The 72,089-nt window shown below is 37.0% G+C and overlaps 1 protein-coding gene across 5 annotated transcripts; it reads left to right on the top strand.

The window, feature by feature from the left end:
• Positions 1 to 31,561: 31,561 nt before the first annotated feature.
• Positions 31,562 to 71,862, top strand: Depdc1 (DEP domain containing 1). Of its 5 annotated transcripts, XM_035451025.1 has the most exons (13): positions 31,566 to 31,717; positions 34,656 to 34,830; positions 52,003 to 52,075; positions 55,210 to 55,366; positions 56,377 to 56,498; positions 56,899 to 57,029; positions 59,299 to 59,346; positions 63,869 to 64,009; positions 65,516 to 66,352; positions 66,768 to 66,940; positions 68,593 to 68,769; positions 70,069 to 70,254; positions 70,897 to 71,862. In XM_035451025.1, the coding sequence occupies exons 3-13, from the start codon at positions 52,053 to 52,055 to the stop codon at positions 71,035 to 71,037; spliced, it is 2,136 nt and encodes a 711-aa protein (XP_035306916.1). In that variant the 5' UTR covers positions 31,566 to 31,717; positions 34,656 to 34,830; positions 52,003 to 52,052; the 3' UTR covers positions 71,038 to 71,862. The 5 variants fall into 5 exon arrangements, with proteins under 5 accessions (XP_027251016.1, XP_027251015.1, XP_027251018.1 ...); XM_027395215.2 differs by lacking the exon at positions 52,003 to 52,075 and having other exon boundaries at positions 31,562 to 31,717; positions 34,565 to 34,830; positions 70,129 to 70,254; XM_027395214.2 differs by lacking the exon at positions 52,003 to 52,075 and having other exon boundaries at positions 31,562 to 31,717; positions 34,565 to 34,830.
• Positions 71,863 to 72,089: the final 227 nt, after the last annotated feature.

The raw sequence follows: 72,089 nt of genomic DNA, 5'->3' as shown, positions 1-72,089 counted from the left end.
TGCTTGTTTGATGCTTTCAAAGGGAGCACAAAAAGGTGGATTTGATTATTCTACACTATAAGCTAATTATGTGAGTATTCTACTTTTAACAAACAGAGTAATTTATTACTGCCATGCTCTAGCTTCTTCACCATACCAGCGACAAACCCATACTTGCTTGTCCAGAGAATGGAATGTTCTTGGCTGAGAAATCAAGACTGTCTAGATTATACAGGTCAGCTTCTGCTCACCAACTCCTGTTGTTTCTCCATTGTCTCAACTTCCAGCATTCTCCAGATTCAACTCTCTATTTTGAATACACAGATCCAAATCAGCTTGGATACTTTCTACACACTTTCCTCCACAAATAGCCTCTTCCTTATGCAGGACTAGGCAAACTGAGCTTCCCAACCAAAGAGGACAGGAATATGTCAGAATTCAATTTGAACAAGCTTTTAAGCTTAAACAGTATATTGCTATTTAAATTATGCACGGGGAAGTCTATAATTTAACAAAGATCTTTCATATGAGAAAATAGTGGGTGCATAGGGAGATGGGTCTCTATACTAGAATATATGTGAGGGATTATATTTATCTCCTCTGATGCAGATAATGCAGACTAATTTCCATCATGTAAATCACTATTCTGTATCTGAGGAAAGATGCTCTAGGCCCAAGCTTGGGTGGGACTGGACCCAGTTTAACCTCTGGACAGAGCTGTCCCTTTTGCCTGGTGTCTTTTGCCTACCATTTGAGAACTCCTAAGCATGGAACCCACAAGGTCAGGTCACTGTCCCCTAGAAATGAGAGTATGCCTTGCTGAGCTTTTACTGAGTATTTTCATACCTTTCAGACCTGTGTCATGAAAAATAATTTCTGTTCAGCTGGCGACTATATGTCTTTCTCAACCCATTCTTAATTTCCTGTTCATTGTCAATCAAAATAATATTTCTACCCCACTTCATGAAATAAAATAGTATCTTTCCTGAGTTTTCAGCAAGGGAAAGAGTTTTGCAACATAAAATTTGTGTCTTTAATTGAAAGAAAATTTAAGTTGTTTCTAAAACTGTCTGAGGATTATTAAAAAGGTTTTTTTTTAAACTGCAGCATTTTATCTTTCATTTGAGAACTGCTTCTTTGATGGAACAAGTAGATGAGCAAGATAATGAAGCTGGCTCTAACAGGGATGAGTAGGACATCAGCTTCCTATCATGCTAGAACGTGCAGCAAGGCTCTGTGTTACAATGCTGTCTGGTTATTTTTCCTAATTGACAGTTCCTTTTGTGTTCTCCTTAGAACACGTGTGGGTTCTATACATTTCTTTTACTGTATGCCTCAAGTTGTGAGACATGGCAATACATATGAATACATACATTATTTTGATTATGGCACAATGGCACAATTCTGAATAGTACAAGGACACTTCTCAACTCTGTTCACTGAGGATTTATCCATGATAGTCAGAAACTGGAAACAATTTAGATGTCCTTCAACAGAAGAATGGATAAAGAAAATGTGGAACATTTCCACACAATGGAGTATTGCTCAGCTGTTAAAAAAGTGCTTTCATGAAATTTTTGGGCAAATGGATACAACTAGAAAAATCATTTTGAGTGAGGTAACCCAGACCCAGAAAAAATATGGTATGTATTCATTTATAAGTGGATATTAGCTGTTAATTAAATGATAATCAATCTATAATTCACAGAACTAGAGAGGTTATGTAAATAGGAGGGCTCTAGGGAAGAGGCATAGGTCTCCCTGGGAAGGGGAAGTAGAATAGATTTTGCAGGTGGACTTCATGCAGGTAGAGATGGGAGCAGTGTGGACTAGGTGAAAGGGGGAGGGATGGAGGGAGAGAGTATAGAGAAATACAGCCAGAATTTGGGGGCCATTTGTGGGCAGTGTGGAAAGTTAGTGCAATAGAAATCTCATGGAATCTGTGAGAGTGATTCTAATGAGGACTCCTTAGCCTGACATGACAAAATGGCTATCTTTGGAGTGATGTAAGGCTTCCAGTGGTGGGACTGGGCTGCAATTGGTTGAGTTGTTGGCTGAGTGTGTCCTGTGGAGATCTTTAAATAGCCAAGATGATGCTAAGATAATGGGTCACTCTCCGAAAACTGACAGTGAGGTCCCATTGCCAAGGACAACATCCATACAGTTCATTGAACATAGAGAAGCCAAGATGGTGCCTACATGGAACCTTCACCACACATTCTAGTCTGTTTAGTTCTGGAAGACACTGTGAAAGCTATGGAAAGAGAAACCTGGGAATCAACACAGTGACAAAACCCTCCATCTGTCATCTGTCCTGCCTGGAAGATGTTCTGGAGCAATAGTGTCACAGAACTTGTGGGAGTGGCCAGCCAATGTCTGGTTTAACTTGAGGCCAACTCCACTAGAGGGATCTTATTCCTGGATGGCCGGAACCACAGATTAGATAGCCCAAAATATAAGGTAGAACCAAACAGGACTGGAAAAAAGGAAAGAAAAAACAATGAAATGGTTCCTAATGTTATTCTGCTATACTCATAGGTCAGTGCCTTGTCCAGTCATCATCAGAGAGACTTCCTCCAGCAGCAGATAGGAGTGGATGCAGAGATCAGGTCCCTTTCCTCAGAACCTGGGAAATCTCACAGAAGAGTCAGAAGGGGTGGAGGAAACCAGAGCATGGCCCACTGAATCAATTAAATAGGGTTCATACGGGCTCAGAAAGACTGAAGCAGCCTACAAGGGTCTGCACCAGATCTGCATGTATGTTGTGGCTGTTAAAGTGATGTTTCTATGGAACTCATAACAGTGGGAGCAGGTGTCTCTCTGACTCTTTTGTCTGCTCTTGGGACTCTTCCCTCCTTTTGGGTTTCTTTGACTAGCCTAGATATGAGGGGTTTTGCCTTGTCTGACTGTATCTTATTTTGTCATGTTTGGTTGTTGTCTCTTGGAGGTCCACAGTTGGGACATATTGTCTAAAAGAAGAATCTATTTTCAACTTTGAAAAAACCCTCTGGATACATTAACAAACATCTTATATTTTTATGTGTATGAGTGTTTTCCTGGATATGTGTGCCAATGCTGCTTGGTATTCTCCAAGGCCAGAGGGCATTGTATATCCAGGAACTGGAGTTACAGACAGTTGTGAGCTACCATGTGGGTGCTCAGATCTGATCCCAGGTTCTCTGCAAGAGCAACAATGCTATTTATTGTTGAGTCATCTTTCTAGCCCCAACACAAATGCTAAAAGAGTGGGAGCAAAAAACAGATGCATTCTTCAGGTGCCAAATTGGAGGCTTTGATTTAGAACATTAATAGGCTTTTGTATATTTTGCAGATTTGCATATGCCTGAGCCATAGAAAAAAACACAAAAATGATCACTGATACACATGAGCTTGTCTGAAACAAAAGGATCTAGGAAGTAGTATATGGTGTGTTTTATTTGTGACTAACCTGGGTGGTATGTTGCTATGATGGTGGAGAAACACCAAGTAAAACACTGATTCGGTACATTGAAGACTCCAGATAAAGGTTTGATCTATGCCCTTTCTGTTGTTGACTTTTCCCATTTAAACCAAAGCCTACTGGTTGGATCTAAAATAAATAGGACTTTTGGATTATGTAATACAAAATATCCTTTAATAACATGCCAAGACATTAAAAGTGCAATTGTGCTTTATAATGTTGTGAAATGTACCTTTACATTATGTGAAGATATGTCACTGTGATTGGTTTAATAAAAAGTTAAATTCCCAATAACTAATCAGGATTTTCAGGGCAGAGAGAATTTGAGGAAGAAGACTCCAGGAAGCAGAAAAGCAAGGTGGACAGTACATAGATGAGGTTAAAAAATAAAAGCCTTGGGGCAGCACATAGATTGATAGAAATTGGTTAACTTAAGTTAGAAGAGCTACCTAAAACAAGCCTGAGCTGAGATTTAGTAATTAATATTAAGTCTTCATGCTGTGATTCGGAGGCTGGTGGTGGGACGGAGAAAGACTCATTACAAATATGATTATTCCTAATTCAGACTTTGGCTCCATCACTTCCAAGTCTCATGCAGCTCCTGAGTGAGCTGGTAGATGCTATACTGAATATCTGAATGCCATGACTGAATTAATCTCTGTTTGTATGCAATTTTGGAGAATTGGCTTAATGAAATCACAACTGGTAAATCCATTGGAAAAACTGTTTTCTAAATAGAAATCTCATAATGTAGCTAGCTGATATTCTGAAATCAGAATTCAGATTACTAAGGAAGGGTAAATATTAAAATGCAGTTGCTTTTGAATCAGCTTACTAGGGCCACTAATAGAATTTTGAATTCTTTGTGCTAAAAGGGAAAGAAGTCAGTAAACAATTCTAGGTTTGAAGTCATAAAAAGGCAATCAAAATTTGAAAAATGGGTGTGATGAAAGCTGACAGGCAAATAACAGCAACAAATAACATGTCACATCACAATAGCCAATGTTTCAGATTATAACAAGGATGACCACTCAGAGGTGTTTTGTAGCTTGCTGGCAACATATAAAAATAACAGCAAGAAGATAATAGTGTGAGAGATGGATGAGGTCAAGAAAGACCTGTAGGAAAGGTGATGGCTTAGAGAGCAAAATCCCCATTACATTGAGATCAGGGTGACACCTTTTTATTCCCAATTTTCACTGTGGAGAGTTGACCTCAATAAAATACATATATCTTGACTATTATTGGAGGAAACATAACATTGGGATTCACTTATTTTAAATCAAATATCCCATCTTTTGAAATGTATCTATATATCAAATAGTCTAATACAGATATAAATATACATGTGCAAAACAGTCTAATACAGATATAAAATGTATTTTTTAGTTAGGAATGTAGTAGGAAATCCATGTGCATCAGTTTAAAAGGTAATAAAGACTTACTAAAATATGAAAGGGGGAAATACACTCACAAATACAGAATATGGTAAATTCAGTTGCAGAGCCTTTGGAAAGCTGGGGACCAGTCACACACTGCTTCACGATGCCTGACCTGGTCTTCACCATCCAAGAGAATGCTATCCCTTCCCCCCTTCCTTTTTAAGAGGTCACATTGGCAGACAAGAAGCATCACCTCTATTAGGCCAAATTGCCCAAGGTCATGGACAGAGTGAATATCCATTATAAAAGAAACCAAATTTCCATCTACAAAGACTATTGAATTCATGTAGCATTAGAAATCATGACTGACTTTCACACTGGTGATAATCCAGAATGAGGAATTTCTTACATCTTTCTCCATTGCCCTGTTCTTTCATACCCTATATAAAACAGTTCCCACTACTGACTTTAGTTCAGACCTTTGTTTCATATTTATGGAATGCACTATTAGCCTATCACACCTCTAGATTTTGCTTTCCTTTCCTCACCCACTTAACTACCTGTGTAATTAGTGATCATGGCACTCATGCTCAAAAACTTTGTTGCTGGAGAACAGGTTTCATACTCTTTTGCCTGACATTCACGTCTCTCTAAAAATAGATGGAAGTACAAACAGTGTTGTGGTACCATGAAAGGTAAAAGGTGGCAGACCTGGACTCTTAACTCTAAAGCACTTGCACAACTTCAAAATTAAACAAAGTAATTAATTTCCATGAGATTCAGCTACTTCATTCTAAATTGGAAAATACTATGATGCCTTTTTTATGATGTTGTTTGAGGAATCATATTTTTGAAAGAATGAGAATACTTAAGGAGAAAGTAAAATTTTATCCTTGCTGTTTGAAATACGTCTTCCCATCTTCTATTTCATGTGATATACTGTATATTCCGAAGTGTTTAATATTGTTCACACACAGCAAAGTTTCCCTCATCTGTCTTTGGGTATTAACTTCCTGTTTCATATTTGAAAATTTAACACATAATCACCAATTTAGTGTGTTTATTTCTAAAAGTTAGAAATCTAAAATGGTTTTCAGTGGCTAAAATCAAGTTGATGGCATTTCTCCATCAGTGTCCTTGTTTCCTTAGCTTTCAAGGCTGCGCAAACCACAGCACTGCAGTTCACATTCATCTCTCCTTCAGTTCTTCTCTGCTGCTCACTCTTGCCTCCAACATATAAGGAGGACCTTCCTTCTTAGTCCCACATGAAGTTACCCTTGTAGATAGCCCAGCGTGGTAGGTATTAAAATGTGGGCTGTTTGGGACCGTCTTCTGGTTCACACTTTGCTGGGTGTCTGTACGTGCTAGGCTGCTGTGCAGTACAGTTAGTTCCTCTACCAGTGCTTTGTTTCAGCTGGGACTTCATTTGTCCCCAATAAGATTCCTGTAGTGGGAGAACTATTGTTTTGCTTGTTTGTTTGTTCATTTTTTTTAACATATTTGAATCTTTCCTGTAGCAATGTTCGGTGAGCCTTTTGGCCATGACTTTTTCATCTACCCCTCACTTTCAGGTCTGTGGAGAGAGGTACAAAGCTATGGCGAGATACTCAAGAAATAGTTATTTCTCATGACAGAGATAGGAGGAGGCTCTGTGTGAAAAGGTGTGAACACCTTCCTGCATCTATTTAGTGTTATCTTGAGACGGAAAAACAAGAAAGACCCTCCCTCTCCTCTCCCTCCCTCCCTTCCTTCCTCCTTTTCTTTCTTTGATTTATTTCAAAACAGTATCTCCCATGCCTCACATTTCTAAGGTCTGGGATTAAAGTTATGTGCCACCTTGCCCAACTGGTTAGTTACCTATTTGTCCAGGAAGCTCTGCCTACACATTTGGATGACTGGCTTCTGTTTTGAATATATTCATAAGGCCCAAAGGAATTTTAAAGGAAAACTTTAGTCAACTAATTTAGAGGTCATCAGTTTAGAAAAGTTGTGAATGTTTTTCACTGAACCAGAAGGATATGACTTCTCTTGAACACAAATAAAAGACAATGGACACTATGGTTTTAATGTTGAATGTTCTTTTTATAAGATTAAAGGGAGAATTTTTTTTCAGCTAAGAGACTTTTTTACATAGGAATTGAAGTGTAGCATAATTGTGACTAACATTATAGTTTAATCATGGAAAAATGTTAGACATTTTTTTAGTCTTCTTTTAAAAAATGCTACAAAAGGATTTATTCACAGAATGGTATTTTTTAAAAAGCAGAGAATTTTTAACTTAAGAAAATTTGATACTTTCCTTCATCTTATGACAACTATGTAGACAATGCAAAATTTACTGAATTAAGATTTGGGGGAAAAAGGTGACTGTGGACAAGGACAGAGACTGTAGTACTTAAAAATAAAGCAAAACCACACACTGAAACAAACAAAATAAAACATGCTATGAGCTGATCAGAATTCAGCAGCAGCAGAGTTTAATTCCATGATACTGTACTGCTATCTGTCAAACATTCATATAATTAACAGAAAATATCTCCCAGCGTTTCCATGGTGCTTGAACATTCCAGTGGAGCAGGCAGCCCACACGAGGCAAAGGAGACATAAAATATTAATTCAGTACAAGCATGCATCCGACAGTCTGAACATTTATTATAGGTTAGAACAATTTTGCCCTAACAAGTGACTCATTTAAAATGAACACTGCCAAATATTACAGAACGGGGCATACCTTCCTACTATCTTACAAAGTGTTTTTATTTTTTTTTAAGCTTAAGATAATAAAGACTATTTGCATGATAGAGCTTTCTATTGTTACTTGTTCTGCCTCCTGAGAAATGAAGAGGAGAATGGTTGAACGCTACCCACTGCAAGATGGTTGTGGCTTTTGCAAAAGTAGGGTGGGGTGGGGCATACTGGGATTGTAGCAGAGGCAGGTTTGTTTCCTGTAGAACACACCTGTTCAGGACACAAGGGGACTGATCAATTTTTAATAAGAAAAAAAAAGGATTTTTGTCATAGCCAATGTCAAGAAAACATCTGAAATGGAAGAAGGAAGCCTGGATTCTGTCTGGCCATTCCTAACAAAAGTTCACTAGGATAACAGAGAAAACACCACTCAGAAGGAAGAGAGCCTCACTGTGTGCTTCTATCCCAGTAGAGGTTTGGGTAATCTATATAGTTTTGACCTATATTAGAACATCATTGTGTTAAAGTTTTGAATGAAAATCTTATTTCATTCCCATATACCCTTTTCACTTTTTGAAAGTATTTATATTATAAGAGGCTGAAATTTACAGCTAGCTGTTTGTAAAAAATTATTTTAAAAGTATAAACATAATACTCACTGCATGTGATGCTGGTTGTTTGGGAAGTGACTCATTTGGCATTACTCATTTCATTATGACTCTCTGAGGGAATTTATGTCTGAATCATATGATGAAGGATGCCTGGTATCTAGTGAGTGCCATAAAAATATTGTGTAAACATCAGAACCTTATATGCAAATTTTTCAAAGGTAGAAAATAATTAAAACATTTAGGCACTTCCTCATGCTTTATCCATTTTTTGACATCTCACTCTGTCTGAAACCATCATTTTATCAGCTTTCCAGACTCATGTGACCTTGTCTGTTGTCTTTTAATAAATATAATATGGGCATCTAAATGTATATCTCAAATAAATATGTATCAGACAAAATGAAAGCTCCTTTAAGTATGAAATTGATTTCTCCCAAAAGAAAAATGAACACAAGGAATGATTAGTAATTAACAATTTAATTATGAAAATTATAAAAAAGAAAGCCAAATATTTGCAAGATTTTATAAAATGAACAATTTATTTTATCTTCATGAGGATACCAAGAGGAAGATGCTGTAATCTTATGTATGATTCTTCTTTATTTTCAAAGACTGTCCCAAACTTACCTATTAAACTTATCTATTAAAAAATTCTCTGCACTAGCCAGGCAGAGAAACAAAATGTAAATATAGTCCAATTTAAGAGTACAAACTTTCAACATTACCAAGGACACGGAAGAGAAAGGAAGGGAATGGGAATGAAGGAAAGACAGATAGGGAGGCAAAAGGAAACGAGGAAGAATGGTCTATGCTTTATCTGTCTAGTTGATGACATTAATTTTATTGTAGGTTTTAGTGTTAATTTTCAATGTTAGTGAGGGCTGGAGAAAATCTGAGTTCAGAATACTTAAGGATTGTATTGGCAATATTATCACTGTCTCTTCTAAACAACTAGTTTAGGAATGGGTACATAACCCATGTTCATCTAGATTGATGCTTTGGCCTTTGGTTTGAGAATAGGTGCTTATTGTGAACATAGGAGTTAAAATGCATTCCAGAAATTTTTGGAAGCCATTTGTGCCCACTAAAGAATGAGATCCATGGCACAAAAGGTAGAACATGGGCAAAAAAAAAGTCTTCTGTGGTGCTGTGATCTGTGGATCTGTGAGAACCAACCAAGTCTACAACCTAGACTCTGATCTCTGTGTAGTTAAGAGAGGCATTAAAAGACTTGAAATTTCAACAATTTTGGTGATAAAGCTTGTTTGTTGAGGACAGCTAAGGCAGAATAACTGGCACAAGTATCCAAAGCCTGAGAATTTGCAGCTAGAGTTGTAGTTTAGTTGGTAGCATGCTCTTGTAGTGTGCCGAAAGCTCTTGAGTTCAATATTCAACACTATCTAAACTTGAGTACCTTGTAAATGGGTATGGTGGCACATACCTTCAATATCAGAACATGGGAGGTAGAGTCAGGACCATTAGCAGTTCAGGGTCATCACTGTCATATAGAGATTGCTTCCCAATCTGGCATACATAAATTCTTTCTCAAAAAATCTACATAATCAGACTTGACATAACAATTTCAACACAGATATTTTATGACAATGAAAGATTCAGAGATCTATACAGTGATGGAAGATCAGACTACCATGTTTTGTGTGACAAGAGAATATGAAAAAGCAATTTATTTATAAACAACAAGAGATAGAAAGGATGATAAAACTAAATTTCCAAACAAAGTGAGTATAATATTTTCAATATGAAATGTTCACCCTGGGCTCAGGTGTTTGAATGAGTGATTGGTCCCAGCTACTGCCACTTGTAAGAAAGAAGACAGAGCCTCACTAGAGGAACTGCATGTAGCATGATTAATAAAAATCCAGAGATTCAGGGGTTCAAGCTGAAGACCAGAAAAGCTAGTAGTGAGCCAATTGTTCTTACTTTTACCAAGGCTGAAATGAAAATCCTGTCTTCCTTTTGAATGGAAACTGAATCTCACATGGACCCTTTGCTTCTTCCTTATATACCTTTCTAGTGGTGGGGTTAAAGGCATGAGCCTGTTTCTCTTTTAGACTGATTTACTCTTGTATAGCCCAGGGTGGTCTTGGACTCACAGAGATCCATCTGCCTCCATCTCCTGATTCCTGGGATTAAAGGTGTGAACCACCACTGCCTGACCTTTATGGCTTGTGGCTAGCTTTGCATTTTGATCTCCAGTTAAGCTTAATTAGTTTATAAACAATATTGGGAATAGGCTTTGAGACTTTATAGCCTGCTCCCTCCATTCTTATTCACCTTCTGCTTCCTGATTATAAATGAAATATAAACAACTGGCCTCATGCTCCTCTTTCCATGCCCTCCTGCCTTACTGCCATGTCTCCTCCACCACGATGAACTGTACCTCTCTGGAAGGCAAAATAAACTCTTTCTCCTTTAAGTTGCCTTTGTCAGTGTCTTTTATCACAGTAGCAAAAAATTGTTGATAAGCTATAGTATTCATAAAGTAAAATATCATATATATACTTTGCATCTACAAATTAGCAAAATATATTAAATTCTTAAAACAGTTTATATCAAAACAGTAAATATTTGATATTGAACAGTAGAATTAAATGTCATATATATCACAAACTCACATATATAATATACAAATAAACATATCAACAATTATAAAATTCCCAACTAAGATGATGAACATTGAAGAGATTTATCTGTCCTTTTAAAGTTTTAATGATGTGTATTTTTATCAAAGAATGAAAGAGCACTAAATGATTATAATTCATCTCAGTGGAAGCCCAATATTTAAGCTTAGGTTTATGTCTAATTCTTATAGGTGTGATTGCCTAATTCCTGCTCACAGTAAGGCCAAATTGTCTTCATTATCAGGGAACCAAGGCAGAGCAGATCCTCTCCAGCTTCCTTTTGGTCTTCTGTTCACTTTAAAGATACACTGTGATCCTTTTTCCTCTTGGGACATAGTTCTATAATTTTAATTACTGTTAACGTCTCTGATTCCATCAGATCTTTGTGATTATTTTCTCACCACTCATTCTTCTAAGCATCTTATCAGTAACTTAAAGTCTTTCCTCTGTTTAAGCTAGTTTCTTATTTTAAAATCCATTTGCTTATTGTTTAAATTCTTTTTATTGATCACATTTACCCCAAATACTTCCACTCTAATTCCTTTCTTATTCCTCCCCCACTTTTGCCTCTCAACTTCACATGATTTGTTTTAAAATCCAATGAGTCCACTTAGAGCAGCCTATATAGGCAAGGATGTAAGACACGGATGATTGTGTAGCTTATTTGGGATCACATATCATTCATTTATTTTGTTTTACTCACTTAACTTTGCACTTATTATGCTAGTACCTAAACAAGGGCCCATTTGTTCAGGCATTCCTCCTTCCTTGTCACCAATTTGCCCATCTCTCTACATACCTATCTCCTGTCTTTACTTCCTAAATAGTATCCAGCTTGCTTCAGACAATGACTGGCATAGCAGCACCTACATATAAGATCAGATGAGTGACATTTTTCTCCATTTTTTACAGATATTTTTTATTTGAATTAGAAACAAGATTGTTTTACATGTCAATCCTAGTTCCCTCTCCCTCCCCTCCTCCCCTACCCCCCCCAACTAAAACCCTACCTATCACATATCCTTTCTGCTCTCCAGGAAGGGCTCACCCTTCCACAGGGGGTCATCAGAGTCTATCATATCTTTTGGGATAGGGCCTAGGCCCACCTCCATGTGTCTTGGCTCAGGGAGTGTCCCTCTATGTGGAATGGGCTCCCAAAGTCCACACCTATGCTAGGGATATGTACTGAACTACTACAAGAGGTCCTATAGATTTCCAAGGTCTCCTCACTGAAACCCACATTCCTGGGGTCTGGATCAGTCCCATGCTGGTATCCCAGCTATCAGTCTGGTTACCAAGAGCTCCCCGATGTTTAGGTCAGCTGTTTCTGTGGGTTTCACCAGCCTGGTCTGGACTTTGCTCATCACTCGTTCCTCTCTGCCACTGGATTCCAGTTCAGTTCAGTGATTAGTTGTGGGGGTCTGCTTCTATTTCCACCAACTGCTGGATGAAGGTTATAGGATGGCATATAAGTCAGTCATCAATCTCATTATCATGGGAGGGCATTTAAGGTAGCCTCTCCTCTGTTGCTTAGAAACAAGATTATTTTACATGTCAATCCCAGTTCCCACTCCCTCCCCTCCTTCCCTGCCCTTCCCCCAAATAACACCCTACCTATCCCATCCCTTTCTGCTGCCTAGGGAGGGTGAGGCCTTCCATGGGGGGGGGGGCTTCAGAGTCCGGAGTGACATTTCTTATCCTTTCTTGTACTCATAACTTGTGGAGGCATCTGGAAAAAATGGTTGGTACTGAAAAGCAAGAGGAAAGTCCAGTGAACAGATTAGCATAACAGTAAAGCATGAGATACAATAAAGCATCTGAACAGAGTTTCAGATTCCTGCTGAAACTCTGACAAGAGATTCACTTTTCTTTCTTCTTTCTAGAATCTAGGTGGGAAAGGCTCTCCAAACTTTCACCTTTACTGTAGATACTTGTATGAGTAAGTTTTTCATCTTTGTGAAAAAATCACCTGAAAAAAATCAATTTACATGGAAAGAAAATTATTTTGGTATATGGTTTCTGGGGCTTTGATAGTCACTGGATTTCATTGGTTTAGGCCTGTGGTGAGAGAGCTTATGTCAGGTACATGTGGTGGAGCAGAATTGCACTCCTTGAGACAACTGGAAAACATAGAGAATGAGAAAAGAGCCATAATCCTAATATCCCCTTTAAGGACACACTCACAGTGAACACTAGGTCCCCTAAAGTATCTCCAATTTTTTAGTAAATTCACAGACTGGTGACTGGACCTTCAAAACACAGCTTTTGGGGGCAATTAAGATCCAAAACATGATAATTGTTCTTATTCTTTCCTTGCCAACATTTCTTAGTCCCAATCCCACCTATCAGACTCTAAATATTAAGGCAAGAAGGAACAGAGCTTGTTGGATTTTTTGTGTATATTCCTGTAAGTCCATTACAATGTTCCACAAAGGTAGAAATTTTGTTTATTTAATTTACTTCTCTGTGCTGAACAAATATTACTTAGATTTTAAATAACTGAATGTCTCAAATTTTGTTCTCAATTCTGTCTTAAGCTGGAACTCAGAATAGCAAACTTTGAGCTGATACTATGTTCCCTTCTCCTGGTCCCTTCACTTGATGCAAGAATTTTGTTCTAGGGTGATGGAAGACCAGGCAGGCTACATAGATAGCAGTTGGATGTGGCTCAGCTTTATACATAAAACATTTCCATTTTTTATTTCTTTTTATTTAAATTATTTAATTACCACTCATATTTACATATCCATCACCCCATTCCCTCACCTTCCCATCCTCCCATGTTCCCCACCAACTCCCCCAACCCATCCCCCAACTCCTCCCCAGGGACAGTGAGGGTCTCCACCAGGGACCTTCAAAGTCTGCCATATTGTTTGGGGGAGGGCCCAGGCCTTCCTTGATGTATCTGGGCTGCAACAGTATCCCTCTTTAGGGATCAGGCTCCCAAAGTTCATTTGTGCTCTAGGGTTGAAGACTGGCTCCACTGTTAAATGTCCCATAGACTTCCCTGGCACCAACATTCGGAAGGCTTGGTTCAGTCTAACGCTGTTTCCACAGCTCTATGACCAGGGTCTCCATGCTCTCACTAGGTCAGGTCTACTGTTTCTGCAGGTCTCTCCAGCCCCATCTTGGCTCCTTTGCTCATCCCTCCTCCCTCTCCACATCTGAATTCCGGTAGTGAACCTTGCAATGATGAATGTTTAGTTTCTATGCTTTGTTTTTTATATTATTAAGATAATAATAATAAATGAGGTTATGTTTTTTTCTGTGTCTCTTTTTATTTTTTCTCCATTTTTATTTAAATTAGAAACAAGATTGTTTTACATGTCAATCCCAGTTCCTTCTCCCTCCCATCCTCCCCTGCCCCTACCTATCCAATACCATTTCTGCTCCCAAGGGAGAGTGAGGCCTTCCATGGGGAGGTGGTGGTCTGCAGAGTCTGTCATATCCTTTGGGATAGGGCCTAGGCCCTCCCCTGTGTGTCTAGGCTGAGGGAGTATCCTTCTGTGTGAAATGGGCTCCCAAAGTCCACACCTATGCTAGGGATAAGTACTGATCCCTATAAGTACAGAGGCCCCACAGATTTCCGAGGCCTCCTCACTGATATCCACATTTATGGGGTCTGGATCAGTTCCATGCTGGTTCACCAGTGATCAGTCTGGGGGCCAAGAGCTTCCCCTTGTTCAGATCAGCTGTTTCTGTGGGTTTCACCAGCTTGGTCTTGACCCCTATGCTCATCACTCCTCCTTCTCTGCGACTGGATTCCAGTTCAGTTCAGGTTTCAGTTGTGGTTATCTGTTTCTACTTCCATCAGCTGCTGGATGAAGGCTCTAGGATGGCATATAAGTTATTCATCAATGTCATTATCACGGGAGGGCATTTAAGGTAGCCTTGCCACTGTTGCTTAAATGGTTAATTGCTATCATCCTTGTAGATCTCTGGACATTTCCCTAGTGCCTGATTTCTCTTTAAACCTCTACTGGCTCCCTCCATGATTGTATCTCTTATTTTTCTCTCCTCTATTCTTCCCCCTACACAACCTCTCTTCCCCATCATGTCCTCCTACCCCTCCTCTTCTCCCCTTCTTATTCTCCTAGCCCCTTCTCCCCTCCCCCATGCTCCCAATTTGCTCAGAAAATCTTGTCCCTTTTCTCTTCTCTGGGGGACCATGTATGTCTCTCTTAGAGTCCTCCTTGTTGCCTAGCTTCTCCAGTGGTGTGGATTGTAGGCTTGTAATCCTTTGCACTATGTATAAAATCCATATATGAGTGAGTGCATACCATGTTTGTCTTTTTGTAACTGGGTTACCTCATTCAGAATGGTTTCTTCTAGCTCCATCCATTTGCCTGGGAATTTCAAGATTCCATTGTTTTTTTTCTGCTGAGTAGTACTCCGTTGTGTAAATGTACATTTTCTGTATCCATTCTTCAGTTGAGGGGCATCTAGATTGCTTCCAGATTAGAGGTCTTGGCTACCATGTTTGGCTCATATTTGTATTAAATCAGTGCTGTAAATTTATGGGGAAATGCCTCTGCATGGTTCAACCAGATGCCAAGTATTCTTGCCATAGCTGTTGACAAGAGCTACCCCCATTCTAGAAACTCTCAGAACTGAACACTCACTGATACTGATACATAGAAGGGAACTTCATAACAGAGTTAGGTATATAAGGAATCTGTCCAATAAGTGAACTGTGAAGAATCCTAGAAGACCAAATGAGGTTGTCTGAAAACATGAGGATCTCGACACTTGCCCTTGGGTTCAGGATTTTGGATTAAGCCTTCCCATAAATTTCAATTGTGTCTGTTGTACTAAGAATTGAAGACAGGGCATTCTGTACAAGATCTTTACACACTGAGTTATACTATATCCCCACCCTTCTTTACATTTTTGAGACAGCATCTTACTAAGCTGAACTATATTTTAACTGACAGTAAAAACTTTAATCAGTGCTCTCCCCCTCTGTCTCTCCCCAATTTGGTTTTCTCGATCCCACGTTTCTTTCCTCCATCTCCACCCTTCAACCCCCTCCCAGTTTATCCAGGAAATCTTAATTATTTTCCTGTCCTGGGGTCCTCCACATGCATTCCTCTTAAGGTCCCCCTTTTTACCTAGCTCCTCTGGAGTTATGGATTGTAGCCTGGTTATCCTTTGTTTTTCATCTAATATGCACTTATGAGTGAATTCATACCATGTTTTTCTTTCTGTGTCTGGCTTACCTCACTCAGGATTGTTTTTTCCAGTTCCATCCATTTACCTTCAAATTTTAAGAAGTCATTACTTTTTAACTCTGAATAATAATCCATGTAGTACCACAGATGTACCACATTTTCTTTATGTATTCTTCAGTTGATGGGCATCTAGCCTGTTTACAGACAGATAGAGCAATTATGGGGTTAGAAAGAAACCTGGTGGTAGAGAAATTCTCAGGAATCTACAAGAATGGCTTCACCTAAGACTCCTAGCATTAGTGGAGAGGGTATCTGAATGGGTCTTCCCCTTTAACCAGATTAGTGACTACCCTAATTGTCATTATAGAACTGACATCCAGTAACTGATGGAAGCAAATGAAGTGACCCACAGCCAAACATGGGACTGAGCTCTGGAAGTTCAGTTGAAGAGAAGAAGAAGTGATCATATGATCAAGGGGGATCAAGAGCATGATGGGAAAAACCACAGCTGATACAAGCTAGTGGCAGGTCACACACTATGGACTAACAGCTGGGGAACCTGCATGAGACTGAACAAGACCCACTGAATGTGGGTAACAGTTATATGACTTGGTTTGTTGGGAGGTGGGAGCTGGCAGTGGCACCAGGACCTATCTCAGTTGCATGAACTGACTTTTTGTGGAGCCCATTCCCTTTGATGGGATACCTTGTTTAGACTTATTACAGGAGGCAGGTGCTTGGTCCTGCCTCAAACTAATACGCCAGACTTTGTTGACTCTCCAAGGAAGGCATTACACCCTCTGAGGAGTGATGGGGGTGGGAAGGGGGTTTTGGGGGTGCAGGAGAAGGGGAGCGAGAGGTAAGTGGGGTTAGTGTGTAAAATGAAAATGATTTTAAAAAGATGAGTACCTTCAGATAAATAGATTGTTATATAAAACTGTTGCCATTGTAGAATAATAAAATGAAGTCTCCTGAAAAAAAAAAACTTATTCAGTTCTCAGTTCAGTTGTTAAGTTGTTAGTCATATATAATTAGTGCTCTTCTGCTTCCAAGTAGGTAAGATCAACTTTTGCACTTAGGATCAATTACATGAAAGTTATTGGGATGATGAAGAAGCTTTCTAGGACGGAAGAACACAATGAATGTGTGTAAATATGATCAAAGTGTATAATATAGCCAAGTGATAATGTCATTATGAAAATGATTGCTTGTGCAATGAATGTGCACAAATGAAACAATTTAAACCATATATAGTACACATTGGGACCATTAGCTCTCACTGCTTCAGATGCATTTAGATGTGTTTTCCAATGGTGAATCCTTTGAGGGAGGGGGCATCCTCTTTAGAGGTTTGATGTTTCCTTATTTATGAAAAGCCCTTCCTCTGCAGGCAAGACAGTCATTATAGAAAATATGACACCTTGTGTCTCAGTGGACACACTGCTACTTAAGTGAAGATTGGTGTGAATGTTGCTCTCCAGAAATGACAGAGACTGAAGATACCATTCCTAGAGCTGCTTACAAAGAGTTATTCTCAACTTGTAACTGAGAACACATGGAATTCTTAGACACATTCTTAAAGTCAATGTCAATATTTTTAAGATATGGATTTTATTTATTATTTTAAGCAAACTTGAATGTTTCTTATTACTGTAATTACAAATATGGGGAAATCTTGGGAAATGTGATATATAACTAAAAGAATGTCACAACAGAAACAAAGACTACCCATACTATTCACAGGTAAATTCTCTTTATATTTTGGTGTATTTTTCAGTGAATTTTTTAATGTAATTTGACTTTAATCACTTATATATAAAATAATTGATAATTGCTTATGTTAGTAAATATTTTTCTTCAATATTCAATTTAAAGGCTCTATCATATATTATATATTATTTTATTCTGGTGTAATAATATTTAAGTAATTATACATTGTTGGACTCTGACTTTTGACTATCCTCAGTCATCCTAACAGGTATTTTTTTTCTTTTAGTTTAATTTCTACTATCCAGTTAGGACAAATTTCAAGATCTAGTATGTGACATCATTTTTAAAGTTTTGCTATATAGAGTCCAATTTCCCACTAATTATAGATGCTTTACTTTTCAACCAAGAATATTGCTTCTTACTTTGGCCCTGGAATGCCCCTTTCTTGTATGAATGAGTGGCATGCTAAAGGGAAGCACAGAATGCATAAAGTCAAATGCCAAGCTATCTAACTAAGTAACTTGCTCAAGCATAAGCACATCTAATTCACCTAGAAGATTCTGTTGTCCTGGTCATTCCAACTAGTTAAGAACTCATCACATGAATTAAATTTATCAAATAAGAATGAATATCAGAATAGATGAAGATGAGAAGAGATAATATTCTTGTGACTAGTGTGATGGAAAACAAGCTCCTTGAATTCTGTAGCCCCGCAGCCCTCTTGGCAGTGGGCAGCTTCTGCACTTTGATGAAAAAGAGGGGCGCAGAAATGGGGCTCCATCACCATGCAGTTATGTATGAAAACAAGCCTTCCTCCATAATTTAAAATATGTAAGTCCACTAATCTTTCATGAAGTTATGTTTGCCACCAAAATTTTGAATTGATGCATATGTATGTGTGTTCATACAGCTTTAAATAAAGTTTCTTTGCAAGTAAATTGTCCATGATCTTTTAAGTAATTCTAATGATATAATTTGGTTAAAAATACTTTATAATATACAAGCAAAAATGTAGAATATTGTTTTTTTAGTGTACATTTAATTATGTGTAAAGCTGAAAAGTTTCTACTTATTTATTGTGTTGAGTTGCCTCTTCTGTGAACAACCCCATTTTCTATAGTATTTTAAATTTCATCTTCATGAATTACTTTTCGGTGATATTTTTTCTTGTGCTCTAACAAATAAATCTTGCTTGGAAATCAGAGTGTTGAGCTAGCCACTAAGTAACCATATTGGCCAGGCAGTAAGGAACACACCATTAATCCCAGCATTTGGGATCTTATGCCTTTGATCCCAGTACTTGGGAGGCACATGCCTTTAATCTCAATACTAGGGAGGAGGAAACAGAAAGTGATATGGCTGGCTCCTTGCCCTTTCAGGATAAGTAGTTGACTAGGTAAAAAGTGGCTTTTTCCTTTGTCTCTCTGATCTTTCAGCATTTACCCCTATATCTGTCTCCGTGTTTTTATTATCAAGACCAATTAAAATTCATGCTACATTACTTTGTGAGAAACAAAATGAAAGGGGCTTCCAGGACCATTTACTGAATACAACCATGGTGGTTACTTGCTCTTATCTAAATATTCTATGATAATCCTTTGGAAATATTAAGGTTTGGTTGTTGCTTGTTTGTTTAAAATGGGTCACTTTTTCTTTAAAAGACCCTGGTTATTAATAATCATTTCCTATTTAAAAAGGCTAAAAATACTGTATTTTCCTCTAGTTCTATATTTTTTGTGCTTGCTTTCCCTTTAATGTCATTTGATCTTTTTTATTTATTCTTCTCTCATACAATACATCCTGAACAAAGACTTCCCTCTCTCTAATCCTCCCAGTTCCACCGCTATCTCCCCTCTCTGCCAGATCCACTGATCCTCCCACATAATTGTTGTGTTATAGTGACTTTAAGACCCAAATAAGGATTCAGGTCCAGAGTCATAAATGTCACCTTTGAAACCTATAACCAGTAAAAATGAACACAAAATGGATGTGCTTGATAACCTGAAGAGAGTGTATTCCATGAGTTCTGGTTATATCTTCATATGAATGATATTTCTTGAGCAGTTCATAATCTATAGATCACTAAAGAAAACTGGCATGAGAATGGTCAGACAAATGTGGACTAAACAATCATCCCATTTACATCATCTTTACTTCTGACACCAATTATCACAGTAGGCACTCTTCCATGACATAATTATCCCTTATCTGAACTAATAAGAGGGTACTTCTGAAATTACATAGTTTAGAAAGATTAAACCTAACCAGTGGTAACCAAAACTGATTACTCAAACTTTATAAATTTGCATAAAACATTCCACATGCTTCCCTGGTACAGCCTTAACTTCAGCAAACTACAGAATAGTAGGATTACCAGCCTAGGAAAAATCATACTATGAGAAATAGTTCATAAGCATGAAGCCAAGGTTTCTCTGAAAGCATCTGCCTTCCTAACACACTACACTCCATTTACAAAGATGCAGAGGAATGTATTTCTCCACTAAAACTGATGTGCTTCTCAAGACAATCAGATGTCATAGTTGTGGCTTGAGTGTACCCAAGAGTCTACAGATCCCCAGAATGGTGTTATTTGAAGGTAATAAAAACTTTCTGAGGTGGGACCCAGTGGGAGGTCTTCAGTGAAGATGGGAGTTTCTGTTCCACCTGGTCCTGCAGCCATTTAGTCCCAAATAAACAAACAGAGGCTAATATTAATTATAAACTGCTTGGCTGATGGCTCAGGCTTCTTATTGGATAGCTTTCTCTTAACTTTTAACCCATTTCTATTACTCTATGTATTTCCATGTTGTCTTGGCTTAGTGGAGAATGTCCAGGGCTCTTTCTTCCTTGACAGCTATATAACATCTCCTTGGCCACTCCATCTCTGGGTTCCTCTTCCCAGCATTCTCCTAGTCTGGTAGTCCCACCTATATTTCCTGCCTGGCAACATCCTGCCTGTCCATTGGCCAAAACAGCCTAATTTACCAACCAATAAGATAAACATATACTCACAGCATACAGTAGGACATCCTCCATCACTTCAGGCTATTAAACGTGTGCCTCCATAGTTTATCTCTTGTAGGACTCATTCATAGATAGCTCTCATGAGAATGATAAAAGCATAGTTTGACCCTTGCCAGCTCTCCCTGTTGTCTGATTGTGATGTGCAATTCCGCACCACTGATGCTATAAGGATATAACATGGCTAAAAACACCAGCTGATTCCAACATCTTGCTCTTGAGCATCCAGATCTATGAGCTAAATTCCTGTCTTCTTTCTAGCTACCTTGATTAGCTGTTTCACCACAAAAAGCTGACTGACAAAAAGTGGCAGAGGGATTTATTTCCGCTTCTAAATCTGCTGGTGGTAGTATTGTTATTGAAAAATGTACTTCTAGCCTGGCGTTGGTGGCACATGCCTTTAATCCCAGTATTCTGGAGGCAGAGGCAGGCGGATCTCTGTGAGTTCGCGGCCAGCCTGGTCTCCAGAGGGAGTGCCAGGATAGGTTCCAAAGCTACACAGAGAAACCCTGTCTTGAAAAAATCAAAAAAAAAAAAAAAAAAAAAAAAAAAAAAAAAAAAAAAAACAAAAGAAGAAAAGTGTACTTCTGAAAGCAAAGTAACCAGAAATCCCACTTTTTGTAGTTCAGTAAGTCTATGGTTAGTATGAGAAATTTAACAATTTATGACCTTGTTGAAGACAGATACACAAGTGCAAAAGTACCTGCTCTTGCTGTCAGTCTTTTTGTAGCTGTGAGATATGTTGTGACTGAATACAAGCAGCCAACAATGCCATCACATAATTTGCAAAAAGAAAATTACCTCCAGACAAATGAAATTGCTTCAATTTAGGAAAATGGTGCTATGTCGCTTCCAAGCAAAGCTCCCTAGTCCTGGACATAAAAACAAACAGGACCCTTTTCTGAGGGACCTATGATACCAGAGACTGCCTGGAAAGAAGGTGAAGCAGAAATTTCTCTGTGAGAGCAAAGGATTACACTTGGCAACTTTCAAGTCAGTTACTGATCCTAAATTTGCTCCAGGAAATTACCATGGAATGTAACCAATATAAGTATTACTTAATTTTTTCCTTAAGAAACAAATTCAAACCAATTAAATGTCACAGTAATTTGAAAGATGGGGCTTAAAACAAGATTCCATTTGATAGGAGATGACAAAAATATTCCTGATGAGCAACGATCTATTTCCTAAAGAAGAAATTGCACTTCTCAGGAAACATTGGCACCACTATTTCTGGTTCTTTAAAAATAACAAAAATAGCACCAGTGTTCCTAACCTCTGAGCCATATTCCTTACCCTCTCTGGGGAGCAGAAAAAAGGATGGGATAGGGATTTGGTGAGGGGTAGGGGAGGAAGGGAGGGAGAAGGAACTTGGATTGACATATAAAACAAGCTTGTTTCTAAAAATTTTAAAAAATAACAAAAATAAGCTAGTGTCTCTCTTCTTTATGAAACTAATGCTTTATTGTTATATCTCCTTGGAATTATCATTATTTTTATGATGTTATAACATTTTATGATGTTATAGCATCTGAAATCCATTTTGTGTCTTAACAAGAGAAGCAACACCACCACCATGTGGCAAAGATATTAACTTTTAAAATCACAGATAAAAATTAAATTCACACTGTGATGTTCTAGGTAAACATATACACTTGTACAATATTCATGTCTTCACTAAGTAATACAGCTTAGCTAAATTGTAACAGAAAACATGAAGAAAGCTGTGATTAGTTTATTTAAGTTAAATAGTTAACTTCTGATTCTTGCCTTCTTGTAAAAAAAATAGAATGGGACAGGAAGCTGATAAAGAATTACTGACTACATTTCAGTAATGTAAATATAGCTAACTGACATATACATAGGCATGCAAAGAATTCTAGAAACATACAATAAAAGCTAAGAATTTATCAGTTTAAAGTATATAGTATTTTCTCAGGGATTATCTTAATTGATTCTAACAGTCCTTTGATAAACAGATCATCCTGACAAATAAATAGAGAAAAGTCAGAATTAAATACTATCATATATCAAATGGACCTACCATTCATCAACAGAATATTTCACACAAAACACCAAAGAATATAAAATGTACTCAGAAGCCCTTGGGAAATTCTATAAAATAGACCACATACTGAGACACAAAACAAATACCAACAAATTCAGAAAAAAATTAAATAACTGCTTGTATACTATCTGACATCAATGCAATAAAACTTAAAATCAATAATAATGAATCTTTAGTGATTACACAAACTCATGGAGACAGTATATCATCAAAAGATAAATGAGTCAAAGAAGAGATCAGGAAAAACATTTAAATATGGAACTAAGCTAAGATGAAAACACAACAAAACCACAGAACAATAAAAATACATCTGGGACACATTAAAAAAAAAAACCTTGCTGGGTATTGGCAGTGCACACGTTTAATCCCAGCACTTGGGAGGCAGGCGGATTTATGTGAGTTCAAGGTCAACCTGGACTACAGAGCGAGTGCCAGGATAGGCTCCAAAGCTACACAGAGAAAGACCTGTTTCGAAAAACAACAACAACAAAAAAAACCTTAAGAGGGAAATTTATGACTCTAAGTTCCTACATTAAAAACTCACAATGTGTGCAAATAAGTGACTTATTGATACAACTCTAGTATACAGGAAGAAATAATAAAATTAGAGTATAAATTAATAAAACAGTAACAAAGAAAACAGTTAATGAATCCTACAGTTGATTCTTTGAGAAGACAAGCAATATTCAATATTTCAAAAAGCCCAGGCTCAAATGGATTCATAGCAGAATTATAGCAGAATTAAATTCATATATCCAAGAAGATGTGCAACAAATACTTCTTAAACTATTATTAAAAATAGAAAGAAAATGTCAACAACAGGTTCTAATTGGGTATCATAGTACCTTCATCTAGTACTTGATGGAAGCAGGTGCAGAGATGCACAGCTAAGCCCTGGGCTGAGCTCCAGGCATCCAGTGGAAGAGGGGGAGGAGTGATATTGTGAGCAAGGGAGTCAAGGCCATGATGAGGAAACCCCACAGAAACAGGTGACACCAGCTAATGGGAGCTCACTGACTCTGGACTGGCAGCTGGGGAACTTACATAGGACCAAACTAGGCCCTCTGAATGTGGGTAACTGTTTATGGGATCACTGTCAGAGGGACCAGGATTTATCCCTAGTGCATGAACTGGCTTTTTGGAGCCCATTTCCAATGGAGGGATACCTTATTCAGCCTAGATACATGGCAGAGCGTCTTGGTCATGTCTCAGTGTGATGTGACAGACTTTGTTGGCTCTCCATGGGAGGCCTCATCCTCTCTGAGGAGTGGATGGGGGTAGAGTAGCAGAGGAGATGAGGTAAGTGAGTGGAGGGGAGAGAGAGGGAACTGGGATTGGTATGTAAAATACAAAAGATTGTTTTAAATTTTTTTAAATATATCAAAGACAGATAAAGGTACAACAATAAAATAAAAGTGCAGACCAATATCCCTCATGAACATAGATGTGAAAAAACTTCAATAAAATCCTTGAAAACTAATACAAGCACATTACAAAAAGACCACACACCACAATCAAGTTTGCTTTAACCCTGCAATTCAACTTATGTAAGTCAATAAATACAATAAGTCATATAATTTGACTTGAAGATAAAAATCTCACAATCATCTCAATAGCTTCAAGAAGGCCTCTGACAAAATCCAGCACCACTTCATGATAAAAGTCATGAGGAGTAATCCATCTCAACATAATAAAGGCAATATATGACAAACCTACAGCCAAAATTATCCTAAATTAAAAAGAAAAAAACTTTTAAACAATCTCATTAATTCAGAAACTAGACCTAGAAGAAAAGCTAGTACTATTATTCTGTTAAGGTAATATAGCAATAAGATGACTCCTAATAACATACTACACACCATTACATTCAGTGCTTCACTAATCCTTCTTCCGAGAAGCTTCTACTTGAAATATTTTGGAACTAACACAGTGATGCAGAACAGAACAAAGTCCAGAGAGAGACAGAGACAATGACTTTGAAGCACTCAGACATTAATGAGATGCAGTCATCGAAGCCCTTCTCTTCAGGGATCAGGGGTCTACACAGGAGGTGGAATATTGTAAGAGCCAGAGATGAGGAATGACTTCAAGGATACAGTGTCTTCCAGATACAGCGCTGTATATAATGGACTCACAGAGACTGTGGCAACAGACACAGGGCCTGCACAGATTCAATCCAGGTAAGATCCCAGCACTGAGAGGAGGAGACAGGAAGGACTCCCCACACCCTAAACAAGAAGCTCTCTGTAACTGATATTTTTCAAAGGAAAAATAATTTTTCTCCATTGTAGTCTCACTAGGCATTTTAGCTACATTCCAGGGTAGGCCCCATGCCTAAGAGAAGTTGACTCAGTGTGGATTTTGTTTTGTTTTCTAAACTTGTTTCATTTTACTTGAAACATTTTTGTCTTGTTGGCATTTTGCTTCTTTATTTTAATCTCCAATTTTGTGTGTTGTAGTTTGTGTGTATGTATATTGTGGAATAATATTTTTGTGTACTGTGAAGATGTCTCTTTGCCAAGGTGCCTTTTGACTTGTTTTATAAATACCCAAATGACCAATAGGTAGGTGGGGGACAATAGGCAAGACTTGCCGGAAGAGAGAGAAATGGGAGCTGAATCTAAGTACACGGGAAATGACAGCAAAACTGAAGACACCAAAGAAGTCAGACATACAGTACAGAGGAGAGGTAACTAAGCCACACGGTAGAACAAAGATTAATAAAAACAGGTTAATTTAAATTATAAGAACTAGTTAAGTAAAAGCCTAAGCTAAAAGTTAAGCTTTCATAATTAATAATGTCTTTGTGTCACTATTTGTGAACTGATGGCTGGCAAGAAAGTCTGACAACATATGTTTGCATTTCATTTTTCTTTTCTTTTTTGCTTGTTGTTTTAGAAAGAAAAAGAACAAAGTTAGGTCAGTAGAGAGGTGAGTAGGATCTGGAAGGTACTGGGAAAAGAAAAAAACATCAAAATTTATTGTATGAAAATTTTTCATGTAAAAAAATTACTCAAAATAAGAAATTAAAAAGAAAAATGTTAAAAAAATGCTAATGTACATATATAATATCATTTTCAAACTGAGCTTTCTTCAATAATGGAAATATTTTGTATCTCTGTCATCTAATATGATGGCTATTCCTAAGTACTTGAAATGTGGCCAAAAGCTGAGATGAGCTTTCAATTCTATTTTATTTGTATTAATTTAAATGCAAATAGCCCTATATAGCTAGGAGCTAGGAAACTAAATTTATTAGTATAACATTTTTGTCTTTCTTATTATTTTATGATATATTTAAGTATAAACATCTTGTGATATTATATACCATGTCTAAAACAAAATAAGGCAAATTCACAAAAGTTTAAATACAAGTAGGAGAATATATTTTTGTTTTGTGAAAGACTATAATGTCATTAAATAGAGTGAGATAAATCAGTATATAATCATGACTTTATAAAGTCAGGTACAGCAAAGATATATTAGGCATTGTGGAACACAGCAGAAGAGGGGAAGGACTGGTGGAGCCAGAGTGGTCAAAGACACCATCAGAATGTGGCCCACAGAATCAACTAAGCATTATAGGGGCTCACAAAGAGGAAGTGGCAACCATAGAGCCTTAATGGGTAGACCCCCTGAATACATGCCAGGGTTGTTTAGTTTGGGGTTTCTGTTGGACTCATAAGAGTGGGAGTTGGGGTGTCTCTGATTCTTTTACTTGCTTGTGGTATTCTTTTCCTCCTACTTGGTTGCCTGATGCAATGGTTTATGTCTACTCTTACTGCATCTTGCTCTGCTGTGCTCAGTTGATATCACTGAAAGCCCTGCTCTTTTCTGAAGAGAAATGGAGGAGCAATGATTTGGGGGAAGAGAGGAAGCAGGGGTGGGGAGAGGAGAAGGAGGGGAGGCCAAAGTCATAACATGAGAGAAGAATAAAGAAAAATGAAAAAAAAAAGAATGGGTACAATATTTTATCACTGCACTCTATATAGAATAAAATAATATAAGGTGATATTACTATTGTATTGTGACTTTGATACATGTGAATGTCTAAATATTAAAAAATTTAAATAAAACTTTTGGAGATAGCTAAGCTACACGGTTTAATGGTAATGAATACAAGTATATGAAGCATTATAATCACATAGATTTAAACAGTACTAATACACATTTTGAAATAATAGCCTTGATGATTAAGTAATCTGAGAAAAGTTGGTCCAACTGGATATTCATTAGAGTTAAGAGAAATGAAGTCTTGGCATAAAAAAGAAAAACATAGGAGGCAAACTAGCAATGGTTATGAGTTAGGGTTATATGACAGCCTGAAGGAACTCCACTCAATCAAACAGATGCACTTCAGGCCTTTGTTTTATGTCCCGATGCTCGGGAAACAAAATATGGTGGGAAGGTGAGCAATAAGCTCTACGTCACTTCATGTTTTGGGGAGTTTGAGTGTCTTGACATGGAGATGGAGGCTTATGGTAGTCCAGGTCTTCAATATGGTGGGATGAGAACTTTGGACCCTTTAAAATCATATGTAGTTCAAAAGGATAATGTTATTAAAGAGATAATATATTATAGCTAATGTTATTTCTAATCAATTCAAAATTATTTACATTTTCTGACTTCAGTAAGCACCTACCAAATTCTCTTCTCTTTTTAGGAATTTCGCTCGATGCTATAGAGTGCAGTTTGTAAGCTGTTTACAGGGTGTACTAAGATACAGAGTAATCCCACTTCAATCTCTAGAAGACCAAGGTGTGGTACATCACACAGAGGGCACACAGCCACATGAGCATGACCCTGAACCTCAACCCTCACAGCAAGTGTTAAATTACTAATATTGCCTAATATACATATTTGATCATCTATGAAGTCACCCATATGTAGGAAGAATTAAGTAACAACACACATAGTATTTTTTCTCCATTTTTATTTAAATTAGAAACAAGATTGTTTTACATGTCAATCCAAGTTCCCTCTCCCTTCCATCCTCCCCTGCCCCCACTAAAACCCTACCTATACCATACCATTTCTGCTCCCAAGGGAGAGTGAGGCCTTCCATAGGGAGGGGGTCTGCGGAGTCTGTCATATCCTTTGGGATAAGGCCTAGACCCTCCCCTGTGTGTCTAAACTGAGGGAGTATTCCTCTATGTGGAATTGGCTCGCAAGTCCATTCCTATCCTAAGGATAAGTACTTATCTACTACAAGAGGCTCCATAGATTTCTGAGGCCTCCTCACTGACACCCACATTCATGGGTCTGGATCAGTTCCATGCTGGTTCCCCAGTGATCAGTCTGGGGGCCAAGAGCTTCCCCTTGTTCAGATCAGCTGTTTCTGTGGTTTTCACCAGCCTGGTCATGACCCCTTTGCTCATCACTCCTCCTCTGCAACTAGATTCCGGTTCAGTTTAGTGTTTAGCTGTGGGTGTTTGCTTCTCTTCCACCAGCTGCTGGATGAAGGCTCTAGGATGGCATATAAGTTAGTCATCAATCTCATTATCAGGGGAGGGCATTTAAGGTAGCCTCTCCACTGTTGCTTAGATGGTTAGTTTGTGTCATCCTTGTAGATCTCTGGACATTTCCCTAGTGCCTGATTTCATGACTAATACCTATAAGCATCTTCTTTATTGATTCTAGAGTCATTTGTCACATTATCCTTGCACTCTTCTTTGACTTTGAGTATGTTACTTTCTTTCTAAAACATAAAAGGATTATTGAAAATTCACTATGGAGTTTAAATAAAGAAAATTTAAATTTCTCTCTAATTATTTTTTGAATTATAATCATGGTTTGAAGCAATAGCTGAGGGTCCGAATCCAAAATCAAACCTGGTTTTATATGCATCATGAACTAAGAATGGGCTAAAAAGGAGGAAGACAAAAAGAAAAGAAAGAAGTATTGAATTGGAGCCTTAGCACCACACCCATCAGGAAAGATGAATGCTGGTACATTACCTGCCCCCACCTCCTTGGAGGCCCTTGACTAGATCTTGTCCTACCCACCTAATCCCCAGAGACCTGGGGGCAAACCAAACAATCCAGCATCTGTCACCATTGGAGCCTTAGCACCATACTCACTGGGAGAGGAGAGTGCTGGGCCTTCTACTGCCCCAACTCATTGGAAGCCCTTGAATGGGTCACATAGTCCAGTCCTGCCCACCAAATTCCCAGAGACCTGGGGGCAGACCTTGGCCCTGCAACCATTGGGAGAGGCCCAACCTGCACCCACTGGAAGAAGAGATGGGAAGATGACACTATAAGAACACATTCAACAACATAAAGAGTAATATGACACCACCAGAGTCTATGGGCTTCTATACCAGTGAGATCTGAACATCCCAACACAGAGGAAGCAGAAGAAAATGACCTTAAAAACAACTTTATAAAGATGATAGAATCCCTTAAAAAGGAAATGAGAAACTTCCTTAAAGAAATGGAAGAAAAGGCAAACAAAAAAAAATCAAAGAAATGGAGGAAAACACAACCCCCCCCCCAAAAAAGCAAGAAATCAACAGATCTTTTAAAGAAAGCAAGGAAAGCCATTTAAAAAAAAACAATCAAACAAGTGAAGGAAACAATTCAAACAGTTCAAGACTTGAAAACTGAAATAAAGACTATAAAGAAAACACAAACTGAGGGAATGCTGGAAATAGAAAATCTGGAAATAAAATTAATACAAAGATTCAAGCTATTTAATTAGAACAAGTTAGTTTTTCATCACTATGATAAGGTCCTGTGGTGACATTTTGTTTATGATCTAGTAAAGCTTGCCTGACGATCAGAGTGCATAGCTAAGCCACTAGTTAACCACACACCTAGTTAAGAAGTAAGACACTAGTTAGCCACACACACACACACACACACACACACACACACACACAAAGCCACTAGTTAGCCACACACCTAAGTCATTAGTTAGCCATATAGGACAGGCAGTTGTGGCCACACCTTTAAACTGAGCACTTAGGAGATAGAGGCAAATGGATCTCTGTGAGTTCAAGGCCACCCTGGGCTACATGAGAGTGAATCAGTCTAAAAGAGAAACAGAGCTCACACCTTTAATCTCAGCACTAGAGTGAATATAAGGCAGGAGCTCAGTGCAGTCTCAGTGCAGTTGAGTTTTGGTAGAGAGAAGTCTGAGGTTTTTGGTGGAAAGCATTTACCCCTTTGGTCTTAGCCTTGATAGAGGTAAGAACTCGTTAGTGAATTGGCTGCTTTGCTTTTCTGATCTTCAATTTGAACCCCAATATCTGTCTCTGGGCTTTTATTATTCGTGCTGCAAGTTCCTGATGGAAACAACTTAAATGGAGGAAACACAACCTAATGGAGGGTCCTGCCCACATTCCAGGCTGGTCTTCCTCTCTGAGTTACTGTCACATGTCAATCACTGGAAACATCCACATGACAAAACTTAGAATTGTGCTTGACTAATAATTTCACAGGGATCTCAATCCAATAAAACTGAAAATTTTCAACTATTCCTACAATCAATAAATAATTGAGAAATGCAGTTAATGTAAAGGAAATTCCAAAAGTCAACTTTTGTAAAAAAAAAAATCTGGCTTTTAGATTTTTTTTTATCTATATACATTGCCAATGTGATATGATGAAATAGAATAACTTTAAAGACCGTAGGGAAATATTTTCCCTTATATGGTTCCAATGACAAACCACAGTTCAATTCCACAAGTTTGCTCAAATCACCGAGTTTCTTAGATTTAGATACAGATCATGGGAGAGAGGTTAGGAGCAGGAGAACGGATGACCTTACAACTCTGGAAGGTTTACACCCAACATGGGTGAGAGCTTCCCCCTGACTTCAGAGGTACAGGTCCCTTCCTTAAGTGTTCCAAAACCTATACACTCCAGTCTCTCCCTTAAACCCGAAGTCAAGGATAATTGAGCAGAACTGCAAACTCTAGGAGGAGAGGCTGGATTCTTGAGTTAGGGTCCAATGACCCTCTCCTTCCACTTCTTTTCTGAGGCAATGTAACAAGAAGCCCAGTCGTGATGGTTTTTTGTTTTTGTTTTTGTTTTTGTTTTTTTGAAAGCAAACACTGAATATGACAGCAGTTTGGCTCAGGATAGTTTAACAGAAACCAATCTCTCAGTCACTGCTGGGCAATTCCCACCACCAAATAGTTAGAATGGCAACAGCGTTTTTATTGTTTATTAAAGTAAGTCTGAAATCGGCAAGGAGTTCTGAGACTTTATGCGAAATCTGTCAATCTCTTATTTCACCTTAGTTTTGTCATTTGACAAATGATTGTTGTTGCTGATATGTTTAAAGATCCCAGTAATGGTTTAAGTGTGTTGTCATGATTTAAGCACAGCCAGGGTCTTCTAAGGACATCGCGGTCGGTTTTCTTAAGGAAGACGATTTTTATCGAAAGATTTGCTTATGCTCTGTACCAGTCATGGAATAAGACGAATTGGAGCTGACCATTATTTCACTTAGACCCTAACCATGCCTCTCACTGAGGTGTGATTGAGAAAGACAGGGAGGGAAGTTGAAAGGAAAGCCACACACTCAGAGGCAGCCTTTCCGGTGCAGTGTTCCGATAAAGCCCCGCCTGGTTTGACTAGTGAAGCTGAAGAGCCCTAGAATGAGGAAGGGGGATCGTTTTGCTACTGGGCTGTGCGTGAAGTACACAATCCCTTTGGTCGAGTGTGGACAGTTCTCGTAAGCAACACAGTAACTGACCTGACAAACGCTGTACCACCTACACAAACACAGGCTGAGCCTCAGAGCACCTCCTCCCCCGCCACGCCCCCTGGTAGGCGTTACGACGTCACGTGACTCGATGGCACCACCAATCGGCTTCGCTCCGAGATATTCAAATCAGCGGCGCGGCAGTTGTTCCGACTCCGACACCGGGCTGTGTTCTAGCCACGGTTTCCGCCAGCTCCATGGACTCTGCCAGGCACTGACAGCATGGAGGATCGCGGTGCTCCTCTGGGGCCTTACCGGGCCACCAAGCTGGTAAGAGCATAGACGAGCTGCTGCAGGACAGGGACCAGGAACCTAGGTTTCCTGGGGGGGCGGGGGGAGATCCTGGGGATCTGGGTGTACGAGGGACTTCAGGGGACTCGGAGCTCTTGGATTCTTGATGAGTCAGGGACTGGTATTCCGAAGGCGCCTAGATTTCTGAGAAAGGTACTGAGGGAAACTCCTTTTGAGTTGCTCTCCATTCTGGTCTCTCAGCTTCAGATCCAAAGTGCTTTACCGCAAAGCTGCATCACTTTCTGACTCAGAGGGACAGCAGCTCCTTAGGTGTCTTCCTTTCCCTTATTCTCATACAACTATTAAGAATTAGAAATTAAAGTTTCAAATTGGAAGCCCAGGTATTACCATTTGTCATGTTGGCTCTATAAAATTTGTTTTGGCATATATATGCTGAGTGGTACGAGGAAAGGACTGTTAACTAAACCTGGAATACTTTTAGAAACCACTGACGGTAGTCACCAGGACTGTGCATTTGCATTTTTTATCCTACAGAGGGTTAGGGTTAGGATTAGGGTTCTGGTTATGTGACATTAAGAGGTTCACCAAACCTCAGTTTCCACATTGGTACAATGGGTCTGTAATACATACCCACTTTAAGAAGTTCTCTGAAAATATATTATAAATGAGAGTGTGTGGTAGTCTATAGAATACTAAGTAAGTTATCCTCTCACAAATACTTGTCCTACTTCATCAGTGTGGAAACCTAGGCTCAAAGAAGGGACTCTCCTGAAGACACATAAATGATAAGCGGAAGTACTAGAAAATGCCCATCCCCCCCCCCCCCCCCGCATGGCATTCTACTACTCAACAAGTTGTTTGTGGTCATGTTTATCAATATAAAGGATGGAATTTAATGCTGAAAGGTACCTTAATGACATAGTCTTGCCACATTAGAATTTACTATCTTAGATGAAAGTAATACAAGTACACTTAAAAAAAATCACCAAGTCATTACATAAATTCTTTTTTTATTACTACAAGGTAAGTAATAGTATAAGGATATGGAGGTACAGAGAAGAACAAAGATAAATGAAAAAGAAGGAAAGCTTAAACAAATACTACATGTTTCACTCGGGAGCCTTATAAATCCACTGCATTTCAAAACTATTCTGTGATGTCTTTGAGTGAAGAGTCTCATGTCACTTTACTATTATGTACTCAGGACAATGGGTAGTAAAGCAGTTCAATAAAGTTTCTTGAGTGTAAGCAATGGAGAGGTGAGGGAAGAAAAGAAATGCAGTTACTGTTTTCAACAGTAAGTTCAGTGTTGTGATACCAGTGTCAGACATATGACACAGTAGTAATATAATTAATAGTCTCATAAATCAGGTTAATGATCTGATTTCTAACATATGACTCTTTTCTATTAAAGCATGATGTGTTTATTCTATACCACCACCTTTACATTCTAGTGTTAATGCCTCAAATCTAAACATTTGACTGATTGAGGGTAGCTCAGAAAGTGGTTTTTAAATGCACAGGTTCATTAAATGTGCAATGAATTTATTTTTACTAATTTGTCACTTTAACATATTCTGTGTTCATTATAAGGATTCAGTTGTTTGTTTATTTATTTATTTATTCATTTATTTTAAGATAGGTCTATCTATGTGGTCCTGGCTGTCTTGGTACTCATGATGCAGACCAGGCTGACCTTGAATTCAGAGATCCCCAGCATTTTATTTTCCTTCATAAGAAATACTATGCTAAATACCTGGCATTAAAAGCATTTTGACATTATAACTGTTCCATGCCAGAAGTTTTATTTGGCTAATATGATAATCAATTACAGATTCTAGACAGAGTTGGTTAAGCCTGATCTTTTATTGCTATTGTTTGTTTGGGTTTTATTTTGTGATAAGAACCTATGGTATTGGTTCTACTTTTAATTTGGGGCTAGGGTTTCACTAAGTAGTTCAGGCTGGGTTTTAACTCACTCTGTAGCCCATCTAGGACCTGAACATAGTACACCTCATGCCTCAGCCTCTGAAATTGCAGGCCTGCATCACCAGGCCCACTTAAACCTGAATTTGAATGTTTATGTTAATCATTTAGATCAGTGGTTCTCAACCTATGGGTTGTGACCCCTTTGGGGGTCACATATCAGATATCCTGCTTATCATATGTTTACATTATAATTCACTACAGTAGCAAATTACAGTTATGAAGTAGCAATGAAATAGTTTTATGGTTAGAATTCATCAAGAGGAACTGTATTAAAGGGTCACAGAATTAGGAAAGTTGAGAACCATGATTTAGATATATGATCTTGGTAAAGTTATCAATCTGTGCTGCTTTTTCCTTATATGAAAAATGAGATAATAGTAACTTCATAAGACTGTGAGATTTACAGTTAAGTAATGAATATAAAGCATATTATTAATGTTAAAGTTAAAAAAGCATAGTAAATGCTTTATCAAGGACTAAGAGACAATACAGTTCTTTTCATTTCGGAGTTCTCTAAGTATGTGGAATACCCAATGAATATATATATATATATATATATATATATATATATATATATATATATTAAAAGATCCTATTACAAGAAAGTATTATTTTGGCACCAGAATTAATAATAAATCAGTTAGATATAAGATTTTATGTAGCACAAGTAAGATGATTTCTTCAAGAATTTTTACAGTATAATCAGCTGAGAAATAAAGAATTTTCTTTGTCTAATGATTTTCTTTATTCTTTTTGTTTATTTTGAGATAGGGCCTCATATAGCCCAAACTCGCCCAGAGCTGGTTATATACCCAGGTCAATGATATTTCAGTTTTTGCTATAATTTTTTGAACAGTATTTTTCTTCTCTTCACAGTGGAATGAAGTAACCACATCTTTTCGAGTAGGAATGCCTTTAAGAAAACATAGACAACATTTAAAAAAATATAGCAATTGTTTCACTGCAGGAGAAGCAGTTGATTGGCTTTATGATCTATTAAGAAGTAATAGTAATTTTGGTCCTGAAGTTACAAGACAACAGACTGTTCAACTATTGAGAAAATTTCTTAAAAATCATGTGATTGAAGATATCAAAGGTAGATGGGGATCGGAAAACCTTGATGACAACAATCAACTATTCAGGTACTGAATAGATATATCATTATAAAATCTAATTACTTCTGCTCCCAGCATTTCACTTAAGAGAAATAGTCTCCCTTGGTAAAGAGCCCCAAAATAGTTGTCCAATACCAAGTGGTCATCCCTAAAATCATACACACACAAGTAACTTGATATGAACTGAGCAGGTTGCATTTATATATTTAGAATATTTATATATAATACATATGGGTATTTGAGAGAGCAAGGAGGGTTATGTGGGAAGGTTTGGAGAGAAGAAAGAGCAAAATCATGTAACTATATTTTAATTTTAAATATAAAAAAAACAAAAACAATAAGAAAAAACCTGAAATTGTAGCTCCACATTTGTTATATTTTTACTCTTAATAGCAGCTTCTTCCAGAGAAGTAATGTTTCTTTTAGAAAGGTATTGTTGCTCTTTTTCCTTCTTTTATTGAAAATAGATTTTTTTTCATATAATATATTCTGATTAAGGTTTTCTCTCTCCCACTCCTCCCAGTTCCTTGCCGCTTCCACTCACACCCAGATCCACATCCTTTCTTTTCTTAGAAAACAAAAGGTATCTAAGGAATAGTAATAAGATAAACAAATAAATAGGAATATGGCAAAACAACCAAGAAAGAAAAAGAGTCAAAGAAAAATATAAGAAACACTTATAGTTGCAGAGACACACATATCCCCACACCTAGGAATCCCATAGAAACCCAAAATTGGAAGCCATAATATATATGCAAAGGATATGTTATGTCGAAAAACAAAGCAATGTCCTGTCTTAACATTATGAGACAAAGAACCTCCAGATACCATTGAGTTTATTTTGTGTTAGCAATCTACTGCTGAGCACAGAGTCTACCCTTAGAAGTGTTGTTTCCCCCAGGGAAGCCCTTGTGGAGAAAACTAAGTTTCCGTTTTCAAGTGGCTATCCACTGGAAACAGCTTCTGAGTTAGGGATGTGTATATGTCTACTTTTTTTGTTTGTTTGTTTTTAGCTCTAGGACCCCATCTTCTGTAGACATGTGCAGATCCTGTGCATTTTGCCTCAGTCTTTTGTGAATTCATGTACTGTTGTGTCTAGAAAGCTTTGATTCCTTGCTCTCCATCCCTTCTGGCTCTTATACTCTTTTTACCTCCTCTTCCTCAGGGTTCCCTGAGCCCCAAGGGGAAGGATTTGATGAAGAGACTCCATTTATGACTGAGTATTCCAGGGTCTCTCACTTTCTGCATGTCTGGCCATGTGGGTCTCTGTATTTGTTCCTTTTGCTGCAGAAGGAAGCTTCTCTGGTGATGGCTAAGCTTGGCACTGATCTTTGAGTACAGCAGAACAACATTAGAAGTCATTTTGTTGCTACTTTTTGTTTTGTTTTAAAATAGTAGTATTTGGTTTTACCTTATGTCCCTGGCTTATCTAGTCTCAGATTTTGGTTGGTTATTACCACAAGCTTTGTGCCACCATTGCACTAGCATATCTTGTAGGCTGGGCACCATAATAGATCAAAGTGTTTGTGGCTAGGTTGCCATTTACATTTCTCTTTTGATACTGTGCAAAGTAACTTCATGTACTAAAACTGCTAAAACATAGGGATGGAGGCTCAGCTTCTCCATGTTTAATGCATTGTGTAGGTGTTGTCTTCAGCAACAGGGTCTTATCATCAGTTTGTGGAGAGCCACCAATAGTACTGACAATAACCCAGGTGGTTTGGGTATTCTTATGGGTTCCCCTTGGCCAGCAACTCCATTAGATCTAACCCATCCCTGGTACTTGAAGCTTTATTTATATATGAGAAATGTCTAGTTGGGGATCTCTCTCCCTGGTTATTTGGTGATTTTATTTATTTTGTCTTCATATATGTATATATTGTAGGAAGTTCCTGCTATGTTATGTTTCTATTCCATCTCAGGACAGTCCCTTCTATTCTTTGCAGGAGAGTCCCTCCTTTGAGCCTTGGTTTCCACACTGGTAAAGTAGGACAGGTATTTGTGGAGAAATAGAAAGTGTGAAATAGTCTTCAATTTTTTGACACTGGAAAAGACTTTCTAAACAGAACACTAAGAGCATACGCACAAAGAACAAAAATTAATAAGTGGAACTTTGTAAGACTTGAAATCTTTTATATTACAAAGGACACCATCATTCAGACAAAGCAGAAAGCTATAGAATGGAAAAAGATTTTTGCCAACAGTCTTTTCCTGTGTCAAAGAGTTCAAGACTATTCCCCACTTTCTCTTTTATTAGATTTGGTGAATCTGGCTCCATAACTAGTTTATTTACCCTTCCTTGCTAGATCTATCCCTGCCCACTAGTCTTTTAATCTCTATTCCCTTTGTGTCTCTCATTTGAAAACAAATCAGAGGGGTTTCTAAGGAATAAAATATAATGTATTATAATAAAAAAAAAACTAATTGGAGTTGGACAAGACAAACAAACATAAAGAAAAAGACAAACAAAAGACACAAGAATCAGATACTTTCTTGTTTGCACACTCAAGAGTCCCATAAAAACACTAAACTGGAAGCCATAATATATATGTAGAGGGACTGGTGCAGACCCTGTGCAAGCTGCCTCGGTCTCTAATGACTTAACTTTTTAAACTTCTGAGTAATATTCCAGTGTTTAAATGCACCACACTTTTTTGTCTGTTTGTATGTGACTGGGCATTTAGATTGTTTACAATTTCTGCTATTAATTAATAGAGCAGCAATGAACATGGTTGAGAAAGTGTCTGTGTAGTAGGAAAAAACTTCCTTTGGGTATGTGCCCAAGAGTGGTATACTTGGATCTTAAAATAGATCAATTGCCATCTGTCTAATGAACCACTGCACCAGTTTCTATACTGGCTGTACAGTTTTGCACTTCCTCTAGAGATAGATGAGTGTCCCCCTCCCTCCATGTCCTTGCCAGCATAATCTGTCTTTTGTTTTATTGTTCTTGGCCATTCTCACTAGTATTAGATGAAATCTCAAAGTAATTTTGATTTGTGTTTTCCTGATGACTAAGAATATTAAACACTTCAAGTTCTTCTCAGCCATTTGAGTTTTTCTGTTTAGAAATTCTCTGTTTAGATCTGTACCCTGTTTTTTAATTGGGTCACTTAATTTCTTGATGTCCAGTATTTTGAGTTTTTTTTTTAAATATATCCAACATATAGTTGGTAAAAATCTTTTCCCATTATGTAGCCTGCTGCTTTGTCAGAATGATTATGTTCTTTGCCACACAGATGCTTTTCAGTTTTGCAAGGTTCCATTTATTGTTTCTCATAGTGCCTATGTTGTTGATGTTTTCTTCAGTAAGACTTTTTTTGTGCCAGTGAGTTCAAGCTTATTCCTTACTTTTTCTTCTATAAGATTCAGTGTATCTGGCCTTATGTTGAGGTCTTTTGGTACATTTGGAATTGAGTTTTGTGCAGTGTGATTAGTATCGTTTTATTTACATGCTATTCAATTTGACTAGCAGCTCTATTGAAGGTGTTCTCTTTTTCCCATTGTATATTTCTAGCTTCTTTATCAAAAACCAAGTGTCCAAAGATGTGTGAATATATGTTTAGATCTTCAGTTCTATTCCATCTATCAACATGTCTGTTCTTGTGCCAATACCATGCTTTCACTTTTAACTATTTTTATAGCTCTGTAGTAAAATTTGGGATCTGGGATGGTGATACCGCCAGCAGTTCTTTTATCATTCAGAGTGTTTCAGCTATCCTGGGTTTTTGAATTTCCGGGTAAGGCTGAATATTGTCCTTTCAATTTCTATGAAGAATTGTGTTTGAATTTTGATGGGATTGCATTGAATCTGTAAATTGCTTTTAGCAGAATGGACATTTTTAATATGTCAATCCTGCCAATCCACAAGCATGGAAGATCTTTCCATCCTCTGATGTTTTATTCAACTTCTTTCTTCAGAGACTTGAATTTTTTTATCATGCAAGTCTTTCACTTGCTTGGCTATATTTACCCCCAAGATACTTTATATTGTTTGAGGCTATTGTAAAAGGTGTTGTTTTCTTGATTTCTTTCTTATTCTATTTGTCATTTGTAAGTTACTGATTTTTGTGAGTTAATTTTGTACCCAGCTGCTTTGCCTTAGGAGCTCCCCAGTGAAAGCATTAGCACCACTTAATGTATACAATCATTTCATCTGCAAGAAAAGTTATCTTTTCTTCCTTTTCAGTTTGTATCGCCTGATCTCATTTAGCTGTTTTATTGCTCTAGCTAAGACTTCAATATTATCTAGAATACATGTGAAGAGAGTGGACAACCTTATCTTATTCCTAATTTTAGTGGAAATACTTTTAATTTCTCTATGTTTAAGTAGTTGTTGTATATGGACTTTCTGTAAATTGCCTGTGTTTTGTTGCACTATGTACCTTGTATCCTTTAAACTCTCTGAGACTTTTATCATGAAGTGGCGTTGTATTTTGTCCAAGACCTTTTCTGCATCATATGAGATGATCGTGTACTTTTTGTCTTTCAGTTTATTTGTATGGTTGATTACATTTATTGATTTACATATGTTTACCCTTTCCTGCTTCACTATTTAATCCTGGTGAACAATTTTTGATGTGTTCTTGGATTTGGCTTGCAAGAATTTTATTGAGAATTTTTGCAGCAATGCTCATAAGGGAGATTGGTCCTTAATTCTCTCTTCTTTAGGTCTTTAAGTGATTGAGCTATCAGCAATTGTAACCTCAAAAAAGAATCGGGCAATGTTTCTTTTGTTTCTATTTTGTGAAATAATTCAAGGAGTATTGATGTTAAGCCTTTGAAAATTTGGTAGAAATTTGCACTAACACCTTCAGACCCTCTATTTCTTTTGGTTGGGAAATTTTACTGCTTCTATTTGAGTAGGGATTATAGATCTGTTTAAATTGCTTATCTGATCTTGACAACTTTGGCAAGTGGGATATAACAATAAAATTGTCTGTTTCTCTTAGATTTTCCAATTTGATGGTATACAGTATTTAAAGTATTCCCATATGATTCTTTGCATTCTTCAGTATCTGTTAAGTCTCTAATTAGTTAATTTGGATCTTCTCTCCTCAAAGGACCAATTCTTTGTTTCATTGATGTTTTGTTGTTTTTTTTTATTTCAGCCCTAATTTCATTTCTTGCCATCTATTCCATCTGGGTATTATTCTTTTTTTCTTTTTCTAGAGCTCTTAGGTGTGTTATTAAGTTGCTAGTATAACATCTTTCTGGGGGTTTTTGTTTCGTTTTTTTGTTTTTCTTTTTTTTTTACTTAGAAAGAAAATTATTTTACTTGTCAATCCCAGGTCCGTTTCTCTCCCCTCTTCCCCTGCCCCCCCAACTAACACACTACCTATCCCATACCCTTTCTGCTCCTAAGGGAAGGTGAGGCCATCCATAGGGGGTCTTCAAAGTCTGTCTTATTCTTTGGGATAGGGCCTAAGCCAACCCACTTATGTCTAGGCTCAGGGAGTATCCCTCCATGTGGGATGGGCTCCCAAAGTCCATTCCTATGCTAGGGATAAGTACTGATCCACTACAAGAGGTCCCATAGATTTCCCAGGTCTACTCACTGACACCCATTCAGGAGGTCTGGATCAGTCCCATGCTGGTTTCCCAGCTATCAGTCTGGGGATCAAGAGCTCTCCCTTGTTCAGGTCAGCTGTTTCTGTGGGTTTCACCAGCCTGGTGTGGACCCCTTTGCTCATCAATTCTCCTTGTCTGCAACTGGATTCCAGTTCAGTTAAAGGTTTACCTGTGGGTGTCTGCTTCTACTTCTACCAGCTGTTGGATGAAGGCTATACAATGTCATATGAATTAGTTATCAATCTCATTATCAGGAGAGGGCATTTAAACTACCCTCTCCTCTGTTGCTTACATTATTAGTTGTGTCATGTTTGTAGCTCTCCACACATTTCCCTAGTGCCTGATTTCTCTTTAAACCTATAATATCTCCCTCTATTATATTATCTCTTATCTTGCTCTCTTCTGTTCTTCCCTCAATTCAACCCCCTTGCCCCATCATGTCTTCCTCACCCCTCCTCTTCTCCTATTCTCCCCTTCTCATTCTCCTAGTTCCCTCTCCCTCACCCCTTCCCCGTCCGTGTGCCCAATTTGCTCAGAAGATCTTGTCCCTTTCTCCTTCTCCAGGGGACTATGTATGTCTATCTTAGGGTCCCCCTTGTTTACTAGCTTCTCTGGTAGTGTGGATTGTAAGCTGGTAATCCTTTATACTAAAATTCACATATAAGTGAGTACATACCATGTTTGTCTTTTTGTGACTGGGTTACCTCACTCAGAATGGTTTCTTCTAGTTCCATCCATTTTCCTGCAAATTTTAAGATTCCATTGTTTTTGTTTTTGTTTTTTTCTCCACTGAGTAGTACTCCATTGTGTAAATGTAACACATTTTCTTTCCATTCTTCAGTTGAGGGGCATCTAGGTTGCTTCCAGGTTCTGGCTATTACAAATAGTGCTGCTATGAACATGGTTGAACAGATGTCCTTGTATGAATGTGCTTCTTTTGGGTATATGCCTAAGAGTGGAATTGCTGGATCTTGTGGTAGACTCATTCCCATTTTCCTGAGGAATTGCCATTTCAGGAATTACTGATTTCCAAAGTGGCTGTACTAGTTGGCACTCCCACCAGCAGTGAAGGAGTGTTCCCCTTTCTCCACATCCTCTCCAGCATAAACTGTCATTGGTGTTTTTGATTTTAGCCATTCTAACAGGAATAAGATGGTATCTCAGAGTTGTTTTGATTTGCACTTTTTCCCGGATGGCTAAGGATGTTGAACACTTTATGTGTTTTTCAGCCATTTTAGATTCCTCTATTGAGGATTATCTATTTAGTTCTGTACCCCACTTTTTAATTGGATTATTTGGTGTTTTGGAGACTAGCTTCATGAGTTCTTTGTAAATTTTGGAGATCAGCCTCTGTCAGATGTGGGGTTGGTGAATATCTTTTCCCAATCCGTGGGCTGTCATTTTGTCTTTTTGACTGTGTCCTTTGCCTTACAGAAGCTTCTCAGTTTCAGCAGGTCCCATTTATTAATTGTTGTTCTCAGTGTCTGTGCTACTGGTGTTATGTTCAGGAATCGGTCTCCTGTACTAATTCGTTCAAGGGTATTTCCTACTTTTTCTTCTAATAAGTTCAGTGTGGCTGGGTTTATGTTGAGGTCTGATCAATTTGGACTTAGTGCTATGAACTTGCCTCGTAGAATTGCCTTCATTGTGTCCCATAGGTTTGGGTAGGTTGTGTTTTTATTTTCATTTGATTATAGAAAGTTTTTAATGCCTTTCTTAATTTCCATCTTGACCTATTTTTAATTCAGTAGAGAATTGTTCAGCTTACATGCAATTGTAAACTTTCTGTTGTTTCTGTTGTTGATATCCAGCTTTAATCCTTGGTGGTCAGATAGGATGCAGGGTGTTATTTCAATTTTCTTGTTTCTGCTGAGACTTCCTTTGTGTCTGAGTGCTCAGTTTTGGAATGAACATTTTTTTGTTTGGGTGAAATGTCCTGTACATATCTATTAAGTCAAACTGGTTTGTGATATCACTTAGTGCCAGCATTTCTCTTTAGTTTTGTCTAGACGAGCTGTTAATTGATTTGGAGAGAAAGGTATATTGAAGTTACTCACTATCACTGTATGAGAGTCACTATGTGATTTAAGCTGTAGTAGTGTTTCTTTCATGAACTTGAGTTCTGTATTTACTGGTTTTGTGTTTCAACTTGACACAAGCTAGAGTCATCAGGGAGTAAGGAACCTCAGTTGAGTAAATGCCTCCATTAGACCCCCCTGTAAGGTATTTTCTCAATTGGTGATCAGTAGATGAGGGCCCAACCATTGGTGGGTGGTGCCATGCCTGGTCTGATGATCCTGGATTGTATAAGAAAGCAGATTGGGCAAGCCAGAGGAAACAAGCCAAGAAAAACTCCTCCATGGCCTCTGCATCAGCTCCTACCTCCAGGATCCTGCCATGTTTGAGTTCCTGTTCTAACTTCTTTCAGTGATGAACAGCATTGTGAAAATATAAGAGAAATAAACCTTTTCCTCCCCAACTTGTTTTTTTGGTCACAGTGTTTCACCACAGCAATAGAAACCCTAACTAAGATGGTTCCTTTGTGTTTGAAGTATAGATGTTAGCAATTATAATATCTTTTTGGTGGATTTTTTTTTCTTTGATGTCCTTCCCTATCACTTCTGATTAGTTTTGGTTTGATGTCTAATTCATCAGATATTAAAACAGGTGCACCAGTTTCCTTGGAATATCTTTTTCTATCCTTCTACCCTGAGGGGATGTATATCCTTAATGGTAAGGTGTGCTTTAGGCATGAAGCAGAAAGACAGACTGTGTTTTTTTAATCCCTCGTTGTTTTTCTCTGGAATTGAGTCCATTGATGTATTATCAATGAGCAGTGTTTCTTGATTCCCCCATTTTGTTGTCAAAGTGTGCCCCCACCTTTTTAATTTGCTGGTCTAATATTTATTATTTGTGTTTTCTTGAATATGGTTAGATTATTCACTTTGAGGTTTTCCTTCTAGTGTCTTTTATAGGGCTGAATTTCTAAATAGACACTGCTTAAATTTGATTTTATCATGGAATGTCTTTATCTGATGTGATAAAAATCTTTGCATGCTCTAATTCTCTAGGCCAAAATCTGTGTTCTATCAGAGTTTGTAGGACAATTCTCCAGGCCTTTCTGGCTTTTACAGTCTCCATTGAAAAGTCAGGTGTTATTCTAATAGGTCTGCTTTTATATATATTTGATCTTTTTCCCTTGCAGCTCTTAAGATTCTTTGTTCCATGTATTTAGTGCTTTGATTACTCTGTGATTCTGGGAATTTCTTTTCTGGACCAGTCTATTTGGTGTTCTGTATCCTTCTTGTACCTTCATGGGCACCTCCTTTTGTAGATCGGGAAAATTTTCTTCTATGATTAGTTTTTTAATATTTTCTGTGCCTTAGACCTGGTTTTCTTTTCCTTCTGCTATTCCTATTATTCTTCAATTTGGTCTTTTCATGATGTCCCAGATTTCCTGGATGTTTTCTACCTGGATTTTCTTATAATTAACATTTTGTTTTGACCAAAGTGTCCATTTCTTCAATTCTTTTCTTTTCTTTTCTTTTTTTTTTTTTTTAATTAGTTCAAGTTAGGGAACAAGCTTGTTTCACATGTAAGTCCCTTCTCCCTCTCCCTACCCTCACCCCTATCCCTCCTCCCCCACCCCCAACCTACCCCCCACCCCATCCACCCACCACTCCCCAGGCAGGGTAGGGCCCTCAACAGGGGCTCTGCAGTGTCCTATAAATCTTCCTGTATTGGGCCTGGGCCCTTCCCCATGTGTCCAGGGCCAGAGTGTATCCCTTCACGTGGGATGGGCTCTCAAAGTCTCTTCTTGCACCAGGGAAAAATACTAATCCACTACCAGGGGCTCCCTGGAGTGCAGAGGCCTCCTTATTGACATCCATGTTCAGGGATCTGGATCAGTCTTGTACTGGCCTTCCAGACAGCATTTGGGGTCGATGTGCTCTCCCTTGTTCAGGCCAACTGTTCCTGTGGGTTTTTCCAACCTGGTACAGAACCCTTTAATCTTCATTCCTCCCTGTCTGCATCTAGGTTCTAGAGTTCAATTCAATGTATATCTGTGGGTGTCTCCTCTGCTTCCATCAGCCACTGGATGAGGGCTTTAGGATGGCATAAACAGTAGTCATCAGTCTCATTATAGGGGAAGGGCATTTAGGATATTCTCCCCATCATTGCCTAGACTGACAGTTCGTGTCATCCTTGAAGACCTCTGGAAATCTCCCTAGTGCCAGATCTCTCCTTGGACCTATAATGGCTCCCTCTGATATGGTATCTCATCTTGCTCTCTCTCCTCTATTCTTCCCCCAACTTTATTTCTGCTCCTCCATTTCCTCTCCTCCACTCCTCTTCTCTTGGTCTTATGGTGACAGCTCCCTCTCCCCTACCCTCATACTCCCAATTAGCTCAGGAGTTTGTGTCACTTCCCATTCCTGGGAACGATTTATCCCTTAGAGTCCTTCATGTTTCCTAGTTTCTTTGGTGAAGAGGATTATAGGCTGGTAGTCCTTTGCTCTATGTCTAAAATTCATATATGAGTGAGTACATACCATGTTTGTCTTTTTGTGACTGGGTTACCTCACTCAGGATGGTTTCTTCTAGTTCCATCCATTTGCCTGCGAATTTCAAGATTCCATTGCTTTTTTCTGCTGAGTAGTACTCCATTGTATAAATGTACCACATTTTCTCAATCCATTCTTCAGTTGAGGGGCATCTAGGTTGCTTCCAGGTTCTGGCTATTACAAACAATGCTGCTATGAACATGGTTGAACATATGTCCTTGTTGTATGAACATGCACTATTTGGGTATATACCCAAGAGAGGAATGGCTGGATCTTGAGGTAGACTGATTCCCATTTTTCTGAGCAACCGCCATACTGATTTCCAGAGTGGTCTTACAAGTTCGCACTCCCACCAGCAATGGAGGAGTGTTCCTTTTTCTCCACATCCTCTCCAGCATAGATTGTCATTGGTATTTTTGACTTAGCCATTCTGACAGGTGTGAGGTGGTATCTCAGAGTTGTTTTGAGTTGCATTTCTCTGATGGCCAATGATTTTGAATACTTTCTTAAGTGTCTTTCAGCCATTTCACATTCCTCTGTTGAGAATTCTCTATTTAGTTCTGCACCCCACTTTTTAATTTCATTGTTTGGTGTTTTGGTGGCTAGCTTCTTGAGCTCCTTATATACTTTGGAAATCAGTCCTCTGTCAGATGTGGGATCAGTGAACATCTTTTCTAATTCTGTGGTTGGTCGTTTCGTCTTACTGACTGTTTCCTTTGCCTTGCAGAAGCTTCTCAGTTACAGGAGGTTCCATTTATTAATTGCAGACCTCAAGGTCTGTGCTACTGGTGTAATGTTCAGGAAGCGGTCTCCTGTGCCAATTTGTTCAAGGGTAATTCCCACTTTCTCTGCTAGAAGATTCAGTGTGGCTGGACTAATGGTGAGATCTTTGATCCATTTGCACTTAAGTTTTCTGCATGGTGACAGGTATGGATCTATCTGCAATCTTCTGCATGTCCGAATAAATTGTGCCAGCACCATTTGTTGAAGATGCTATCTTTTTTTCCATTGTATAGATTTAGCACCTTTGTCAAAAATAAGGTGTTCGTAGGTGTGTGGGTCAATATCAGGGTTTTCAATTTGATTCCATTGGTCTATCTGTCTATTTTTGTGCCAATACCAAGCTGTTTTCAGAACTGTGGCTCTATAGTAGAGCTTGAAGTCGGGGATGGTGATGGCTGGCTCCAGAAGATCCTTTATTGTAAAGAGTTGCTTTGGCTGTCCTGGGTTTTTTATTTTTCCATACAAAGTTGAGTATTGTTCTTTCAATGTCTGTGAAAAACTGTGTTGGGATTTTGATGGGGATTGCATTGAATCTGTAGATTGCTTTTGGCAGGATTGCCATTTTTACTATGTTAATTCTACCTATCCAAGAGCATGGGAGATCTTTCCATTTTCTGGTATCTTCTTTAATTTCTTTCTTTAAAGTCTCAAAGTTCTTATTGTACAGGTCTTTCACTTTTTTGGTTAGTGTTACCCCAAGATATTTTATGTTGCTTGTGGATATTGTGAAAAGTGATGTTTCCCTGATTTCTTTCTCATTGGATTTATCATCTGTATATAATAGGGCTACCGATTTCTTTAAGTTAATTTTGTATCGTGCTACCTTGATGAAGTTGTTTATCAGACGTAGGAGTTCCCTGGTAGAGTTTTTCGGGTCATCTGCAAATAGTGAAAGTTTGACTTTGTCTTTTCCAATTTGTATCCCTTTGATCCCCTGTTCTTGTCTTATTGCTCTAGCTAGAACTTCAAGTACAATATTGAGGAGATATGGAGAGAGTGGTCAGCCTTGTCTTGTTCCTGATTTTAGAGGAAATGCTTTGAGTTTCTCTCCATTTAGTTTGATGTTGGCTATTGGTTTGGTGTATATTACGTTTATATGTTTAGATATGTTCCTATTATTCCTGTTCTCTCCAAGATCTTTATCATGAAGGGATGTTTGGTTTTGTCAAAGGCTTTTTCAGCCTCTAGTGAGATGATCATGTGGTTTTTCTTTTTCAGTTAGTTTATATGGTGGATTACATTGATGGATTTTCATATGTTGAACCATCCTTGCATCCCTTGCATGAAGCCTACTTGATCTGATATGTTCTTGGATTCGGTTCGCCAATATTTTATTGAGTATTTTAGCATCGATGTTCATGACGGATATTGGTCTGTAGTTCTCTTTCCTAGTCATATCTTTGTGTGGCTTGGGTATCAAAGTGATTGTAGCCTCGTAGAAAGAGTTTGGCAATATCCCATCTGCTTCTATTGTGCGGAACAGTTTGAGGAGTGCTGGAATTAGCTCTCGTTTAAATTTCTGGTAGAATTCTGCAGTGAAGCCATCTGGCCCTGGGCTTTTTTTGGTTGGGAGGCTTTTGATGATCTCTTCTATTTCATTAGGGGTTATATGTCGTTTTAAACTGTTTATCTGATCTTGGTTTAATTTTGGTAAGTGATATTTATCCAGAAAGCTGTCCATTTCCTTTAGATTTTCCAATTTTGTATTGGAAATCAAAGTATGACCTGATGATTCTCTGGATTTCCTCAGTGTCCATTGTTATATCCCCCTTTTCGTTTCTGAATTTGTTAATTAGCATGCTCTCTCTGTCTGCCGTCCGTTTGGTTAGTTTGGATAGAGGTTTGTCTATCTTGTTGATCTTCTCAAAGAACCAACTCTTTGTTTCATTGATTCTTTGTACTGTTTTCCTAGTTTCTACTTTGTTGATTTCGGCTCTCAAGTTGATTATTTCCTGGCGTCTACTCCTCCTTGGTGAGTTTGCTTCTTTTTGTTGTAAAGCTTTCAGATGTTCTGTCAATTCTCTAATGTGACTTTCCTCCAGTTTCTTCATGTGGGCACTTAGTGCTATGAACTTTCCTCTTTCAGAAGCACTGCTTTCAGATTGTCCCATAAGTTTGGGTATGTTGTGTCTACATTCTCATTAAATTCTAGGAAGTCTTTAATTTCTTTTTTTATTTCTTCTTCAACCCAGGAATGGTGTGATTGGGTGTTATTCATTTTCCACGCAAATGTAGGTTTTCTGCAATTCGTATTGCTGTTGAATTCTATCTTTAATGCATGGTGATCTGATAAGATACAGGGGGTTATTTCAATTCTTTTGTAACTCTGGAGGTTTGCTTTGCTGCCAAATATGTTGTCAATTTTTGAGAAGGTTCCATGTGGCGCTGAGAAGAAGATATATTCTTTTGTGTTTGGATGGAATGTTCTATAGATATATGTTAAACACAGTTGACTCATAACTTCTATCAGATACTTCGTTTCTTTGTTAAGTTTCTGTCTGGTGGTCCTGTCTAGTGGTGAAATGGGGGTGTTGAAGTCTCCTACTATAAGTGTGTGTGGTTTTATGTGTGGTTTGAGCTTTAGTAATGTTTCTTTTACAAATGTGGTTGCCTTCGTATTTGGGGCATAGATGTTCAGGATTGAGACTTCATCTTGATGGACTTTTCCTGTGATGAGTATGAAATACCCTTCTTCATCTCTTTTGATTGATTTTAGTTTAAAGTCTAATTTGTTAGATATTATGATTGCTACACCAGCTTGTTTTTTGAGCCCATTTGATTGGAAAATCTTTTCCCATCCTTTTACTCTGAGGTAACATCTATCTTTGAAGTTGAGGTGTGTTTCTTGTAAACAGCAGAAGGATGGATTCTGTCTTTGTATCCATTCTGTTAGACTATATCTTTTTATGCGTAAGTTAAGACCATGGACATTTAGGGATATTAATGTCCATTGTTCATTGGTTCTTGTTTGTTTTGGATTTATTGTTGGTGGTGTCATTGTGTGTGGATTTTTCCCTCCTGTTTCTTTTTGTGTTTGGTAAAATTAGATTATCTATTGCCTGTGTTTTTGTGAGTGTAGTTATGTTCGTTGGGTTGGAGTTTTCCTTCCAGAGCCTTCTGTAGTGCTGGATTTGTGGATATGTACTGTTTAAATCTGTTTTTGTCAAGGAATATCTTGTTTTCTCCATCTATAGTGATTAAAGTTTTGCTGGGTACAGTAGTCTGGGTTGACATCCATGCTCCCTTAATGCTTGTAGGGTATCTATCCAAGACCTTCTGGCTTTCAGAGTTTCCATTGAGAAGTCAGGTGTGATTCTGATTGGTTTGCCTTTATATGTTACTTGGCCTTTTTCCTTTGCTGCTCTTAATATTTTCTCTTTATTCTGTAGACGTGGTGTTTTGATTAGTATGTGTCGGGGGGACTTCTTTTTGTGGTCCAGTTTGTTTGGTGTCCTGTAAGCTTCTTGTACTTTCATAGGCATATCCTTCCGTAGGTTGGGGAAGTTTTCTTCTATGATTTTGTTGAATATGTTTTCTGTACCTTTGAGCAGTATTTCTTCACCTTCTTCTGTACCTATTATTCTTAGGTTTGGTCTTTTCAGAGTGTCCCATATTTCCTGGATATTTTGTGTTAGGGATTTGTTGGACTTGAGGTTTTCTTTGGTTGATGAATGTATATCCTCTAGCAAGTCTTCAATAGCTGAGATTCTCTCTTCCATCTCTTGAATTCTATTGGTTAAACTCACATCTTTAGTTCCTGATCATTTATCCAGCCTTTCCATTTCCAGTATCACCTCATTCTATGTTTTCTTTATTGTGTCTATTTCAGCTTTCATGCTTTGAACTGTTTCAAGAACTTCCTTCACTTGTTTGGATGTTTTTTCTTGGGTTTCTTTAGATTCTTTAAGAGATTTGTTTATTTCTTGAACTTTTTGGTTTGTCTTTTCCTCCATTTCGTGTAATTTTTTTGTTTGCTTTCTCTTCTATTTCTTTAAGGGATTTTCTTGTTTCCTTTTTAAAGGTCTCTATCATCTTGCCAAGATAACTTTTGAGGTCCATCTCATCTTCATGCTCTGTGTTGGGCTTTTCAGATCTTGCTGGATTGGAGTCCCTAGATTCTGGTGGTGTCATATTGGTCTTTCTGTTGTGGAGTGAAATCTTATTCTGTCTTCTTCCCATACCTTCTTCTCGTGGGTGCAGGTGGGGTCTCTCTATCTCCTCTTGTGACCCAGTGGTGTGTGGGGGCTAGGAATTCAATGTCTGCCACTCTGGATGGTCTTGCCTCTCCTGGTAGTCTCCTCACTCGTTGTAGATCAGTCAGTGGAAAGGGATGGAAGAGTGGGGTGTTTCCAGATTCAGGGAGCTCCTCCTTGTCTGTGGGTTTCTACCCCAAGCAGGCAGGTGCAGGCCCCGGGGGGGGGGGGTTTGGGGGGTGGAGGTCTGGGTGAGTGATGGTTTTGGGCACAGATTGTTTAAGGGCAGAGGTTCACTCACCTTGTTAGTGGGTCGGTCGGCAGAAAGGCCCATTTCTTCTATTTTTTTTCTTTCAACAACTGATATTCTCTCTTCCATCTATTTTATTCTGTTGGTGAGGTCTACCTATGAATTTCTCATTTGAGTGCCTAAATTTTTCATTTCCAATTTCAGTTTGGATTTTTCTTCATTGATTCTATTTCTACTTGTAAATCTTCAATTGTTTTCTTCATTCCATTCCACTGCTGTGTGTTTTCATGGATATTTAAGGGGTATTTTTTCTTTTAGAACTTCTTACATATTCACATATTCATAAAAGCTATTTTGAAGTTCTTTTCTTGTGCTTCAGCTGTATTTCATTTCTCAGGGCCTACTGTAGTATGGTTGCTTGGCTTTAGTGGAGACATATTGTTCTGCCTGTTTTGATTGTGTTTTTATGCTGGGTATAAGCATCTGGATTTGGGATGGTTATAATTCTAGGTGCTGACATCTGGTGTTGTCTTTCTTGGGTGAGTGTTCTATTCCTTGGTTTTAGTTGCTCTGTTTCATTTTAGGAGAGTATGATGGCTTTGCCTGATAGGTAATTCTTTGGATGTCCTGCCAAGTATGGCCACCTAAGGTTCTGGTTAGAATGTGTTTTATTGGTTTTAGGAGCTAACATTTAGAGATAGAGATGTACTGGAAATGAGGAATATGAGGGGAACCACAGAAGAAATAAAACTAGGGTGTACTAGTAGTATCTACTCAGTCCTGTGGGAATTGGGGCACAGAGGAGAGAGGTTACAGCAGATGATCTGCTATAGAGTTGGGAATGAGTCAGGGGGTTTAGTTTGAAGGACAGGAGCTAGAGTGAAGATCTAAATATTGCCTACCTACTTTCCTAACTCATATGCTTCCCCAGGGGTGCCTATGGAAGTTGGAGACTAAGACAAATGGATGGGGTGGTAAGGACAGGTTGTAGGAGAAGATATTCATGAACTGTTGGAGATGGGAGCAGAGAGGAAGGGGAGATGGCAATAGGTGGTCTACTACAGTGTTCAAGATTAGAATGGGGGATTAGATTTAGAAGATATGAGGCAGAGTGAAGGTCTAGAGATTGCCTAGTATTATTGCTCTTGAGTTTTCCATGTAGAAAAACTGTATGGTTGAAAGTTGTGAGCTAAAAAGTTTAAAAATTTTGAGTGTTAATAGTCTACTATAAAGTGGGAAGTTGGAAGGATAACATATACTAGTGTTTTCCATGTAATATAAGTCATAACATTTCAATGATATTATTATTGATCTTAAGTTTCATAAATTCTCTAACTGCAAAACAAATCCATGGGTTCTTGCCTTTAAATAATATATAATTATTATAATTACTTGTAACAAAATGATAGAGTATTTTATGTAACAGTGTGTGTGTATACACACACACACATATATATATATATATATATATATATATATATATATATATATATCATTATTAAAGTGCTTGTCTTCTATTCCCACGACCCTGGATTTGTTCCACCACACACACAGAGAGAGAGAGAGAGAGAGAGAGAGAGAGAGAGAGAGAGAGGAGATTACAAGAAATCAACCACAGGACATAGTTATTATGTACCAGAAACTGCTTAATTATTTATGTGCTTCCCAGTTTAGTCCCTAGGAAAGCTGAGCAGCAGTGCATTAAGCCCTATTTACAAGTGAGAATACTGAAACCATGCTTTGACAAATGTTGCTTTATCTTTCTGAAATTTTTTTTCCTTAAAGTAGTGTATACACTTATCATACTAATAAACTTCCAAATTTCTTCTGATCTTAGTTCCATCTTGTGCTACATCATAGCCTGGCAGAAAAGCAGAAGGACAAGCAATGCAAAGAGGCAAACATGAAAGGTGCTTATGTTTCCGTAGTAGTATTTGAGTCATGCTGGAACCATAACTCCCTCAAAAGAACCATTAATCCATCTTAAGGCCCCACCACCCCATTACCTAGGGATAGAATTTCACATGAATTTCAGATGGGACAAAACACAATACCTTTGTATCAAAGGAATTTCAACATACAAATGAATTTCAGTAACAAGCATATGAATAGTCTTTTTGTGTGGCATTCTTTTCCTCTCTTAGTTACAGCACAGTAGTTTTGCAGTATGGGACCTATCCTCACTTTTAGCTTGTTCCTTCAATGTCTCATGCCATATCTTTACTTGCTTTCCTACAAGTATCAAACTTCTAAAATAAATGTACCATAGGCTTTGCAGTCATGTTTTGTTTTTGGGGGGTGGGGTGGGGTTGGGTTTTGAGACAGGGTTTCTCTGTGTAGCTTTGGAGCCTGTCCTGGCACTTGCTCTGGAAACCAGGCTGGCCTCAAACTCACAGACATCCACCTGCCTCTGCATCCCAAGTGCTGGGATTAAAGGCATGCGCCACCAACGTCCAGCTGAAGTCATGTTTTTAATCCCCTACTAGATACGAACTTAAATATAGCATATAAAAAAATCACTATCGTCTTTAACTTTTTTGTCTTCCTACCTTCTGTTTCTGAACAAGTGGCATTCTTCTCTATAGTTGCCTTCATTCAGTCCCTTCTCCACTTTAAATATAATATAATTCTTAAACCTTGTCATACTACCTAGTACTCTGATCTGTATACACTTCTTCCTCCAATATGAATATCCTTTGTTAGATTATTTTTCTTGCTTGAATTTTTTTCTTTTTTTGGATTGTATTTTATATGTATGGGTTTTTCCCAATTGCATGTTTGTATACCAAATGTGTACAGAGATATCAAACCCAGAGGAGGACATGGGATCTTCTTAGACTGTGAGCCACCATGTGGGTCCTGGGAATCAAACCCAGGGTATTGAACCAGTGCTCATTACCAGCCCCCTTCACTGGAGTTGTTTGTTTTTTGTTTTGTTTCTATAGCTCATCATCTAATCTCACTGCCTTTAGACTTTCAACAACTGTTTTAGTTACAGTTTCTGTTACTGCCATGAAACACATGGTCAAAAAGAAAGTTGGGGAGGTAAGATTTTATTTCACTTACACTTGAACATTGCTGTTCATCACTGAAGGAAGTCAGAACAAGAACTCAAACAGGGAAGAATTCTGGAGGCAGGAGCTAATGCAAAGGCCATAAAAGGGAGCTACTTACTGGCTTGCTTCCCCTGGTTTGTCCAGCCTGTTTTCTTATAAAATTCAGGATCAGAGGGATGGCAGACACCACACACCATGGGCTGGGCCCTCCCCATTAATCACTAATTGAGAAAATGCCTTACAGCTGGGTCTTATAGAAGCATTTCCTCAACTGAGGCTCCCTCCTCTCTGATGATTTTAACTTGTATCAAGTTGTCACACAAAACCAGTCAGTACAATTGAAAAAAATTATAAAATACCTAGAAATAAAGCTTTAAAAAAAAAAACCTTATTAGGGAAAATTGTAGAATTGTTACTGAAAAGAAAATAAATGGAGAAAGAGACTATGTTTGTGTGTAAGATAAGCAGATTCTAAAATTCATCTGATAAAGGTTTAAGACAGTTTCAAAGAACTAGGGGAGAAGAGTTTCCTCCCCTGATATGTGAGCTTAAAGCAACTACATGCTAAGAAAACAAACTAATACATAGGTAGGAACTTCATAAAATTCATTTGTAATCCCATCAATACTGCAGAAAAGTGTTGAATACAGTAATGAGGTATACTTGAAAATGATTTTTGTAATTTAATAATTTGTCATTTGTTATTCTTCCTTTTTAGTGTGTTAATCAGATGGCTCTGTAATCCCAGCCAGCACTTAGGAGATAGATGTATACGAATCAGAAGGCTAAAATTATTCTTAGCTACATAGGTATTCAAGACCAGCCTGGGCTTCTAGAAACTCTTTTGGAATGAATGAATGAATGAATGAATGAATGAAAAGGTTAGGGCTGGAGAGATAGTTCATCACTTAAAAGCACACACTGCTCTTTCAGTAGTCCCCAGTCCAGTTCTCAGGTCAAGGTGCATATGATGCCTCTGGCCTCTGAAAGGCACCTAAACTCTACAGGTATATACCTACGTACAGATACATAATTAAAAGTAATTATTTTTCAAAACAAAACATTCTACCTGTTTTAAATACCTCACTATGAAAAATAAAAATCTAACAACTAATCTAAAAATTAAAGCAAATAAAGAGCTTCTAATGCCACTAAAACATTAAGTATAGATTTAGTATGTGATAAATGATACCAAAAAAGAAAAATACATGTGATTATGCCATTTACTTATACTTATTGAAAGCCGAAACACATAAAAAAAAACAATCTAAGTTTATGATTTCCTTTAGGAGAGGGTTAGGAATTTAAATAAACAAGGACTTTCTCGTACTTACAAAAAGGACAACTATTTGGTAAAATATAAACAATTATATTGCTTGATGGTTAAATACATGCATGTTGGTTTATATTCTGTTCTTATTTCTATCATTGAAATATTACATATTAAGTTGAAAGACAAAATTCATCATAATCAAAAGAAGCAAAAGACTAAGTCCTAAAATTGGGATGAATTGTCAAAAAGCTGGAAGTATATCCAAACCTTGATTATTTTATTTTTATTTATTTATTTTGAGACAGGTTTTCTCTGTGTAGCCTTGGCTGTCCTGGAACTTGTTCGAACCACAGACCTGCCTCTGCCTCTGCCTCCTAAGTGCTGGTTTTAAAGGTGTGTGCCTCCAAAGCCCAGACCCAGCTATGATATTTTGCCACAGAGATTTATAAAACAGTATTCTAAAGCTATTTGTATGTAAGCATTACCTCTTTAACCAAACTAGTCCTGATTGTAGCCCTGCACTGTACATAAGCAAAACTGAAATGCGCACAGTATATTCAAGAGAGCAAGAAACTACTAAAATGTTGTAAAGATTTAATGGAATATTGACTTATCTAAAATCTTCTTTACTTGAAATGTAAGTAATTCTTTGTGTGACTTTTCAAATATACTATTTTATCACATCCTATTTAACTCCATATTATTTTTGAACCAGATTTCCTGCAACTTCTCCACTTAAAACTCTTCCACAAAGACATACAGAAATCAGGAAAACAAGCACAGAGTATTTTTCCAAAGATAAAGACAGTATTTTTAAATTACGAAATTTATCTCGTAAAACTCCTAAGAAGCGTGGATTACTTTTCTCTCAGGTAAAACATCCTTTTATTACTCAGTATTCTAAATAGCATAACCATGTGTTTGAAAATAAAATCATTAAAAGTAAATGATTCTTTAATATTTGAAGCCAATACTGAAATTTCCTACATTATAATATTAAAAAAGAATTATATGTGAATGTGTTTGGAACCTGCAGAAACAGTGTTGAATATAGTAATGAAGTAAAAATGAAAAGGATAATTTTATATTTTGTCATTTGCTATTCTTCCGATTTGATGTGTTAATCAGATTTCCACCACTGTTTTAAAATACCTAAGAATCAATCTCCAAGGAGACAAGTTAAATCTTAAATTTCAGAAGTTTCAGTCCATATTCTCTAGTCTCTGTTACTTTTGGTCTTATGACAAGGCACTGCAATCATAATAAGAGCATGTGAAGGAGAAAACTGTTTATGGAAACTGGAAGGTAAAAGAAGGCAAAGAGCCCTGGATTGGGGTACCAATAGCTGTCCCAAAAGCCTTCTGCTTGGGATTCGACTTTTGTACCGGCCTTGCCTCTTAAAGATTGCACCACCTAGTAGGACCAGGTTAGAGACTAAGACTTCAATATGGGTCATTTGCAGTATATTCATTATCTAAACAAGAGCCACATAATTATATGACTCTTCAACTTGTCTCTGCCACTAGTCTTTTATAAAGATAACCAACGATAAAGTACATAAACATGAAGTTAATTTCAATGTGTTGGGAAAGGTGCAAAACTGAAAACCATTATTATGTGTCCCATTACTTTTCAGACACCTTGTAACTCCACAGTAGATTTTGACTAATAAAACTACTATGAAAAACCTTACCTCAATAAATAAAGAGGAGATCCAGCAAGGAAGACAGCTAATGTTAATTTCAGTCCTACAGTCACAAAGAAAAAAAAAGAAAAAATCAAACCAAACAAACAAACAAAAAATACAGTGTTAAAGGTGTTTAACATTCCTTTAGTTTGAGTATAGACAGTAACAAACCAAAATAATATTTTTTTTCTTAAGGAAAATACAGAAAACATAAGTCATGAGAGAATAATCAATGAAGACCAAGAAAACTCAGCTGACAACAGAGAAATAAGCCAGGAAGATGTTGAAGAAGTTTGGAGATATATTATTATGATCTAGTAAGACAAAATTAAGCTATAGTTAAGATTCTGAAGTATATGGATTATTGATTTGATTTTTTTCATCTAGATATATGCAAGTGAATAGAAATATCACTTTAAAAATCTTAGAACTTAAGTATGCATGTATGTTTTTTAGTAATTCATTTTGGTACAGATCCAGTACACTATAAGAAAAGTTTCACCTCTCTAATTAAAGTCATCACAGTAGTTTGATAATTTTATTGAATTCCTCTAAATTTTCTTGATTAAGTATATATGCAAAATTAGACAGTAAATATGATCCTTGTATTTTTGTTGAAAGAAAAATACTCTGGTGGCTTTGTTGCAAGTCATGCTCACATTTATATTCTACTACTTTTATTTTATAATGAAAAATTATTCATACTCTTCTTCTTAGCCTGCAAACCATTTTAGGTGTGCCATCCATAGAAGAACTCATAAACCCAAGCCAAGTAATTCCTCAATATATTATCTACAACATGTCCAACACAAGTAAGCATGGAGTGGTTATACTACAAGACAAATCAGGTAGGTGTGTAGAAAAGAATTTGGAGTATTTTCAAATTTGGCAACCAGTGTTGTCTTTATAGGGCAATATAGAGACATAAATATAGAAAATAGAACCCTTTCCATGACCACATTCATTTAGTAATAACAATAGAATTTTTATTAATTTTTTTATTTGAATTAGAAAGATTATTTTACATGTCAATCCCAGTTCCCTTTTGCACCCCTCCTCCCCTGCCAACTAACACCTTACCTATCCCATACCCTTTCTGAATCCCAGGGAGGGTGAGGCCTTCCATAGGGGGTCTTCAGAGTCTGTCATATTCTTTAGGATAGGGCCTAGGCCCACCCCCTTATGTCTAGGCTCAGAGAGTATCCCTCCATGTGGGGTGGGCTCCCAAAGTCCATTCCTGTGCAAGGGATAAGTACTGATCCACTACAAGGGGCCCCATAGATTTCCCAGGTCTACTCACTGACACCCATTCAGGAGGTCTGGATCAGTCCCATGCTGGTTTCCCAGCTATCAGATTGGGGGTCAAGATCTCTCCCTTGTTCAGGTCAGCTGTTTCTGTGGGTTTCACTAGCCTGGTCTGGACCCCTTTGCTCATCACTCCTCCTTCTCTGCAACTGGATTCCAGTTCAGTTCAAGGTTTTGCTGTGGCTGTCAGCTTCTACTTCCACCAGCTGCTGGATGAAGGCTATAGGATGGTATAAGTTAGTCATCAATCTCATTATCAGGGGAGGGCATTTAAGGTAGCCTCTCTTCTATTGCTTAGATTGTTAGTTGGTATCATCTTTGTAGCTCTCCACACATTTCCCTAGTGCCTGATTTCTCTTTAAACCTGTCTCCCTCTATTATATTATCTCTTATCTTGCTCTCTTCTGTTCTTCTCCCAACTCTACCTCCCTGCCCCATCATGTCCTCCTCACCCCTCCTCTTCTCCCCTTCTCATTCTCCTACTTCCTTCTCCCTCTCTTCGTGCTCCCAATTTGCTCAGGAGATCTTGTCCCTTTCCTCTTCTCCAGGGGACCATGTATGTCTCTCTTATGGTCCTCCTTGTTTACTAGATTCTCTGACAGTATGGATTGTAGGCTCGTGGTCCTTTACTCTATGTCTAAAATCCACATATGAGTGAGGGCATACCACATTTGTCTTTGTGTGACTGGGTTACCTCACTCAGAATGGTTTCTTCTAATTCCATCCATTTGCCTGCAAATTTCAAGATTCCATTGTTTTTTGTTTTTTGTTTTTTGTTTTTGTTTTTTTTTTTTTCCTCCAATGAGTAGTACTCCATTGTGTAAATGTACCACATTTTCTCTATCCATTCTTCAGTTGAGGGGCATCTAGGTTGCTTCCAGGTTCTGGCTATTACAACTAATGCTGCTATGAACATGGTTGAACAGATGTCCTTGTTGTATGAATGTGCTTCTTTTGAGTATATGCCTAAGAGTGGAATTGCTGGATCTTGTGGTAGACTCATTCCCATTTTCCTGAGGGATCGCCATACTGATTTCCAAAGTTGCTGTACTAGTTGGCACTCCCACCAGCAGTGGAGGAGTGTACCCCTTTCTTCACATCCTCTCCAGCATAAACTGTCATTGGTGTTTTTTGATTTTAGCCATTCTGACAGGGTAGAATGGCCAACAATGGAATTTAAAAAAAATTCTTGATATCATAATTATTTAGTTGTCAACATGAATTAATTCAAGACTTTAGAAAAATGACAGCAATAAGCATGCAAATTGTAGACAAAAATTTATTTTAACAACACTTGTGTCGGGCAGTGGTAGCCCATGCCTTAATCCTAGCACTTTCGAGAAAGAGGCAGTCAGATCTCTGTGAGTTCGAGACCAGCCTGGTCTACAAGAGCTAGTTCAGATTTCGGGTTGAGCAAGCTGGATATGGGTACCAACTGAAATATTTTAAGCAGCACTTGGCATAAAAGTACCCTAGTATTCAGACGTAGTTAATTTTGGTCAAAGGCTTCACCTAAATCAGTAATAGTCATGTAGCATAGCAGATGGGAATTCATTTATATCCCAATAATCCCTTCCTATATAATTAATTCTTTATTTTGGGTAGCTACTTGTTTTAATTATAGAAAGAATCAAAGTCATTTTTAACTTTTTCAATTTTTTTGTATTTTAAGATATTGATCTGTCCAGAGCCAGTAGATAGCTCATCTGGTAAAAGCCATTGGTACAAAGCCAAGTATAACTTTAAAAGAAAAAAATTGCTTTCATAAAAACCATATGACTTAATATACATTCTTTGCATTTTTCTATCTAGAGGATCTTCCACACTGGGTATTATCTGCTATGAAATGCCTAGCAAATTGTAAGTCAAACTACAAGTGAGTGTGGGTGTGGGTGTGTCTGTGTGGTATATTATATTGAAAGTGTTTAACAAGAATGAAGAAAATATTTACAATTATGAGTCAAATAGTAGTCAAGTAGAATTGATTATAAGATCTTTATTTTCTGCAAAAAATGATTTTTAAGTCATAACCTGTCATTTTGGTTCAATTCAAATAAATCATAAACTCATAGAGTTATAGGAATTGAAGGGACTTTCAAGAAAACTGTAAAGCACAGTAATTGCCACAGTGAGGCCTATAGGCTTGAAGGTGGTAGCTTAGAAATTAAACAGTGTCTGAGTGGAAGAGGTTGAATCAGAAAGGAAGTTTCATAAAGCCCACATCCATCCTTTCCCATGACAGATTACTTCATGGGATGTATTAAGAGAAAAAGCTACATTAATATTCTACAAACCAGTTTTTAGCATTTTATTGCTCAACCTTTTTCTTTGTAAACAGTGATAGTTCATTTACAAAATTCTTACTGCTTTCAAAATAAATTTTTAAAATGTGCAAAGGATATAAGATTAAAAAGGAAAATCAGTAGCCCTCCTTTTTACAAATGATAAATGGGCTATGAAAGAAATCAGAGAAACATAACCTTTTACAATAGCTATAAATAATATAAAATAGCTATATATAATATAAAGTATCTTGGAGTAACTCTAATCAAACAAGTGAAGGACCTGTATGACAAGAACTTTGTCAGCTGTGGGAGTTTCCTGGTAGAATTCTTGGGGTTGCATGTGTATACTATCATATCATCAGCAAATATTGACAGTTTGACTTCTTTTACAATTTGTATGCCCTTGATCTCCTTTTGTTGTCTTATTGTTTTAGCCAGAACTTCTAGTACTATATTGAATAGGTATGGAGAAAGTGGACAGCCTTGTCTTGTTCCTGATTTTAGTGTAATTACTTTGAGTTTCTCTCCATGTCATTTACTGTTGGTTGTCAGTTTGACGTATATTGCTTTATTATGTTTAGGTATGTGCTTTGTATCTCTAATCTATCCAATACCTTTAACACCAAGGGGTGTTGGATTTTGGTAAAGGCTTTTTCAGCATCTAAAAAAAAAATTGCAAATGTATATGCTTTTAAGTCAGCAAAAGTTAAAATGTGTTTTAGAAATTCTAGTATAGGTGTTATTTTCTAGTTCTTTAAAAGTTAGTATTTTTGAAAATTTAATGGGATTTTATAAATGTTGAAAATTATATTACTTATTGTATGTTAAAATGATAGAATAGCAAAATAAATAGCAATTGTTTAAATAAGTTACAGAAACATTTTACTCAAGGAATTAAGATAAAGAGCCTGAGTTTAACCATAGACTTTTGAATATTTTTGCTGCTACGCTACTGTCTTGATCACCTGTGACTTATGGTTAATAAGACACATAAGCATTTTTAAAGGCATTTATCTTCCATCTTTAGGGATTTGTGTCTTCCCTCTCTTCACAGTTTATATTTTACCTAAATGACAGCAAAATATATAACTTATTGGATTTCAGTTAACTGCAACAAGTTTAACTAGAGTCTATAGCCGTGGTTCTGAACCTATGGGTCACAACCCTTTTGTTAAACGTCTACCTCCAAAAATATTAATATTTCAATCCATAACAGAAAAATTACAGTCCTGAAGTAGCAACGAAAATAATTTTGTACTTGGGGTCACCACAACATGAGGAACTGGACTAAAGAGTCACAGCATTAGGAAGGTTAAGAACCACCGGTCTATACAAAAAAATAGTCTTGTGAATTAGTTTTTTGTTTTTGTTTTGTTTTGTTTGTTTTTTCTATTCATTTATTTAGCTCATAAATAAAGTCATGCACAATTATGATACACAATACAGTATGTTCACAATGGCATGGCTAAATTAAACCAATTAACATGTTATATCACACATATTCATCATTTTTGTTTTGAGAACACTTAAAGTATACTATCTCACAACTTTTAAAATATAGCATATTGTTATCAACCATATTTATCATGCTCTCAGTAGACCTCAAGACTTCAGAGAGTCCATGCCTCTTGTCCAGCTGCATTTTTATATCCTTAAACCAATTGTTTCCCCATTGTTAAAAGACCCACATTGAAGCCTAATAGCCAAAATTCTGCTCTCTGTTCCCATAAGTTCATCATTTCTAGGTTACACATAAAATTGAAATTGTGTGACATTTGTCTTCCAGTGTGTCACTTTTTTTTTTTTTTTGGCAAGCATATAACTTTACTACTTACTAAAGATGAAATCAAATTTGCGTGCACAGGTGAGCACTCACTGAAACACCTTGGATTCATCCCATATTTGAGTTTCAATTAGCTTATATATAAATATATTTTTATATTTATATAAAAAGAGCAATAATGGCAATATGCTATGCATCAATAGCAGCAACAGCTTTTCCAGGTTCTGCAGTCATTTGGACAAAATTGTAGAGACATCCAGCACACTCCATTAAAAAAAATAAAAAACAAAACAAAATAAAAAAACAAACAACAACAAAGTAAAAAACAAAATCCCAGAAAACAGCACAGTTTTGTTACTCTTGTGGTACTTGGCACCATTTTTTTTTTTAAATTAGCTTCTCAGTCATCATCTGGGAGGAAACCATTCTGAGCAACATCATTAAAAACAGCTCTGATAAAGCATGGTCACTACTATGTATCATAAAGCAGGTCCACATATGAGTGAGTACATATCATGTTTGTCTTTTTGTGATTGGGTTACCTTGCTCAGAATGGTTTCTTCGAGTTCCATCCATTTTCCTGAAAATTTCAAGATTCCATTGTTTTTTTCTGCTGAGTAGTACTCCATTGTGTAAATGTACCACAATTTCTCTATCCATTCTTCAGTTGAGGGACTTCTAGGCTGCTTCCAGTTTCTGGCTATTACAAATAATGCTGCTATGAACATGGTTGGACATATGTCCTTGTTATATGGGTATATGCCTAGGAGTGGAATTGCTGGATCTTGTGGTAGACTCATTCCCATTGTCTTGAGGAGTTGCCATACTGATTTCCACAGTGGCTGTACAAGTTGGCACTCCCACCAGCAGTGGAGGAGTATTCCTCTTTCTCCGAATCCTCTCCAGCATAAACTGTCATTGGCATTTTTGATTTTAGCCATTCTGATAGGAGTAAGATGGTATCTCAGAGTTGTTTTGATTTGCATTTCCCTGATGACTAAGGATGTTGAACAGTTTCTCATGTGTCTTTCAGCCATTTTAGATTCCTCTATTGAGAATTGTCTATTTAGTTCTGTACCCCACTTTTTAGTTGAATTGTTTGGAGTTTGAGGGACTAGCTTCTTGAGTTCTTTGTATATTTTGGAGATCAGCCCTCTGTCAGATGTGGGGTTGGTGAGTATCTTTTCCCAGTCTGTGGGCTGCCGTTTTGTCTTGCTGACTGTCTCCTTGTGAATTAGTCTTAAGAATGCTATCCACAACTTTTCCCCCAGAGTTGAAAATCAGGATTCTCAGAACTGTCTGTTAATCCAAAGGACCTAGAATTAAAATCTAAACTATATAACTATAAATTCGGTGTTTTTATGTTTAGTGAAACTTTTTTCATCTTAGAAAAATTACTAGTGATATTTAATATTCTATGTATTAAGAATATCTCTTATATCTGCTTTTGAAAACTACCTAGCTTGGTCTCCATAAAAATCAATATTAGCTTTTAAACTATTAAGTATGTGGGTGATTTGCTTTTTCTTTAATCATTTTGCAGTATGTATACTTACAACTTGTATAGCCATACAAAATTTGGAAGCAGGAAAAAAAAACTATGTTTGGTTCATGAAAAATGGATTTTGGTAATAGTAACTCCAAAGTATAAGTACAAACTCATTCGCTATGGAAATGTTCTCAAGACTCCAGTGCAGTTGAATCTGTTTTATAAACCATGTCCCAGAAGATTTTTACAGGGAAAAGTCCAGGTCAGAGTTTAGAGACACTAAATTAGAGACTCCAGAGCAAATAATTCTAGGTCAATAAATTCTTAACTTCCCCTTGATGGATTCTATCCTGTGTTCAGAAGTTTATATATTTAATAGATCAACAATGACCAATAATCATGTTTTTTCAATAGTAGTATTAACTCTAAAATGTAATGACAACAAAATATTGCAATGATTAAGAATTTTCAGAGGGAAATTTATTCATAAAAGTATTGACATGCAAAAGATGGTTTAGAACAATTATTTATATTATACTATTCTTGTTCTCATAAAATAAATATAATAATAATGGGTGTTTTTAAAATATACCATAAATGTTGCTTTATTATAGTTTTCATGTATTAAAATAATAGTAAAACAAAATACTAGCCAGAGTCTGCTTACAGTGAAAAGATGAGACTTAAGTTAATGCATTGCATGTATTGTAGCATGAATTGTTGACTATAGCTCCCCCACGAAATACAATTTTGAACTTAGGTGTACTTTTAATTGTGTTAAATTGAAATATACTTTACCCATTTGTTCTGCCTTCTGCTTCTTAGGGCCAAAGAGTAATGACAACAATAATCCAACTTATGTTGGATTTGAACGTGATGTATTCAGAACAATTGCAGATTATTTTCTAGATCTCCCTGAACCTCTACTTACATTTGAATATTATGAATTATTTGTGAACATTTTGGGTATGTATAAATTTTACTTATTATTTAAATTAAATTTATTCCATTAAAATTTTGTTTCCTTAAAGTTAAAGGTCTAAAAACATAATAAATATAAATGTGGTATACTATAAACTATTTCAAAAATTAGTAATGCCATAATTATACTAGTTCTAATGGTTCAAATATGCTTTAACGACAGTTGCCCTGTAATCAACTGTCATGTAATTCTGACATAGCTCCCTAGAGTTAGCCCTGATCCTACAGGAGAAGGGCTCAGATACACAAGACTAGTGGTGCTGACAACATTTAAGTTCCTTTTGCTCCCATACTTGTACTCAGCCAACTAACAATTAAAAGGTTCATTTGAACCCCTCTGTAATTTACTCATGAAATCCTGGAAAGTGAATATATTTATTATTTTGTTTTAAAAAGGATAGAACTCAGGAACAGACAAAGAGAAGACATGCACATGGAAGGAATGGGGGTGACACAGTCTCTATGCCCTCTCAGGAGAGACTCCCTGAGCAGCTGTGTGTTCATCAACACAAAGCTGCCTTAGCTTCACTGTTTCAGAATTTCAAGTAGGTTTTATTAGCTAGATATGATTAAGTTCTCATTTTTATACTATTGAACTCAGTCTCCATCCCCCTCCCCTTCCCAAGAGGTTGTAGGTAATGCTGATGTGTGGCAAGCCATGAGTTAAGTTAGCACAAACTCATGTATGTTGAAATAGCTCCTTGTGAATAACAAGACTGATCACACAGGAAATTCCAAGGATTTTAGGATTTCTATGCCAGTAACCAAGAACAGAGACTTGGTCTGTTCAGTTGTCACTGGTCTTCATGTGCTGTTTACATTCCCCTGGATTCAACCAAACCACAATCAAAAATGTTATGCTTTTAACGTAGCTACATAGAATTTGCAGTGTTTTTTTTTTCTTGTCATTCTCTAAATGATAAATATATACATAGTGTTTACTTTGTGTTAGTTATGTAAATAATCTAGAGATTGTTGTTTGCTTGATTGATTGATTTTTGTTTCTTGAGATAGGGTTTCTCTTAAATGCATAGGTTACATGTATGTGCATGGTACACCGTTTTACACAGGACGTTTTACATGGAAGATTTGGTCCATGCACATCCCTGGAACCAGTTTTCCCATGAACACAGAGATGATTATGTGTGTCTCTATATTCAGTTATCTTATAATTGATGGGTTTCAAGTACTATTAGGATTAAAAACAAAGATTTTTAAGTATGTACTGATTCAAGCCTTCTAATTAGGCTGCTAAATTATTTTTTAAATAATTTATATCACAATTGGAAAAACCACTAGTCAATCTTGCATGTTTGTAACTGAATGCTGCATGTGTCCTCTTGAAGTGGCTTCCAAATTAGGCAACTTCTATGTGTTCTCTACTAACAGTGTATATTATAATGATGCTTTATTTTTAACTTTACTATTTTTGTTTTATTTTTGTCCACTGTCTTGCAGTTGCATCTTAATTTTTTTTTCATTTTCTGGTAGTTGTTTGTGGCTACATCACAGTTTCAGATAGAACAAGTGGGATACATAAAATCCATGATGATCCACGGTCTTCAAAAATTCATCATTTAAGCAATTTGAATTCCTTCAAATCAACTGAGTGTCTTCTTCTCAGTCTGCTTCACAAAGACAAAAGCAGTGAAGAATTGGATTCTACCGAGATACTGCAAAGAAGTGATCAAGGATCTCAAGAAAGATGTGCCAAGACCATGCAGATAGTTAATTTTAGAAACAGAAGAGCTAGTGCTAATGACATAATGGGAGGAAGCTGTCATAATTTAATAGGCTTAAGTAATACACATGTTCTGTCTTCTAACACCAAACCAAGGTGCTCTTCTTTGGAAGGAATTGTAGATATGCCAGGGAATTCAAGTAAAAAGGCATCCAGTGTCTTCCACCAGTCTTTTCTGAGCAAAGTACTAAATAGTAAGCAATCTTTAGTGCCAATGACCAAACAGAAATCTCTATTTAATCTTCACTCCGAAGAAAATATTCAGCAGCCATACTGTGCTGATTTTAAAAGAAACCCTACTTTGACTGTTCAAAACCAAGGGGAGTTATGGAAAGGAAACAATAATTCAAAACAGCTTTGTAGATCTCAGAGTTTACTTTTAAGAAATAGTACAAGACAGAATAGATATATCAATACACCAGTAGCTGAAATTATAATGAAACCAAATGTTGGACAAGGCAGTACAAGTGTTCGAAGTGAGCTCGGAGAGTCTAGTCCCACAATCAATAAAAGACTGTGCAAAAGCACAGTAGAACTTTCAGAGAATTCTTTGCTTCCAGCTGCTTCTAAGTTGACTGGCACACAAAGTAAGGCTGTTTTCAATGCATGTGATGTTAACTTTTAATGTTTACTAACTCTGCTTTGTATTCCTGGCTTTTCTGGTCTGAAATTGCTTTTTGTTTTCCTTGAAAAGAAATTATTGTAAAATACTTTGGTCATGCATAACCAATGTTTATTCTACCCTACTTAAAGCACTTAATTTCTTTTCCTTTAATTTCACTTATTCTGTGTCACTTTATGAGATTTTAATACTTAGAAATAGGTTGTAAAACAATAGCTATTATCTTATTACACTTTTAAGGAATGTAGAAATTTGTAACCCTTAATTAAAAGGAAAATACTAAGATATTATATTTCCCTTTTTATATAACTGTGTATTATATTCATTTGAAAATATTATCACTGATGATTTTTTGGGGATGGGGTGACTTTGCCTTCTAGGTTTGCTGCAACCTCATTTAGAGAGAGTTGCCATCAATGCTCTACAGTTATGTTGTTTGTTACTTCCCCCATCAAATCGTAGAAAGCTTCAACTCTTAATGTGCATGATTTCTCGAATGAGTCAAAATGTTGATATGCCCAAACTTCATGAAGAAATAGGTACAAGATCATTGGTAAGTTGATTTTTAGCATAATTTTTATTCTATTATATACTGTATATTCCTCAAGAATTTCAATACATGTATACAATGTATTTTGACCATATTCACCTCCTATTCCGCTACCCCTCCTCCCAACTTTATATCCTCATTTTTAAATAACTTAGTGAGCCCAATTATGTTGTCCATATATACATGGATATAGGGCATTCACTGGAGCTTCATTGACCTCACTGGGGCCAAACCCCTAAAGATAACAGACTCTTCCTCCTCTAATAACCATCAGCCATCATTAGCTCCTCAGCCATGGATAGGGCTTATAAATCCCTCCACCTCAATACTGGAATGTTGATTGTTTGATCTTGTGCAGGCAACCATTATTGTAAGTTTCTGAATTTATTAGTCTTGTCATATCCAGAAGACCCTATTTCATTCAAGTTCTCCCTGTCCTCTGCCTCTTCCATGATGTTCCCTGAATCTTGGTCTCTGTGTGTGTGTGTGTGTGTGTGTGTGTGTAGGGGGCGGTGCTTGGGGGGAGTTATAACAGAAAAAAATAAGCCCTGGTTCATCAACTATTTGAAAGCACTGCTTGTGTGATAATTTTATCTTATACTTCCTAAGTTAGAAAAGCTTTCAATAATAAAATAAAATATAAAATAACTTTAAATTACTTTGAAGAAAACAAAGTGACCCCAGAAAAGTAAAAACATGTATGGAAAGCACAAAAACAGTTTAGTAAATTTGTACTGGTATATATTCTACCAAGGTTAAGTTCTTAGTTTTTATTTTTTTTGTATTATTGATCAATTCATTATTTTTTATTTTATTCCAAGTATTTGGATTTAAAAGTTAGTTAAACTTAAAAACAAAACAACCCTAAAAACTTGACCTTTTCTAAGAGAAAATATTTGTCATCTATATTGAAAAATGTAAAAAGGGTTCTATGAGAAGGAGAATATAGACAAAGAACAAAAAGCTGAAATTGAGCTTTGGAACTAAAAGAATATTTCAAATCAGCAAATATGTTCTTCATTTACTATGTGCAAATATTTAAGATAGAATTCAAATATTCTAATTACTGTATGTTATAGATAAGGATTATGTAACTATGAGAGTAATGAGTTTTGAGGACAGAATTCTCCCACAGTTACAAAAATTCTTATTATGGAAATGGAGATGTGCACATCAACTCACTGTCTAAATAAACACTAATAATCACTAACTACTATTTTCCAAAGTTTCAAAAGATAAATAGTGCCAACTTTAAAACTTCTGCTGATTGTATGTTCTGTATGTTGTATATTCTCCTGGTTTGTGGTCTTGTAGAATTAGTTTAATATAGTAAGGCTTTGTTCTCTAACAGCTTTTGGCTTAATGATTATATCTATATTAATAGTACCTGTGGTATTTATTAATGAAACTATAACAAAATTAATGAAAACCTGTTAAACATATTCCATTGGAACTTTAACAAAAATAAGCAACAAACTTTTTAAAGTCTTGTAATAGAATTTTTACCTTCATAACTATAATAAATTATTTCAATGTGTTCTAAACTGAAATCTGCCTATCACTTTATCCCCATACTACATGTAATGCAAATTGGAAATTATTGGCATTGTCATTTATATGAAACCTTAGGTTCTTAAGTTGGCATCTTTTTGTAGATGATACGTACTTTTTCTCGGTGTGTGTTGTGTTGTGCTGAAGAAGTGGATCTTGATGAGCTTCTCGCTTCAAGATTGGTTTCTTTCCTAATGGATCATCATCAGGAAATTCTTCAAGTACCCACTTATTTACAGACTGCAGTGGAGAAACATCTTGACTACATTAGAAAGGGCCATGTAGGTATTTTGAATCTTAAAAATCTCTGCATTAGTTATTCACAAGTAGCAAATTCACCTCAAAGTAACCTCCATAAAAAAGAAAATGGACACTTACTAGTTCACATAAACATTCTTTAAGTCAGGAATATGTAGAGCCTGGAGACTCACACAGCACTAGGACTCTTCTTGGCCTTTCTTCTCTTGCTTCCTTTACATGATGAGCAATATGATGATAGAAGTGCCTGTATCACAGCATTGGTTTTGAGATCCAAAGCAAATGAAAAGCAATCCCTCAATCTCCAATTAGAAAAAAAATTGATATGGACTCTGTGCATGTGCATGTGAGGGCCAGAGATCAACCAGTTGTCTTTCTCCAATATTCTCTGACTTGACCCTGAAATTGGGACTCTCTATGAATTTGGAGTTCATTAATTCAGCTAGACAAAATTCCAGGAATCTAGCCTCAGCTCTGTATCCAGATTTTATGTAGGCTCTGGGTATTCAAACTCAAGTCCTCATGCCTGCTTGGGGAACATTTTACCCATTGAGCCATCTCCCCAGTCCCTATGTATGAACTATTGATTGTCTCATGCTAAGTTATATATCCAGTTTTTGAAAATCTGAGGGTAAATTGTATGGAAATAGTCTTATTCTGATACATTCTATATAGTTAAAGTAGAATTCATTCTTAAGGAAAGAAGAAGGTTAGAATAAGTAGAATGGGAAAAAAATGTTGGAAAAAGGAATCCACTAAGCAGCAGATATCTAGCATATTCAGGCATTGTCTGTCAAGCACATTGTGTTTTTTTTCTTATGTATATTATTATGATATTGTACTGCCTTACCTTTAATATAACTGTACCTTAAACTTCATTATTAATAAATATAGGGGCTCTGTTAGTGCTCTGGTGCTCAAAAGCAATGCATCAGTGCTTCATTACTAACTCAAAATATTGGTGTTTTAAATTAATTAAAACACCATTTAGATTGTTGTGTTTTATACTGCAAATAATAAAATCCATAGTTGACAGTGAGAATAGCTACCTTCAGTACTTTTATATACATTTTCTCATGCAATCTTCATTTTAATGATGAGGAAACAGACTAGAAGTCATTTTAATGATATAAAATAGTAGGCTGTGGGGCTTGGACTTACCACTCACTTACCTCTACTGTATAATGTTCAGTTTTTCTAACACTCCAAATGTTTGATTGGGGCCAAAATGATAGATACTAGATTCCATCAAAAGTGTTCTATACAGGAAAAATATGACTAGAACATACAGATTTTCGCTGTCTTGGTTTGTTCACCAACAGGTTAAAAATCCTGGATATGGACAAGTTGTTCCTTTGCCAACATATTCTTACTGTCAGCAGATTAGTACTCAAGAATTTGATGAGCAGAAAATTTCAACTTCTCAAGTTGCAATTGAAGAACTTTTGGAGAGCATTGTTAGAAGTAAAAGCTTGTCTCTAAAGGAGAGAAGAAGAAAACTGAGACAGGTACAAGAATGTACAACTTCTCCATGTCACAGATGTTTTCCAGTGTGTGATCAATGATTGCTATTTCTAATCATTTTAGGATAAAATCTTAACCTAAATATATAGATTATATGTTGTTTTTCATTATATACTTAAAGTATATGAATTAACACCTGTTTGAAAATATAGAAATTAATATCTGGTAATACTCTACCTTAAGTTTAAAATTATTACAATAATATTAATTGACTCTTTATTTTACAGTATTTTGTATGTTGTACTTTGAATTAAGCTGGGGAAGCATATGTAAAATCTGAATTATAACACCTATCTCTGAATGTCTCATCCCTGCCATTATTTAGAATGCTCAGCTTAAAAGCTCAGTAGCTGCATGATTCTAGAAAGAACACAGCCTGAGCAACTCGAGAGAGAAATACCAACTACAACAAATCCCTGTGGCCTTGATAGGCTTTACCAATGAGAAACATTTGAGTTTTGGATGAGAATTAGCAGAAAAGAATCCTGGAATTATAATAGTGACAGGTGTCTGAAGGATCTTACAGTGTTCGCTTAAAAAATATGAAGAGAAAAGCAAGAGTCAGATGAAAGAATACTTGATGAGCTTCATCAAGGGAAATAACATTCTTCTCCTTCATTTTTAAGTTTCAGAAGGAATACCCCTTAATATATAAGAAAAGATTTCCAACCACTGAGAGTGAAGCAGCACTTTTGGATGGCAAACCTACAATCAAGCAACCAATGCTGAGTTTAAGAAATGCAAAGTTTCACAGTCTTCGATACTGACTTAAAACTTCAGTAAATGTGGCCATACATAAGAGTATTTCTACTTAAAATGAAGTCTATTAATATTATTGTTTCCCTTAAAAGGACCTTATGTAAGGAGATGGCAAAATAGTCTTTTTTCTATGCAAAGCTGCTAAAGCTACTGGATTTCAGCTAAGAATACCTAGCAAAACCCTATACCAAATGTATTAATTAGAAACAATATTTTTAATACAATGATCTAGTAAGGCTATCAATTTTGTATCTTGGAAATGAGATTGTGGTGCTGTTTTAAAAGAAAATGTGCCTTTGTCTATATGTGTACTTATGGATATTATCTAAAGAACTGGTGGTTTAGGATTACTTCTTTATTTTTAAGTATCAGAATGTGAAGAATGTTGTACTCTTTTGTATAGTCTTTTATACTTATGATCTATTTATATTTGTATAAACACAGACTTGTAGCTTCGTTTCTGCTTATTGGAGTTTGATTTATTGGGAGCTGAAGGTGGTTGGTTTTTGACATAAAGTCTCACTATGTACCCCATTCTAATCTCAAACTCAGAGTCCTCCTGCCTTTTACTCCTGAACGGTAGGAATCTACGTGTGTACCACCATTCCTGGCTTATGTATGTGTTTTTTTAAGATGTTTGTGTAAGATTTTTGTTATCCCCTAAATGTTATCACAGCTACTTCAGTCTTTTTTACAGAAATGTCTTTTGAATCTTTACATTCACTATTCTAATACTGAAATAGGGCTATAATAGTTATTTACCAATAGCAATGTGCCTTTCATTGTTTCTTAAATGTGGAGACCATGATAAATAAAGCAGAATTTCTTCTCTAGGGGCATTTATTTTTTTTTTTTTTCAATCAAGGGAACAACATTTTCAGGCCCTTAAAAAATAATATTTTTGCTAACATAGAGGTTTGGGGATTTCTTCAGCTGGCCTGGCCTTTCTGAGAAGAATTCTCTAAGCTAATGTTTTTAAGCTGGAGCACACTGGAATTACCAAGATCTGGTAGGCCAATTAAGTCTATAATTTAGAGATGTCACAAAGACATTGATACTT

This window comes from Cricetulus griseus (genome assembly GCF_003668045.3).
Source record: "Cricetulus griseus strain 17A/GY chromosome 1 unlocalized genomic scaffold, alternate assembly CriGri-PICRH-1.0 chr1_0, whole genome shotgun sequence".
Lineage (NCBI taxonomy): Eukaryota > Metazoa > Chordata > Mammalia > Rodentia > Cricetidae > Cricetulus > Cricetulus griseus.
This window is presented reverse-complemented; position numbering and strand designations above follow the sequence as displayed.

Coding starts and splice junctions, on each gene's coding strand:
- Depdc1 (XM_027395214.2), top strand. CDS start 31,670: ATGGAGGATCGCGGTGCTCCTCTGGGGCCTTACCGGGCCACCAAGCTG. Junction 55,367..56,376: donor GTGGATTACTTTTCTCTCAG/GTAAAACATCCT, acceptor TTTTTTCTTAAG/GAAAATACAGAAAACATAAG. Junction 68,770..70,068: donor ACTACATTAGAAAGGGCCAT/GTAGGTATTTTG, acceptor GTTCACCAACAG/GTTAAAAATCCTGGATATGG.